The sequence below is a fragment of the Ylistrum balloti genome, unplaced genomic scaffold (assembly GCF_031769215.1).
Source record: "Ylistrum balloti isolate Yb309-2 unplaced genomic scaffold, AGI_CSIRO_Ybal_v1 Utg370056, whole genome shotgun sequence".
NCBI classification, from domain to species: domain Eukaryota; kingdom Metazoa; phylum Mollusca; class Bivalvia; order Pectinida; family Pectinidae; genus Ylistrum; species Ylistrum balloti.
In genome coordinates, this window is record NW_026782106.1 from 2,107,074 (window position 1) to 2,179,162 (window position 72,089).

The following is a 72,089-nucleotide window of genomic DNA, read 5'->3' on the forward strand; positions in this document are numbered from 1 at the left end:
AAGTCACATGTTCCTATGAGCATTAGGACGAAAACCTTGAAGGAAGAGAAGAGGAAAGTAGATTTTAGTCGCCTTTCGTAATCAGCGAATGGAAATATCATTAACTATCTTTAAGATTTGTCTACAGGACAACATAATAGATAGAAAAAAAATACAAATTTGGCTGAATGATAAGTGCACCAATATGTTTTCAAACTAATAGACGATATCTTAAATAGTGTTAAAAATAAATGGTGTTATTGGAATAAGAATAAAATTTCTTGTCCAAGTAGTAAAAAAATGTATTTTGGTTTAGACCAAGCTGTCCGTGTGGAAAATATTCTTCCAGATTTCCGGAATGTTATTGTATAATACAGTGCTGACATGGCAACAAATTATGTATACTTTATCAAGTTGTAGACCTTTGTCTAGTGGCTAAGTTGATGTAGATAAATAAATCCCAATGTCTAGGTCCCTGTAAGTGTTAAGGGGACATAACTAGGAAATTAGTTGAAATATTTTGAATTGCTTCACATTCCGCGATTTTTTTTCCCATGCCACACTTTCACATATTTGATGGAATCCATTTTGACATTTACTCTGATACTTAAATGTAGCATGGATTTGTTTAGATACATAACATACACTTATTTACCGTCCCCATATACTTCGCCACATCTGGGAGTCTGCCGCCATCCCGTACGTGACTCATGCCGACTGTATCGGCTGCTGTTGTGGATATGAGAGTCCCAACACAGCGCGAGCACGTCAGATAATTACTTTGGCATTAATACTCGCAGCTTTGGAGAAACTTATTTTTAGTTAAGATAGATGTATAGTTGATGGAACAGTGACCAGACTATCTTTCTCTCCAAGTTAGAAACCAACTTCAACAAAAGGATCTCAAGATTAATTCTGGATGGAAATTGGTAAGTATTACTTTATCTCTTTAAGAAGACATCGTGTGTTATTTGACGAAACCCCAACAACGTGACTAGGATATATATAGCCACACCCCTACTGTCTTGTCTTGTCTGCTCGCGTGTACGAATTACCTTGCGATGGAATGTACAGTAATACCGACACGTGTTGAGGAAGGGCAAACGTGCAATATTTCTCACACGGAGAACTGGAATCAAAACCGCAAACAGATATAATGGAAATGTGTTCTGGTATTTGTAACAGTTTAAAGTTCGCCTTTTATTTGTCTTTGAAAAATCATTTCTCTTTTCCAAGTGATTGAACTATGAACGTGTGAATTGTCATAAAGATTTTCCTTAGACTGCGTCTTGTAGAACTCATTTTGAAATGCAGGTGTGCCAAAGTTAAGTAATATTTATGTGATATATGGAAATAATATGTGTATACATCATAACAGTGAAACATCGGTTTTCATGTTCAGGATGTGTAATTTATTTTATCAAACTCTGCTTAAAATCAACGAAAATAGCTTGTTTATGGGAAAACTTTCTCTTGGATAACTAAATTATTTCCGTAGATTTGTTGCCTAGATCAAAATGCATGACAACCTATTAACCAATTACCACAGTCACTACTCGTGTACAACATTATTGTAGAATCATGTCAACATGAGATAACATAAATACCAGTATTGTTTAATTCACTAGCTCGCTATTCGTGTGAGTTAAATAAGCAGTACAATATCGATATCAGCAGTTAAGGCCGACAAAACCATCGAAATACGAAAGGTCAGCTTATATACAGTAGACAACTGCAGGTGATTAGAAACGCTACCAACATGCCTAATTATTAGCTGTATTACCAGTGAGAAACGTTCCATTTTCTAACGATTTTTATAACTGAAAATAAACGGTAGGTTTTATACTTAGGTAGTCAAAAGTTTTATTCTTAGATCATAAAATACGGCGAGTGTTTATAGAATATCGCTTATCGACTTTAAATGTTTCAAATCGACTTCTATGTCTTGACAATTAGTTCCTCTTTTTATCGGTGTGTGTGTGTGTGTGTGTGTGTGTGTGTGTGTGTGTAGTCCATGTTGGAGTTGGGTTGTCGCCGTTGTTGTTACAAGGGGTGAGGTGTGGTGTGGGTGTGTAGGGCGGAAGAAATAAAAAAATATGTCAAGGTAACAACAGCAGGGTCTAACGATTTCAATCTCGAAAAAAATACAAACCAATTTAAGTAAGAAAAACCGCGGGATATGAAGATTTCAGATCTATTAGCTGTTCGCTTTCATCAACGTGATCATGAACAGTTGTGAAAGTTCACTGATCCTTCCATTCTCGCTGTTCTACAGACGTAATCATACCATCTACATTTCCTGAATGGCGTATCAGATTGTTTGAGACCAGATAATACGACCCCTCTGTGTCCCTCCTTTCCAAACAGAGAACGGTTTAAAATAGTTATTTATGTGTTTCCTGACTCCGTGTCTATACCGATCATACATAATTTTGAAAGGTACACAAGATAAGTAACCACACTGTGATACAATGTGAGAGTGGCAGGTTGGTATAGATTTCTAAAACTCCTATCTTTAGATTGGTGATAACGTTTTCACCTACAAAGTTACTTTCGTTTTTTCCCTTTTCTTAAAATTTAGTTTTTTAAGATATTCTCTGTTCTATTTTAAGGTTTGATAAGACATTTCCTCTGTTATTATTGGTTGTTTAAGACATTGCCTTTTATTTTTTGGTTGTTTAAGACATTAACTTTTTTACTGTTTGTTAAGGCATTTCCTCTTTATTTTTCGGTTTCTCCAGACCGTTCTGCTTTTTGGTTGGTCCATTGACAAAATGCTCCTGGGAATAAAGACTCGAACGATGAATTAAACTAGTCAATTGGTGTTTCTCTTAAAGGTATTAATACCTTATTAAAAATAAGTATCTCGTTTGTTGTTTTGATTAGTGAAACTGATTCCTCGTGTTAAATGTAGAATTTAAAATCCTCATGGAAGCATTGTACTGTTTAATGACTTTATTACCTTGGAAACGGTCAAGATCATGTTTGGGCGAGGTCACCATGAGGTGGTGATTGGTTACCATACGGCACACCCGTCCACTGTCACACAGAGCAATTGAGGTAGTGTTTTGCCAAAGGACACAGCCATAACTGTACAGATTAATCTGTCCTTGAGCTTCCTTGGGCAATGCTTTGAGCATTGTATAAAGATACACAAATGAAAAACAACTTTCAATACAAACTCCGCAAGCAAAATAATGATTTGAACTGTATCAGACGCAGTTTTAAAAAAGTTTATGAAATATCCTAGAATAATATACCTTCCAAATATATTGTAAATCTTTATTATATTTGTATCTTAAGTGCAATGTGATAGCTGTTAAACCATTCCTATCTGTATTGATGCCAAAAACATCAACTCAGAGGTTTTTATTATCAACAATAAAACGTTATTAAATAACTTTTAGAAGAGACAACACCAAACACGCGAAAAAACGCGTAGGAATCCCTATAGGAATAACAGTAACACATATAGCTGGTTTTGTGTTTCACAGACTTTCACATAACGTATCTGGTAACACTGCCGGTGGACTTTAAGTCCCCGAGGTTTGCCGTAACCTGCCTGTCACGTTTGAATTCATTCGAATAGTGGCACGGTTAAGGAAATACACATGTCTTTGACGCCCTTCTGAAATGGTTTGATTTATGAAAATCACGAAATTTCTTTAATGATGGAGTTGCTTGGATCTTTATTAGTCCAAAATTTAGGTCCTTACCATCACTGACGAGTCTTAGGACTAAACAGCTGTATGATGCAGTTTAATTCATTGTTTGGTTTGATTGCACTTCACTCTAAATTATGAAAAGATGCTATTCATTTGTGTGCTTTTGTACAATCTTATACATCAAAGCAGATATTTGTCTTATCTATAATAAATTCACTTCAAAAGATTACAAATATCCATCACATTGTTATTTGTTGTTAAACCTAAATAATAACTATACGATATTTCGGAACAAAGCGTAGCCGAATTGACTTCAGTACATAGTTATCTTCTTTTTACCAGCTCGTCACACTATTTTCGACCTTAATGGACAAAGGGTAATAGTACAGCCGAAAAAGTTGGCCGATTCTATACTATATCGTACTTACGTCAGTGCTAGTACACTCAACACTGTTTATTTGCCTGATTAAAGTGACCGCGTAGTCACACTCTAATTCCCTACTGGTTGTGTTGTAAGAATTTGTATTCTATTAATACACGATATCGCATAATTGTCAAAAAGATACAGTATATAAGATATATCCTAATGATGAAACATATTCATCAGATACATGGTAAATTCTAATATCAAGCTGATACACAAATAAGTACATGAAGCATTCAGTAGACTTCCCTAAATGTCATTGTAGTTTGTGATATCTTATGATCACAGGTACAGACCTACAGGTAATATAACATATGTATGCGATAATTTGACGGGAAACCATCTTTGTTCGTAAGTGATAATTGAATATAACCATATCTTAAAACACAAAATGACTGAATATTTCTTGTTCTGTTTTAAGAATTGTTAAACGGCATGGCTCCTACAGAGTTCCTTGTAGGAGGCTGAAATCTATTTTTAGAGTGATCTCTCAATATTGCTTTCCTCGGAAGGGGGCAAGATGGGGTCAGCTGGTTAAAGGAAAAGAAATTCGATAGAGTTTTATTCTTCATGTTATATCTTGGTAGTGTTACTTCTGTTTCAGCAGTCTTTATGTTTACAGAATGTCGACTCGTCTGGCTTACATCAGCGTACTAACAGCCAGTTCACTAACACTTTGAACTGACGTTGGATCAACACTATGACACATAACGTAGTTGCAATAGTAGAAAACATGCATTCAAAGACTACTTCCTTGAAACAACCCAAGAGACTTATTCCATGTATTACGTTTCTTTAGTTCATAACCTCCACGCATTTTAGAACTACTTTTCCCGAGAACATCGGTTCGAGGCGCACTGGGGATGATGTCTGTAGGGTTAGTTGTTTCCCCACTGATGACACGTAGGATTTCCTCCACCTAAACCAACATTTGTTTACTCAGCAGTGTCGTAATAATAGATCTACAGAGCCTATGTTGATAGTTAGCCTTTAAAATAAAGATTTATTTTCATTTCAAACGGAGTAAAAGTCATTTTATATCGATACATTTAATTCACATTTATTCATAATAAGGAGAATAAATTTGTGTATTATCTAACAGGGACAGTTTATGTCACTTACACTGAAATAGTCGATGATCACTGCTCCAGTTACTTTCTGCTCTGGCATGTAAGCTCCAAATTCCATCGTTATCGATATAAATTGATGTGCTTCACATTTAGTTTTATATACTAGGGTGTGGATGATATGCATATCAATTTGGAACTCTTCAATATCAGAGATGAGATTTAGAGTAAATACACCATTCCTTCATACGTGTGTATGTTTATGTTGTTTATCACTCGTTTCCAGCACTTTATTCAATTACAACTAAATACACAGGATTTTTCCTCAGTCATACACTGAACATTGCCAGCATAAGTGGTCTGATGACTTTGACGTCGATAAATGGCAAATATAATGGTATCCTGCACCATTATCGCAAGTTGGTCTAATCATACCGATATCACATGACTCGCTATCATACGAGACACCGTAATTCGTAATTCTTTCCCCAAAGTTTGTTTATAATAATATAATGAGATATTCCTGTTTTTTTTCTGTTTGAAAAAAGGAGAACATCTTTATACAGCATCTGAATAATAACAGTCCCGTTATATAAAAGACATGTTATCAGTTTTTGTTTCATAATTTGATGTTGTCGACATACTCCTCTTTGTGATCTAACAGACGATAATATAGTTCGTGGCCAAAAACTGATTATTCATTGAAATACTTCAAAAAATCGTTCTGCCATGTCTTATCTCCTGCGTTTACACCTGTTCTACCCTGTCTTATCTCCTGTGTTTACACCTGTTCTACCATGTCGTATCTCCTGTGTTTACACCTGTTCTACCATGTCTCATCCCCTGTGTTTAAACCTGTTCTACCCTGTCTTATCTTGTGTTTACTCCTGTTCTATCATGTCTTATCTCCTGTGTTTACACCTGTTCTACCATGTCTTATCTCCCGTGTTTACACCTGTTCTACCATGTCTCATCTCCTGTGTTTAAACCTGTTCTACCCTGTCTTATCTTGTGTTTACTCCTGTTCTTCCCTGTCTTATCTCCTGTGTTTACTCCTACCATGTGTTATCTCCTGTGTTTACTCCTGTTCTTCCCTGTCTTATCTCCCGTGTTTACTCCTGTTCTACCATGTCCTATCTCCTGTGTTTACTCCTGTTCTACACTGTCTTATCTCCCGTGTTTACTCCTGTTCTACCCTGTCTTATCTCCTGTGTTTTCTCCTGTTCTTCCCTGTCTTATCTCCCGTGTTTACTCCTGTTCTACCCTGTCTTATCTCCTTAGTTTACTCCTGTTCTACACTGTCTTATCTCCCGTGTTTACTCCTGTTCTACCATGGCTCATCTCCTGCGTTTACTCGTGTTCCACCATGTCTTATCTCCTGTGTTTATATCTGTTCTACCTTGTCTTATCTCCTCTCCTGTGTTTACTCTTGTTCTGCCATGTCCCCTGTGTTTAAACCTGTTCTACCCTGTCTTATCTTCTGTGTTTATTCCTTTTCTTCCCTGTCTTATCTCCTGCGTTTACTCCTGTTCCACCATGTCTTATCTCCCGTGTTTATACCTGTTCTACCATGTTTTATCTCCCGTGTTTACTCCTGTTCTACCATGTCTTATCTCCTGTGTTTACTCCTGTCTACTATGTCTTATCTCCCGTGGTTACTCCTGTTCTACCATGTCTTATCTCCTGTGTCTACTCCTGTTCTGCCATGTCTTATCTCCTGTGTTTACTCCTGATCTACCCTGTCTTATCTCCTGTGTTTACACCTGTTTTGCCTTGTCTTATCTCTCGTGTTTACTCCTGTTATTCCCTGTCTTATCTCCTGTGTTTACACCTGTTCTACCATGTCTTATCTCCAGTGTTTACTCCTGTTCTACCATGTCTTATCTCCCGTGTTTACTCCTGTTTTACCCTGTCTTATCTCCTGTGTTTACACCTGTTCTACACTGTCTTATCTCCCGTGTTTACACCTGTTCTACCCTGTCTTATTTCCTGTGTTTACTCCTGTTCTACCATGTCTTATCTCTCGTGTTTACATCTGTTCTACCATGTCTCATCTCCTGTGTTTACTCCTGTTCTACCATGTCTTATATCCTGTGTTTACACCTGTTCTACCATGTCTTATCTCCCGTGTTTTCTCCTGTTCTACCTGTCTTTAACTCCCGTGTTAACTCCTGTTCTACCATGTTTTATCTCCTGTGTTTACTCCTGTTCTACCCTGTCTTATCTCCTTAGTTTACTCCTGAAGGAGTTTTTCTTGCCTCGTCAATCCGTCTGCAGTAGAGAGATGACAAATCAGGATTGGCCTTTAACGTCAACGCTAACATGGAACTTTAATTACTGTGTTAGTCAAGTAATGAATCCGCCAGTTCAGGGCCATGTTACAATATGCCATCAGATTTCAATGTAAAAACTATTACGTCAACATAACGTCATCTCAGTCAAATTATCATGATAACGAGTTACCAGTTCTTACTCTTAAAGCCAAAAAAGAAAATACCAACTTGAAAATAATATGTATATAACAAAATATGAACAAAAGACGGATTTATATGGCGACTCCTGTAAAAGCATAAGGAGAATAAGACCAGGTGTTCCGGAAGGATAAGCGTATTATGCTTCATCGACTACAGGGATACCGTCTTTAAATGGCTATAGCTGTTGATGGGACGTTAGGCAACATGATATACTACCAAACCGAAGCCTTCTTCATGTTATTCTATATATAGTCTCTCTGGGTAATTAATATGTAGTAATCGGGTCTGCCTACAGTATTGTAGTATGTTCTATTCACGAGACTGCACAAATAGCATGTGTGACTTATAATGAAATTGCGTGATTTAAGATTTTGAATTAGTCATTACCATGATTTTTTTCCTCAGATGAAGAAGAGAAAGTCCTGATGAGTGGAACATACAACTTCAACAATGACAATGGTGTAGTTGAATCTCAGCCTACAAGTATGGCTCCGCTTGTAGTCAAAGATCGAGAGCAATCACCAGCCGCCTCGCAGACGACACGATCTGAACCTGGCGGCAAACAAGTTGGACCTTCTCCATCCTCTGTCCCTTTTGACGATGCACACTGTGAGAGGAACTGGACGCAAACTCTCTTCTCCTGTCAGTCAGAGGACCGAAACCGTAAGATTGTTTTGTACACTAATAAAGTCACCAGAAACGGTTTTGAAAACTTTTCAGCTAGTGTTTTATAAATCAAATTTGCCTTTTCTTACATTTTTTTCCCTTTCGTACCATTTCGTTCTGAGAACAAAATCGATTTTTACAGCAATATATTAAATAGACATAAAAAGGGGTTTCCAGTTTCTAGATCCTAGTTCCGCTTTTCTTTATATATGAACAAAAGAATGTTTTATTGGAGGACTCATGAAAAAGTACAAGGAGAAATAGACTAGGTGTTTCGTTAGGGTACGCGTTTTCTGTTCCATTGTAGGAGGGAAGTAATATTATCTTATGCCGAGGATCAACTATAATATGAGTATTAGGTAAACATGGCGCTTATATCTACCGTTATTTTTCAGGCTGTAGTCTATGCTGTTGCTGGCCGTATCACAAATACATGGTAGCTACCAGACTTGGCGAGACGCCGTTCATGGCCCTAATACCATGTGCTGTCTTCGCCCTCAGAATCAAAGTTAGGACACTGTTTGGTATCAAGGTATGTACTATTTACAACAGATTGTGATTCATGCGGGTTTTATTGAAAAAGATAGATAAATAAAGAAACAAGTAAACCCTCATATCGTGTTTTATATAAAACACGCTGGTTAGAATATATGAAAATTAAGAGAGAAAAAAAAACCAAAAAAACAATATATATGAAATATAAATAAAACGTTCTTTATTGCGTAAATTGAATATTGTATGTACAGTGTTGCGATATGTTACAAATGCTGTAAATATCCATTAAACTCCAAACAACCATTATGTTGGTGATATTCTTTGTTCTGTACGTAAACGATATGTAGTTTGTTTCACATTCATTATTTACTCTTTAATACAAAACATCAATTCGTTTTTTTTATTTTTGCGATTCTCACCTCACTTTCTATTCCCGAAGCCTTGTCGGTGTATGTGCCATATCCCGAGATATAAAATCACATTCACTAAGTGGTATCTCACGGATGATAAGATTTTCGATACAAGTTTTATATCTAATAAAACGAAAAGACGATAAAACGAAACGCGATGCTGCGAATCACTACAACTAAGTGGCTTCGTTTTTGGACTGACTTGAATACCAGTCCAGTTTAACAAATGTAGGTTTTCCTATCGCTATAACTAGTTAAATTGGTATCTTTAAACTTTAATATCTGTTTGGATATTTTTCAATATTTAAAAAAGCGAAATCTTCAGACTTCTAAGCGATAATTGAGTGATCTTTTGGTAAACTTTGAACTGTTTTTCCGTTCTAAGATTAATTCCATCGTGGTTTATTTGTAATACATATATAAAGTATATAAGCTTGAATTTGTCTTGCATGATAGTATATATGTCAGTATTTGTAATGCCTGTAATGCTTACAGACATTATTACAGCAAATACTTTTAGGCACTACCTTTATATCTTACTATATATATACATTATTGTCATCCTTTGAAATAGCGGACAGCTCTTTAGTTTAAGTAAAGGAACTGACCTTCACGGTCCGAAATGATTCGTGGTCTCTCTGAATAACGGACCTCTGCCGTTGGTGACTCGGTGTGAGTTATCTCCCATTTATCGGTTTTTATACCTGACGCATTCTGGGCTATCGTCACGTCAGTTCGAAATGACTTAGTGTCGAGCTAAGAGACAATTCCTTATTTAAAATTAATGTTTTCAAACGACATGTACCGTGGTAGTATCATGGTACAGTTCTTCACTGAATTATATAACATCAGTAGTTTTTTATGATAGCATTGATTAACTAAGTTAGGTCATGTTATCGGCAAGAAACATAGAAAAATACTTACTGTTCGGAAGTAATGTCTAACTTACGGGTGAACAGCGACATCCAAAACATATCAGTAGGTACACGGAGGCCAGTTTTACAGCTTCTAAATATATGATTGTTGTTTGTTTGTCTCTATGCTGTATATACTACCGCTGGTTTGCAGCGGTTTCTCTTATATACGCTGCTGATGTTTGGTGTAGCTCACTATTACATATTATACTGCTGTTGTATATCTCACTATTACATATACTGCTGTTGTATATCTCACTATTACATATACTGCTGTTGTATATCTCACTATTACATATACTGCTGTTGTATATCTCACTATTACATATACTGCTGTTGTATATCTCACTATTACACATACTGCTGTTGTGTATATCTCACTATTACATATACTGCTGTTGTATATCTCACTATTACACATACTGCTGTTGTGTATATCTCACTATTACATATACTGCTGTTGTATATCTCACTATTACATATACGGCTGTTGAATATCTCACTATTACATATAGTGCTGTTTTTGTGTATATCTCACTATTACATATACTGCTGTTGTATATATCACTATTACATATACTGCTGTTGTTGTGTATATCTCACTATTACATATACTGCTGTTGTATATCTCACTATTACACATACTGCTGTTGTATATCTCACTATTACACATACTGCTGTTGTATATCTCACTATTACATATACTGCTGTTGTATATCTCACTATTACACATACTGCTGTTGTATATCTCACTATTACACATACTGCTGTTGTATATCTCACTATTACATATACTGCTGTTGTATATCTCACTATTACACATACTGCTGTTGTATATCTCATTATTACATATACTGCTGTTATTGTGTATATTTCACTATTACATATACTGCTGTTGTATATCTCACTATTACACATACTGCTGTTTTTGTGTATATCTCACTATTACATATACTGCTGTTGTATATCTCACTATTACATATACTGCTGTTGTATATCTCACTATTACATATACTGCTGTTGTTGTGTATATCTCACTATTACATATACTGCTGTTGTATATCTCACTATTACACATACTGCTGTTGTTGTGTATATCTCACTATTACATATACTGCTGTTGTATATCTCACTATTACACATACTGCTGTTGTATATCTCACTATTACATATACTGCTGTTATTGTGTATATTTCACTATTACATATACTGCTGTTGTATATCTCACTATTACACATACTGCTGTTGTATATCTCACTGTTACATATACTGCTGTTGTATATCTCACTATTACATATACTGCTGTTGTATATCACTATTACATATACTGTTGTATATTACTATTACACATACTGCTGTTGTATATCTCACTATTACACATACTGCTGTTGTATATCTCACTATTACATATACTGCTGTTGTATATCTCACTATTACATATACTGCTGTTGTATATCTCACTATTACATATACTGCTGTTGTTGTGTATATCTCACTATTACATATACTGCTGTTGTATATCTAACTATTACATATACTGCTGTTGTTGTGTATATCTCACTATTACATATACTGCTGTTGTATATCTCACTATTACACATACTGCTGTTGTATATCTCACTGTTACATATACTGCTGTTGTATATCTCACTATTACATATACTGCTGTTGTATATCTCACTATTACACATACTGCTGTTGTATATCTCACTATTACACATACTGCTGTTGTATATCTCACTATTACATATACTGCTGTTGTATATCTCACTATTACATATACTGCTGTTGTTGTGTATATCTCACTATTACATATACTGCTGTTGTATATCTCACTATTACATATACTGCTGTTGTTGTGTATATCTCACTATTACATATACTGCTGTTGTTGTGTATATCTCACTATTACATATACTGCTGTTGTTTTGTATATCTCACTATTACACATACTGCTGTTGTATATCTCACTATTACACATACTGCTGTTGTATATCTCACTATTACATATACTGCTGTTGTATATCTCACTATTACATATACTGCTGTTGTTGTGTATATCTCACTATTACATATACTGCTGTTGTACTGCTGTTGTATATCTCACTATTACATATACTGCTGTATATCTCACTATTTGTATATCTCACTAATACATATACTGCTGTTGTATATCTCACTATTACATATACTGCTGTTGTTGTGTATATCTCACTATTACACATACTGCTGTTGTTGATCTCACTATTACATATACTGCTGTTGTTGTGTATATCTCACTATTACATATACTGCTGTTGTATATCTCACTATTACACATACTGCTGTTGTATATCTCACTGTTACATATACTGCTGTTGTATATCTCACTATTACATATACTGCTGTTGTATATCTCACTATTACACATACTGCTGTTGTTGTGTATATCTCACTATTACATATACTGCTGTTGTATATCTCACTATTACATATACTGCTGTTGTTGTGTATATCTCACTATTACACATACTGCTGTTGTATATCTCACTATTACACATACTGCTGTTGTTGTGTATATCTCACTATTACACATACTGCTGTTGTATATCTCACTATTACATATACTGCTGTTGTATATCTCACTATTACATATACTGCTGTTGTTGTGTATATCTCACTATTACATATACTGCTGTTGTTGTGTATATCTCACTATTACACATACTGCTGTTGTATATCTAACTATTACATATACTGCTGTTGTTGTGTATATCTCACTATTACACATACTGCTGTTGTATATCTCACTATTACACATACTGCTATCTCACTATTACACATACTGCTGTTGTTGTGTATATCTCACTATTACATATACTGCTGTTGTATATCTCACTGTTACATATACTGCTGTTGTATATCTCACTATTACACATACTGGTGTTGTATATCTCACTATTACACATACTGCTGTTGTATATCTCACTATTACACATACTGCTGTTGTATATCTCACTATTACATATACTGCTGTTGTATATATCTCACTATTACATATACTGCTGTTGTATATCTCACTATTACATATACTGCTGTTGTATATATCACTATTACATATACTGCTATTACACATACTGCTGTTGTATATCTCACTATTACATATACTGCTGTTGTATATCTCACTATTACACATACTGCTGTTGTATATCTCACTATTACATATACTGCTGTTGTATATCTCACTATTACATATACTGCTGTTGTATATCTCACTATTACATATACTGCTGTTGTATATCTCACTATTACATATACTGCTGTTGTTTGTATATCTCACTATTACATTATACTGCTGTTGTTGTATATCTCACTATTACATATACTGCTGTTGTATATCTCACTATTACATATACTGCTGTTGTATATCTCACTATTACATATACTGCTCACTATTACATATACTGCTGTTGTTGTGTATATCTCACTATTACATATACTGCTGTATATCTGTTGTATATCTCACTATTACATATACTGCTGTTGTATATCTCACTATTACATATACTGCTGTTGTATATCTCACTATTACATATACTGCTATATCTCACTATTATACTGCTGTTGTATATCTCACTGTTACATATACTGCTGTTGTATATCTCACTATTACATATACTGCTGTTGTATATCTCACTATTACATATACTGCTGTTGTTGTGTATATCTCACTATTACATATACTGCTGTTGTATATCTCACTATTACATATACTGCTGTTGTATATCTCACTATTACATATACTGCTGTTGTATATCTCACTATTACACATACTGCTGTTGTATATCTCACTATTACATATACTGCTGTTGTATATCTCACTATTACATATACTGCTGTTGTATATCTCACTATTACACATACTGCTGTTGTATATATACTGCTGTTGTATATCTCACTATTACATTATACTGCTGTTGTATATCTCACTATTACATATACTGCTGTTGTATATCTCACTATTACATATACTGCTGTTGTATATCTCACTATTCACTATTACATATACTGCTGTATATCTCACTATTACATATTGTATATCTCATCTCACTATTACACATACTGCTGTTGTATATCTCACTATTACATATACTGCTGTTGTATATCTCACTATTACATATACTGCTGTTGTATATCTCACTATTACACATACTGCTGTTGTATATCTCACTATTACATATACTGCTGTTGTATATCTCACTATTACATATACTGCCTTTGTTTTGTATAGTTCAATATGACTTATAGTGCCGTTGTTTTGCAGACTTCAATGTTATTTTGCCACTGTTTTTCAGGGCTCTCTTCTAGGGGATTTCTGGGCTTCTATGTGCTGTGAACCATGTGCTGTGTGTCAGATGACTTCTGAATTGGACTCTCTCGGGCTTTAAGGATATCCCTAATAATAACTAGTACATGTATAACTATCATAACTTAGCATTATTATACTGAGTGAGTGCCTTTACTGAAAACTAACTTATTACACTTCACTATTGTTAAATCAGAAACAGATATTATTTGAGCTTTGTACACATAAATGAACGAGTGATGTTCTGCTTTTCTGTTTCTGTCAGATTTTATAGATATTATGTACAAACGCTTAAAATGCAGTATTCTTATCCAATCTGTGTGCGAGAATGTGTCACGTGTTAAATTAATGAATCAATTTTTAAGTCTTTGTCAGTAGAAGAGTATGTATAAATTGTAAAAGAGGCAGTAATTTTATGTTTAAATGTTGTCTAGGATTAAAAATGACGTAAGCTGTATGTTTAATCACTACGTATTTAACATGTGTGTCATGTGTTGGAAATTAGATGTAAGTAGTAACAAAGCTCAAGTAAATATCTTAGTACATTTTATTTATTTATTTTATCATATTCGTACCATAAAGATGTATTATGACAATTAAATGGATATGTATCATCGTAGTATGTATGATATATAATGCAGTTATAGATATGATGTAAAGAAAAAAAAAATGTCGACATGATGATTTAATTTAAAATCGATTGAACGAGGGTAAAATATGAGTTATAGAAAGATTTACATAGAAGCACTTGAAAGATACGAGGGAAATAAGACCAGGTGTTCCGGAATGTGGGGAATACATTTATCATGTGAAATAGCCCGTAGTAGGCCCTTTCTTCTTGATTTTGCTTTTACCATGCACAAAGTATCCTTCAACCCGGTGATCTATAATTACAAACCATTACATACAATATATTTTTGTTAAATTCCTTGAGCGATGTCTCTTAGACAAGCATATTATCATTGTATTTCTGCGTTCATATGAAAAGTGACCAGGTGTAAACAACTTATGTTGTATAATTGTATTTTCATATTCATTGCTATTTTGAAAATTTGTAATAAGACAAATAACTGTTGTATCATGCCTGCTCTGTTGACTTTGGGAATGCTTATATAACAAAGTAAAATAATCTAGACAGGAGGAACTATCAAATGATACTGATGCTGTTTAATCAACACAAAGTTCCATGCTTGTAAACTGGAAACAGTTTTTAATATCCGATTGACAAAAGGGACGCAAATGAGTAAATGACCAGTGGATATAATCCAAATAATTCAAAAATAGCAAAACAGCTGGGCTTCATTATTTTTTTAATTCGTATTTTCTATTACTGATACCTGCAAGGGTGTATATATGTGTGTGTTGTATAATTATAGTGGTTACTTCATTGAAAAATAAGTATTTTCAAATACAATATCGTGATTAAAAATACGAGATACATACACTGTACATTACTACAGTTAATTAAGTGTGAATTCATTAAAACCAGTGTCAAACATCATCCCCCACATCTTACGATCACAAATGAATTTAATAAAACTTTAAGAAACTGGCATTAGCGTTACCTAGTCGACTTTGTTCCCATACATATAAAACACCTGATACTAACTCATCATTTCCAACGGTGATGCTACATACCCTGATTACATTATGATATACAATAAATTAATTATAATCACGAATTCATTTTTTATGATTGGAAATGTTATTTAAATTATATGCAGTATCGTATGAAATGTAGACATGGACAGTAGACACGTTTGTCTCCTTATTGTAAGACAAACGTAAGTTATCATTTAAAGTAGAACCTGTTGCTATCTTACGATTTCAATGCCATTTAAATTTGAAGTATTTATATATCGAAAAATCCTATTGATCTCGTGAGATATTGGCCGCAAGAAATTAACATAGTGTGGCATCTCATACTTATGAAATATGCGCAAGCAGGGAGGAAATGAGAAGTATGTGTTCTTCCAACAAAGAAATCCATAGATTATGTAATATTAAGCCTATTGAGTGTAATCAGGTATTATTTGATTAATCACGTTGTTGATATATGGCAATTATCAATTTGTTATAATAATATTGCGTTCAGCAATTCCATAACGCTACTCTGACCAGCAACACTTATAACTATTACCACGAACTGTTCATAACAAAATATACACATGTATCAGGCGGTCTTTTGAAATCATTGAGAATTGAAAATGGCTGAATATATTATATCAATATAGGTGAGTGCACTGCACTATCTATCCTTTATTTTGAGAAAAGTCGATCGCGATTGAATGAATTCGACGTAAACAGTTAGGACTAAATCTAGATTTATTTTGACGGATTCAACAAATGCATTGAGGACTCGGCCTGGATTTAATTGATTGGATTCAACAAAGGTAGTTAGAACTCGACCTGGATTTAATTGAGTAGATTCAACATAAGCAGTAAGTACTCGACCTGGATTTAATTTAGTAGATTCAACATAGGTAGTTAGGACTCAGTCTAGATTTAAGAGCTGTTACGGTTATATACAGAGGTAAATGATATGTTTAGAATAACGTTCTATACATAGAATTTACATCAAAATTTAATTTATGATATCAGATATATGTAATTTGATAATAAAATGAGCTATCGTCCAACAGAATGTAGGTTGACAGTGACTTCACACGGATACCATACACCTTACCTAACGCTACGTGCACCAGATGGTACAAAATGTTTAAGATCACAGGTGATACACACAGCTGGCGAAGTATTAGTCTCCGGGTTTGCCGTAACACGCTATATTTTACTTCCTTCAAATAGTGGCACGGTTCAGTATATACATGTACACATTTACTTGGCGTTATCCTTAGATAAACAGATATATGAAAAGTGGATCTAGTGCACCTCCCCATATACATTTTGATATTTATTTTGATAACACTGGAGTTTCTTCAATCGCCTCCCGGGTTTAAAATTTAAGCTTATATCATCACTGACGAGTCCTGAGAGGACGAAACAGCGGTATGAAGCGATTTAACTCATTGTTTGGCTCTGCTTATCCGAATTGGTATTAAATTGTGCTGTTCACCTAAGTGTCCTTTGTTCAATCTTGACGCTTGTATCGATTGAACATAGGCAAATTTGTAGAATTTGTGAACGACACATACCACTATGCACTTATAACTAAACGCACATTGTTATCTCCATTTCTCCTCAAACACACTTATAACAATTCTTTCCAAAAGAAGAGTTTATTGTACAACTTTTTTCAGAGAACACAGCCGTAAACCATGCTACATATGCTAGGCTATCAATCAGAAATTAGGCGTTTATTTCAGTTACGACAATACCACTGACTGAGCTGATGCTCTGAAAAACGTTATTTTAGAATTCGTGGTGATATATACTCTATATTATTGAGGAATAAAATTATGGTTACATATGCATAATTGTCCTCGTTTTACTACATAACTCACTAATCCCGGTACACTCAGTTCAAATGTTTCATTAAATCTAATGGGAATTTGGCAACAGGCGATAACAAACATATTACAGACAGGTTACATACAAAATAGATAGGAATGGAAGAGTTGTGCGCCTTTAGCAAAGCTTGCAAATGAATAATAAATATTTTAAAAGAATGAGAGACTTTACTCCCGTTAACAAACCCCACCCTTCTTTATCTTTTCTAACCGTTCTCGTACTTTTTAAGGGATATTCTCTATGATTGTCCTTATTTTACCTATTTTCACTTTGAAAACGACGGCAGGTTGATGAATCATTTGTTTAATTTATAGGGGGTATTTTTTCTGAATCTGTATACTGAATAACTTCAGATATCTTCTGGGTTGATGTTGTTCACTTGTGTTTATAAGCCAATTTTTTCTGTTCTGGAATTCGGTTTTTATTATCATAAGCATGTTCGGTTTGTTCTTGAACTTAAACATGAAAGTCAAATAATTTCGTTGACATATAAAACGGTCAAACATCTTCTATCACCCGTTTCATAAAATCTATGAATTGGAAACTCGTTTTAGATAATATATTTATCTGTGTGACGGTCGTCCCTACCACTTAAGGAACCAATCCTAGTTTTATGTGCTCTAAGTTTATCTGAATCATGTAACATCTATCTGTTTCTTTATTACCTTTGTTATTTAAGATTTTCACCTAAATAAGGTTATTGAGGAAGGTGTTATCACCATAAAAAATAATGCCGTTTATCGTAGATGTAGAGAGACTAGATATCCATTGATACAGTCTCTATATGATTACAGCAGGTAAGACACAAGTCAATACACCAGACAAAACATTCATGTTTTTTTAAAATTCTACGGTTGGATGACTTTTTCATAATCTGCTGAATAGAAAATACATGTAACTAAATCGACGATGCGACTATCTGGTTTCGTCAAGAAATGATGACTAACGCTTCTGTCATCTGAATAAAAATAACAATAAACAAAACGCTGAATAATTCTGAAAATTGTAATGATTTCCATCTACAGAAATATATAGATATATGTAAAGCACTTTGTAACATCAGAAAATGACAAATTATCTGTAAAAAAACTGAAGACCTTTCTTTTTTTCATAAGAAATACCCGCTTTTCTCCCGTGACGATTTCTTACCATTTTAGAGACATTCTCAAAGTGAAGCACCAATAAGGTCATTCCAAAGACCAGTTATTGACTATATCAGCCAATAGGTATCTGTAATTGGTTGAATTGAATCAATAACGGTTCTCAAAAAGACTACATTGATAATTTATCTATCACACGTGGTTATATCCAGTATTCCTGTCGAGATCTTCTATAGCTTAATTAAGCCGAGAATTCTTTTGTATGTTTAGCATAAGGCAACATATTTTATAAAAACGAAAAGAAAAATCTTTTGGAAACCAACACACGATTTTGAAATAGGTTATGTCATTCAGCTACATTACAACTATGTAAAAATAGACATGCACATAAAAATCTATGTATTTGATAAACCGGTACCACAAAAGAATATGTGTTCTTAAATTCCTTGTTATACATATTAAGTGATATTCCAAAGTCGATCGTCTATAAACTGTTGACTTCACAAGTGTTCCGCCACGACTAGCGTCTTAGTGGGACTGTCATCAATATCATTCTCCCATGACGGTGAAGATTCATTCCTAAATGCCTAAGATGATTATGAGATTTTGAACACTTACCTTGAGAAACACATTTCTTCTATTGAAGACGTACATTAAAGACTTCACACAAACTTTTAAATCATGTTTATGATAGCGACCTTTCGCTATGTATACCAGCTTCTGATGATAAAGACTGGGGTTCGGTTTATCAAACGTGATTCGCATCAAGGAGTAAATTGTCAGGAAATCGTAATTAACTCTGAAAAAAGCTTCAGATGACCCCAAGCAGATAATGTAAACAAAACTGATGAGACATGTTTCCAAAACTGAATATGTTAATTTGATTTTCCATACCAGAACCTTTAGAAGCTTAATAAAACTAAATCTTGACATTTTTATGAAGTGATGCACATGTCATTTTTCCCACGTTAAATAGTTCATAAAAATCAATCAGTGAATCATGCTACCAGAATTTATAACAGATAGCTGTCTTCTAATGTTTGTGACAGATGTATTACTTTGACACTCGTTTACAATGTTTTATGAACTGAGAGAAATAGTCACAGATAAAAGTATGGGAATGTAATATTTGCAAATCAGTTGACCGTGGAACAATAATCAGCTGCTTGTCAGAAAAAAGGTATTCATTGACATCCACATCTGTATAATTATCCGAGGTGCTTCTACTAAAGATGTGCTATATGAACGTACGCTGTAACATATTTTTAGGAAAAACCTGCATTTTAACCAATAATCAATTTTTTTCTCTTCATCGAATAACTGTGGAATTTGTCAAAATATTATTGTCACTATGACATAATTATTATAGAACAAGATGACAGGTAGTAACCATCTCCTGATAAGTTATTACCCTATAATCTTTCATTCTAAATCATCATTAATTCAGAAATACATCAATTAAAATCATAATCGTCCATATCAGGCAATAAAAATCTACCTAGAACTTAACCTAACGAAGCCTCACCTCTAGTATAGTCCTCGTGGTTCCTTCCCCTATAGTTCTACTAATTCATTATCACCTAGCCCCGCTTCGTCAGTCCTCATCTAAGCTACAACCATAGTCATTTCAAATTCAACATCGATTTATGTCGCAATCTACATCGTTTACCAAACAAGTGACTTTCTTCCATGTTTGTTTTTTTATGTCATTAATATCTTAATCACAAGAAGAAAATACCAACATGTTAACTTAAACATAAACCAAACTCGAATTCAATGAAAATTAGGCAATGGAAATTGGGAAGAAAAACATAGCATCTTCAGCTTCATTGACGATATCCACCAATCTTGGTCATTCCAAGTATGTTATGACCCAAAGGAGAACAAAGTATACAACAACAGAACCAACAGGTAAACTAACCAAACATCAAATACGTCCAGCGTTATATCGCGCAGAGTAACAGATAATTTCTCAGTGAGATCGCTATCGTAAAATCATCATTTCATCAATCTGTATCTTATGAAACTTTGTGCTACGAGTTTGTCCATCAGTTGACGACATCTTGTACGAAAATCGTGATAATGGCACCAGGCCTTTGAATATCGAATTAATTGCGACATGTAAACACCGAATAAAGAATAGAAAATTCAAATTAGGGCAATTAAATTTATAACGTTTATGATGCAGCTTGGTGGATAGCTGTCCACGATTGTTTCGTTGTAGGAAAAGATCGAGATAAGTTGCTGAGGTAGAAGAGTGTACCGTGTCTTGGATTTTCCTATTCTGATAAGTATATACGATGAGCGTGGTTATTAAATTTCTTCTAATTGAAATGCAAACGTCATCAATATAACTGAAAGTGAAATCAAACGAATGTGCAAAGTTTTTGTGACCTATTTTGTAAGCTCGTCGATAAATTCAGCCTGTTATGAAAACAAAACCAAGTCACCCAACTGAATGGTTGATTAAGTTTCCGTAGGTATGTCAATAGTCTGTTGGAAGAGTATTGATTCATAAATTACTTGAGCGTTAGTTGTCTCTACAAAGTAGAAATAATTCATGCGTTAAAAGTTAATCATTCGTATGTGCCGTTAGATGAAGCTATTGTTGAGAATGGAATTACAGCCTATGGATTAAGTAGGTCATAGTATGTCGCGTTCGTCTACAAAATTATCGTATTCGTCTAAACTTTAAAAAAAAATACCGTACAATGAAGTTGAAACGTTTGAAAGCTTAAACAATGACTTCCGTGAAAACATTAACATAAATTAACATGTAATGCGAGATAAAACGCTTAAGTTGTCTCTTTAACAAATCCGTTTTTATTTCAATTCCATGTGTTATCAATATGCATAAGAAATGATACGGTAATTTAAATGATATTTAAATGTATTTTAAAAATATATTGTTGATAAAAAAGCAGAAACATTGTGATAATAAAATCTGAATATAGCTGTGACACACAGTTAAGATGCGCCGAAAGTATTGACCATTATCTATTAGACATAATATGTAGAAATATCAAACCAACAAAATTGAGCAGGTTTTCATGCTAAAGAGTCGCCTTAGTTATTTCCATAATATAACAGCCTATCACGATTATTACAACTTTTCTGTTTTGATTTAAGGCTGTAAATAGACATTAACAGCTAAAATACACACTTAGCCACAACGGGGTATGTGCTCTTGTATGTAAGCCTGGTAAGCTTTCACATACGTAGTTTGTGCTTTTATAGCCTGGTAAGCTTACACAGACGGGGTATGTGAAAATTACAACTTTACAATACAATATCTCATCGTCACTTTAACTGTTAAAATATATAACTGCAATCTACTGCAATCAACTTTTTTTGTGTGTGTCAAGATAAAACGACTAGCAGTACTCCAATGCAGGATACCAGTTGTAGATCAACACAAAGCCATGTCAATCCAGACTCACGATCTTACATAGCTCTCTAAGCAAATAATCTTATAAGGTGACTGGATAGTAATAAGGTGTATATTCACTGATCTGAAACGTAACAGAAGATATACCCAATCATTTCTAAAATTGCCTCTCGCCAATTTAGTTATCCCTTTTTAAAGGTACCTCGTTTCTCACCTGTTCAAATCACTTTATACCGTTTTTACCTGTTGGCTTTACCTGTGCTGGTAGCCCGTCCTCCACCTGTTGTGGTGGAAATACGAGTTGAAGTGAACGCGGCAGGTGATAGGGATACCGTTGAGAGACTGGGGCTAAAACAACATGTGTGAAGCGTAGAGTTCAAAACAAAATATGAGGGATGCTTGCCATCTGACAACTGCAGAGATTTAAACGTCATTAACAAATCTTTCCATGCATTATCCGAAAGGTACAGATTTGTATGAGGCATTCGTTAATAATAAATAAACTGTGATACAGAAAAGCAGCTCAGTAACGATATGTACCTCAGTGAGACTACTTATAACGGTTAACCTAGTATTTCTCATTTATTATTAATATACTTTGACTGTATTATCATTGTATCGAGATATATATTATTAATTAATCGATATGGAAGAGGAACAGCTGAATCAGGAGTATAAAATTCCGTTAAAGGTGAGTTGTTCAATATTAATTATTTATTGTCAATATATAAAATTCCGTTAAAGGTGAGTTGTTCAATATTAATTATTTATTGTCAATATATAAAATTCCGTTTGAGGTGAGGTCTTTATTATGAATTATTGTCGCTAATCGTTTTTTTCTCTCTATATATATCATCTTGCAAAGCAAATACTGTACTTCCTTTGCGTCTGGTGAATATTAGTTAGATTCAACGTAATAATGATACTTATCAATTAACAGCGAATATAAAAGCAAATAAGAAGTGTTATGCGTATCTATGGTAATTGGTGAAAAATGTAAACTGACACTTTTGGTTAATTTTAAATCACAAGTAGTAATCTTATCCATAATTTTCTGACACCTGGATGTTTTCCGCATTTAACGACTACAAACATGTGTCTGAAATGAAAATAGATAATTCGTAATTACAAAGCTAGAGGTAAGTTGTCTGTATATATGTATTCAGTTCATGAAACAATATCTTCTATACCTTACAAATGGCGGGGGTGGTTCACTCTGACAGTGATCATCGAGATTTTTACATTAAGCTATTGTAAATTACATAAAACACATAATTTTGGTCTTTCGTGTTTCGATACTAAAACGTATCGGATGATGACGGGTCAAAACGATTTGAAAAAGACAAATGACAACAAGATGATAGAGATAACAATATCTTTGTAAACATAAATAAAATATACAATGATGTGGATGTGCTTGTTAATCAGAATTCTAATATTGAATTTTTGTTTTGTTTTTGATAATCGTAATTACAATTCATATACTCGCAATAATTTTCATTTAACAAAATAAACAGACGTGATAAAAACGCTATCAAAATTCAATATTGGAATAGGATTTCGCTCACAGGCGTTTTTTTATATTTTTTCCGGTAAGTGATCTTTTACCTGTTAAACACTGAAATAGACTGCATTTCTATGTTATCATTAGCATTAGAAGGGTTGACTGCAATATTGATTCGCGTATCCTAGTTTTCTAGGATTATGAAATGGAAACTCGAGTAATTCTAATAGGAAAATTCTTCCACTGTTACATTTATAGTTGTGTGATATCACATCACCTTAACCTTTAAGAGTTAGCGTATACGTTTTGATAGTCATTGATACAAGTAAAATAAATTAATATCAGAAGAATGAGATAGTCTATGTGTAAAGACGAAGACCTTTTCCCACAATTTAACAATTTACTCATCAGAATAAAATCACAAAAAGTAAATATATCTCGGGGAAAAAAACCATTGTGTCCTTACACTTAACATTAGTGTTAAACTGGATTCCTTCAAAGTTGCCACATTAAAATCATTCAGTCATGGGAGAACCTCAGCCGAATAATCTACGCTTCAATGCCACGTGACAATACACAGGGACGTCTTCGAACACACAGAATAGGGATGGAGCGATAAAAGTAAATAACATATATATAAATACGTCCTGTGAATGTAATTAGTTTAAACTCCCCCGCGCGCCCATATAAACCTAATTTTAAAAGTTCCCACAACAGGCTTGATGTTAGAAGCACTGAAAGGTTCAGTCTTTATACTGTACCGAGTGATGAGCTAACAAAGGCTATTTTCTTACGTTTTAAATATGTTCTAGTTTATGCGATGTTGTTTGCCAAATAGCTAACTCACTCCTACAGGTAAATGTGAATAATTATCTTGTATTTTAAAGTTGCAATAATCGTCATATAAAGCTCTTATTTCTACTAAAAAATGATGACGCGAATGCAGATAAGTAATATATATATATAAATATATTATTAGCGTAATCGTTATACTAATCTGAACGATATTGATGTGAAACAGGTTAAAAAAGTAGTTTATACTTCTCCAAAATTCCATACAGCACAGCATCGTGTTACCTCATTTGTCTTACCGTGATCGTTTTGTTCAGGCGTGTTAGAAGGATCATTATGATCAAATCTAACGTTGTTTTGTAGGACTCTCCAGGGCCACAGACTTGTCCACAGTTTATCTACTCTGTTGATGACGGAACGCTTCCTTCCAACATGCGGACAGTGTTTTTGACGAAGGTGCAACTGACCAGGGAGTACCAAAGGTCACGTGTTTGTCTGGGCAATTGCTGTCGTCGACCTAAGGATACAGATGATAAGGAAAAGAGAAAGAAGAAATTGTGGCTAATGTGTGTCCTTGTTGTCGTTATAACATCACTTATTACCGCATTTGTCGTTTGGGAACTTCTCAATAAAGCATCTGAAAATCAGCCAATATACCAGGTCAGTTCACTCAGAAAAACTATGTTCTTCGTCTGTTTACAAGTGATTTTTGTTCATTCCAAAGGGTATTTTGGTAAAAACTATTAATATAGTTTCTAATATGAATAAAGTTTTGAAAATAACTTGTAACATCAGATATAGAATTTTAGTTAGTTAAGTAAACATACTAGTTACATTAACAGCTTACTATCTACAACAATCATATCAAGCAAACCTTTTGATCTTAATTTACTCTTGTCATTAATGAAGCTACTGTTGCCCTGTGTTATTGTGTTGTTAACTATTACAGTGGGATATGAAGGAAGATGAGGACGGTGTTCTAGATCACGAAGAACACGAATCCCGAGTATTAATTAGTAAAACCAAAGGTAAGGTTACACCTCTACATCCCTCCCTGGGTCCCCTGGCACATGTTTTATATTATTAGTTGTTTAGCATTTAGGAATTTAGAAATAAATTTGCAACTTTGTTGTATTGTGTGTTATGTTCGATTATTGATATTACTCAAGTCCATCATTTTATCAAATAAACTAAAAATCTAAATGAATTGGATAGTGGTGTAAACATTTGTACAATGTAAAATCTCTATCAATTCTTAGTATACAATGACAGTAACTGATTTCATGATAGTAGTGTAGACATTTGTACAATGTAAACTCTCTATCAATTCTTTGTATACAATGACAGTAACTGATTTCATAATAGTGGTGTAGACATTTGTACCATGTAAACTCTATCAATTCTTTGTATACAATGACAGTAACTGATTTCAGGATAGTGGTGTAGCGATTGTACAATGTAAACTCTTTTTCTTTTCTTTGTATACAATGACAGTAATTGATTTCAGACATTTTTGATACCATATAGTTGGTAATTTTCACTGGTTAAAGTTTCCGCAATTTTCGTTTAAAGCCATCGAATTATACGTTATCGAATCAAAATTTCCCCTCTGCATGTGAAAGGACATTTTACATACACGTGCCCCATTATTTCGCGCTCCATTTTCTCGACCATGTTATTGTACATGGAAAATATCATCCCCGCAAAAATATGCGGTTGTACGGTATATCGTATAAAAAGCCATCACAGAAATTACTGTGACTTATTCATCCATGTCATTTATTCATTCTATCTATCAAAGAAAGAACAGATTCACAGTTTGGTCTTATCAATAATGAAAGATTGGGACAGCAAAGGTTGTAATAGGTCATTAGCAGGTCACAATATCATGATGGATAATTTCCAAGTGAATGTAGAAAGAAACACTTTTAGATTATAAGTTATATTTTAAATAAATTTTACATGTTATGGACTATTAACAGACAAATATTACTGAAACAGTATAAATATAAACTACTATAAAGATATGTCTAGAAAAAAATAATGAAAATGTTGTCGTACATGTTTCATGATAAGTTGAAATCAGGGAGAAATGTTTACTGGTGTGTTTTTTTTTTGAGAGAGAAAATTTTTTGTGATCGCATGACAAACGGTTGTTCTAATAGGCCCGTGTGCTCTCATTCATGAAGACTTTTGGGAGATAACTTAAAATCTAATGGACATTAGTTATGGTATTAAACCCATTCATATTTTATTTTTCTAATTACAGCAATTGTGGACAAAAGAGCTTTCCAACGGACTCCATGTCGCAAAATCTGCTGGGATTTCTCTGCTTTTAAGTTCAGATCGACATGCATGAATGGGTTTTGTAGATGTGAAGGTCATGGCTACAACTCCGACACATGTTTACGTAAGTATTTCTTATTATAAAGCAGTGAAACCTACTGAAGCGAAACGGACCATTATGTCATTTTCGTGTTAAAGTGATTTAACATTCACAGATTTGCAGATACTCTCCCCGTTCATTCTTATTTTTAGTATATTGATTTGTTTAGAAATTTGTAGAAATCCAAACAATGAGTCATTTCAAAACTGCTACCCGTTAATATCACTGCAAATGATATAACATGGTTAATTCAGACTACTAGATGGCATTGTATTACTACTGGAAATACAAGTCGACAAACAGCAATATAATTATGTTTCAGAATATTTGCCTTAGATAACAGAGGTACTTATAACATAACCACTATAAGATTTGATTGTGACGTTTCCATGAAAGGTCATTTTCATCCGACTGATAAAGGTGACCGCGTAATCATTAAAACCTCACACTCAAATCTTTTACTGGTTGTGTTATAACAACTTCTATTCTATAGCTATTAATTATGGTCACTACTTGCAAGTCTTTATTTAAGCATATTTTATCCATTAAATCGACATTAACGTACCCATTGAATAAGAAAACATTCTTTAAAAATTTCATTAATTTCTGTTTTATCCAGGTCATTCGGTATGTATCTGTTAAGATGTTGTAGTTACTGACATTTTTGTTCCGTTTGTTTACAGTACAAGGTCTAATAAAATAATATTGAAGTCAACATTTTTCAAATAAATATACCAAAGTATTAGAATATGACATTACCTTTTTCTTCTTCAGCGGATGTTGACGGATGTGTAATGCAGTCTGAGGAGGTCCTATATGCAGATGCTTCTATAAATGGCAAGAGCGTATCAAATTATAATTGTAAGCAGAGAAGTTCCGAAGGAAACGCTATTCACGTGTTCAGTGTATTCGGATTGGGAGATTTCTCGGCAACTACTATTGATTTAAAAGGAACTAATACCGATGATGATATCACTATAATCCTGGCCAGCTATCAGAAGATGAACTGGATTGTTCGAGTAGACGAGGGTGTTCGTATAGGTAAAATTATTATGGTAAGTATCACTAATTTATTATTTCTTTATTCTTTTGTTTTAATAAACGTGTTGTATAATTTCGATCACGTCAGTGAGTCGTCCAGATTTATATAGAAGATTAATTCCTAGATGGCTGGTAGTAGTTTTGAGAAGACAGTTTAAACATTTTGACGGTGATAGGCTGTTTTTACTTGATCCATATACGTTATTATGATATTATAGGATGTAAAATTGCATAATAAAAGCATTTTATTGTTTCTATTACCAGGCCGACAATAAAACCCCGTTAGTATAACATTCTGCATGACATACATGACACGTTGTGTGATATAAATACTGTAAAACCAGTAATTTTCGTGGAGATATCATCTTCGGTGATTTCGTGGGTACCTTTAAACTGAGAATCCAGTCGTTCACTTTATTGCGCTACATTTATCAACAAAATAAAGTGTCTATGAAGTAGATATTTATTTGATATTGAATATTTTGCTTATGTTATCATTGTGCGTGTTTTCTTTTACATACACTTTAAAGTGTAATGAAATTGCCATCGGGCATATACTTTTATTTTACTTCAAAAAACTAATGATTGATTTATTAATGAAGATCAATGGTAGTCGGTAGCGATCTAAGATCATTTGGTACAATATATTTTTTGTGATATTGCATGTCAGATGTTAGTTATCATGACCTCCGTGGTTTCCACTTCACAGCGCTTTTGATAGCGTGAAATCGCCAAGGTTTTAAATTTCTTAAATAAGATTCTTAATTTAACACTGTTAAAACCTGCATAATGCAAGTTCGATATTTCTTCTACATTTTCAGATGCAAACATTGAATTTAGGAAACTCAGATGTCGTCATAGACGGATTATACACAGGAAAAAGTCCCATTGTGTCGTTCTACAGAAGACAGTCAGGTTACGGTGATGATCGTGATGGAGGACACACGGTACAATTAATACAAACAATTACGAAGGAAGTCGGACGAATCACTACTTTTACCGGAAGTAAATACGTCGATCATTTTAGTTTAAACTTGGATAAAATATCGACAGAAACTGCATAATTTTAGTCATTATTATGTTATTTATGTTATTTGAATACGCATGGAGAGTGCAATATTTGTTATGTTTGATAAAAAATATTGATGATGATTAAATTACAAAAAAACTATGATTTAAAATTAAGTCATTGATTCATATGTATGTTAAAGTGTCGTATTTGGTACTCTAAATAAAGATAATTGTCACTATTCAGCCTTGAGTAATTAAACTATTGTGCAATTTCAAAATCCACTGTGTCCTGAAAACAATCGGTCTTTCGGGGTGGGGAGAGTGGATAATCAACAAGACAGGAAGTCACATGATTCGTTGAAATTTATTCATAATCTGTTTCATGTTCGAAATTCACATTTAAGCTAGTGATATGCACCAATCTTCTTTATAATCCTATCAAGGAAATTTTTAATTCAAATTCGAAGACTGCAATTCCTGCGCGTGTCATTGCGGGTAACACGAATTCACTGTTCTGGAAACTACTATGGAATTCCGTATTCAATTAAACGTTTGTGTCAAATGTACTGTAGCTCAGTTTTAAACTTCATGGAGTAAATACCAGTCAGGTAATTGTTACACACAAGGAACCCATATAATGGTTAGCAAACATTTTTTGACTTCACTGCAGCATATAAATATGTACAGATAAGGGGGTATCAACAACATAACGCTGAAAGAAAAAATACGTAGGCCGTTTGTTTTAACGCTATTGATAAACAATACCGAACCACGCCCACACTGGTACAAACACATTGAATTTTCATTCAGAAGATTAAAGAAATGAAAGTAATCTCCCTTTGATCAGTAGGATGCACTTCGATACATTACAGAGTATACAAAGTAATTAATGTTGCGCACCTATTTTTTCCTTAGTCTGTTTTACCTAATTGTTCCTTTCATCTTGCTTTCGTCATGTTAGTTTATGACACTATGACGTAAATCTCTGTAATAACACATTCCTATATGTTGGTAGATTTTACATCTTGAGCGATGATTAACTTTCCAACACAAAACAAATTATTGGCAAAATATTCATCTGAGTTTTTATTCCACATTTAAATTTTACATGTTTTGTCTTTGAAATGTACATTGATGAAAACTCATTAACTCGGAGAGTTGTAATGAATAAGGAGCACAAGAGTTATAACACAGTAATTTGAATGAAGATTACAAAGTTTCAACATAAACATGTCTGGACCGACTGTTGTAACATTAAGTCATTTTAAATAACACTTCTTTTGATATTGTCATCAGTGTGTAATTTTCCTGTTCAGCTGCCCTTAGAAACTAAAGTATGTGTTTTCTTTATTCTAGTAATGTTTTTACAAGGAGTTAAGATATGGGTTCTCAGAAACAAAATATAATTGGAAACTGTAGGGCATTTCATTTGTGAAAACAAATACAGTATTTAACAAAAAAGGAAGAGACATGATGTATCTTGTCAACATAATCATATTCGAAACCCAAATTCCATAAAACTAAGGCAAAATAGGAACAAAATAAAGAATTACACGAGACTCCTGAAAAAGCGCTGGGAAATTAAGACATGATGTTAGGGAGGAGTAAGCGCTATGTAAGTAATGTAATCTCAAATGAGAACAATGAATATCGCAATGGAACCAGCAGGAAAACTCACGAGCATCAAGTACGTCCAGCTACACATCGCACAAAGAAATGAGACCACTGTGACGACGTAAAACTTACTCATAATTTTCTTCAGCATGCATTAGCCACGAATTAACTTATTTCAATAATCTTACTTCCTGTAACATTTAGTGTTATATAAAAAAAAAATTCTCAATATTCATCGCCTGGATATACTAATAATTCATTTAATATTAGAAAAAAAAATCCGATTTGAAACAATCTAAGAATTAATCCAGGTCATATTTCATTATCAATCGGTCTATTACTTCAACAGTTGCTGCCCCTGGCTACACTTAAGCTACTTGGGGATAGTAATCAGAATAAGACTAACATAACTAATAAAGCATGGAAGTTTGTTCTGTTAACTACAAATAATATCTGTTTGTAGGAATGAAAAACAGGTGTAAATATACGGTATCATTGTTAAATTCATGAGCTGAAATACCGCAATTAATGTCCAGACGTGTTTCTTATCAAAAGAGTAAAGTTGAGTGGCATTTTTTTCAACGAATACTCTTTAGCGCTCTGTTCATCACTTACGTTAATGTTGATAATACCGAATATCAACACGTATCTTTAACATACACATTTCACTACAATGTTAATATACATTGTTGGGTAGACAACTTTGTCTCCAACATCTACATTCATCACACCAAATTACATTCAAAAACATTTTCACTCCAACAGATTGTGTGGACTTTAGATATCTAATTTAACCTAAACACGTTTTAAATCAATTTAGATCAAGGCACACGTGCAATGCATACACTTTCTATTCATATGATAAACCGAAGATATCTAATTATAGAATAGTCCTTCGCTGGAGATTCAGTAATTCATAACCTGAGATATGTCTTCATTTCATTCAGACACAATTTCGTTGAGATGAAACTTACAATGAAACTAATGCATATACAACATCAGAACGAATATACTTATGACACGATTAAATACAAGATCATAAAAATGTCAAATTACAACGTATTCGATACAAGTGAATGGTGAAATACGGCTTTACAGGAAACGAAATACCCACAAAACACCTGGCTTATACAAAAATAAGAACAGTCGATATGCAGTGCATCAAAATTACACACCTTTTTGTTTCAGTAATTAAGGTCACACGTGCGGATCAACGTAATTGTGAGCTGAAATGGATAAGATTTATTCGGTCTTGTCAAGTATTCTTTGCTATCATGACGTGTTAGGCAAATTTATCTATTTGTTCATTTATTGAGTTATTTATTCACTTCTTTAAATAAGTCACAAACAAAATAATGTTTTGCTTTTTGTTCTAGTAATTTGCTTACTGAAGGGGATTCAATGACTTCTTGCCTAATTACTTCGAGACCAGAAACTTGTTGTTTATTCCAACGTGCTTGCGCTATACATGCTATATAGCATGAAGTTTTTTTTCTGTATACATTTCTTACCATCTATAATCATATCTTTAGAACCGATCAATATAATGAAATGTGTTGCAAACATAATTACAAATCGTGGCTCAAATACTATCACATTCACAATAGTTATAATTACATCTATAACATATTCAACTTTCAATAAATATATGAAATTAAAATATTTGACACAAAATACGTTATTAAATGAATTATCAGGAAACAACGTATGGAAACAACCGACATAAATCTTTTGATGCTTTGCATATTTGTTACATTGATGCTAATGTTAAACTGATTCATGAATGAAATAGTACCACCAGCATTACGGAAACTACCAATCAAAACAAAGAATAATAGCTTCCAAAAATAACATGACTTTAGATTGGTACTATAACATTGTAATACTATTACTAGTATTACAATATGTCCTGTTTTCTGGCTGTAATAATAATTATACTTTGTACTACAATTTACGGCAATCTTTACAAAATATGATACCATCAGGATTTTATGTTTAATTTTTTCTATCTGACTTTTCATTTTTGTTAAATGATGAAAAGACAAATTGAATGTTTCATCTGACATTCCATTTTTTAAAGTGAACACGATTTCTATCTCAAAAAATGTTATTTAATTTCGCACCAGACATTCCATTTGAAAGGTGGATATAACTTCTATGTCAACAAATATAATTTTATTTTACATCTGTCATTCAATCGTTTTAAAAACTGAATATGATTTCTACCTCAAAAGTACAATTTACTCTCTTATCTGGCATTCCACATTTTTAAGAGCAATAATTACTTTCGCATCAGACAATATATCTTTTAATAATGAACTAGATTTCTCTCTTAGAAAATTGTAAAAGATTAATTATGGCTTATTTTACAAACATATTACATATGGATAATTATATTTAGCATATCATTTTAAGCAGATTTGTCAGATGCAAGCATTTTTAGGATTTTCATAGTATCTGACATAGATCTTTCTAAATTTTCAAACAGAAACATTTAAGTTGTTTAATCGGAAATTTAGATACAAACACTGTTTCCGTTTGATGATTTCTTCCTTATTCAAACTGATATATGTAATTCCCTTTCATGTTTTGCAAGAACAAATGTGCCAAAAGTGCAACTGATTCATAACTTAAGATAACACTGCAACTTAACTAAAAGACCTCGAATTTTATAATTTTATAAAATGATATCAGGAGGATTGTTAATTTCGATACTACTGGATTATCCAGGGAGTTGGCCAGTTCTTTTTACACAGAAACACAATATATGCCATTTCAACTTACTTGTAAAATTGATAAAATCATGTTATATACATATATATATATATATATATTGTATTAAATAATTATTTAATGTATCATACTACTGTTAGATGTTATATTTTTAAGAATGCCAACTGAATAAAAATTGATGATTACAGAACGTACGTCATGTTACTGAACATAAATTTCATTGTATTGTAGAACACCGATCACAGGTGTTCAGTGTTTCATTGGAAAATCACCACATTCTTCAAAATAAAAATTGCAACAATGTTCACTCTCACACATGAACGTTCATCCACAAGAAAATCAGAGGAGTCATATTGTATTGACTATCGAGGACAATGTCAAAACATGTGATCAAGTACGTAATGGTGACAGCTGAGGTGTTAATTACTGTCCTCAGACGGCGGTCTTGGTCTGCTTTGATCTCATTCCTAACATCATATAATACGTCATCACACGGAATAGTTTCAGCCATGCCTCGCTCACTTCCTCCGACCAAGAATCTTTCAGGTGCGGTTCGATTGCGTACACAAATTGTTGCCCAACCATCTGAAATTTCAAAGTATTTCATTAGAATGTGTATTGCACTGCAATAAGTTACAATTATAATGAAACTGTATCATTACATACATAGAGGATCGTTTATACCTTTGTTTGTCAGTTTCAGTGTAGTTGGTAGATGTAATAGTCAGAATGTGAATATATCGTATCCTGGCCTATTTCAATTAAGATTTACTCGAAAGATTGCTTAACATATTTGGAAGGGGCAAGGCAATATCTATTAAGATGCGGAGTTTGAATGGATGTATCGTCTTTGTGTCCTCAAGAAGGTAAATCCTAATTTTGCAGGTCTTAGTATATGTGTGTATATTGTTTCTGAATACCTTACTTATATTGTTGGTGTATCACAGACTGCTTCAGGGTAGGACAGAACTACAGACGTCGAGGGAAAATCAATTGGTGTCTAGCCGAAAGCTTTTCATGGGAACAAATTATCAGTATCTCCTCCTAAGATAGAGTTCTCATTCACGCTCTCAAGCTGGAGAATGCTATTTCCCAGCTTATATTTGACAAATTTATTTCACACAGACAGAATAATAAAAACAAGAGATGGTGTGCTACCATAACCATTCTTTCATCCTTATTTATTGTTCAATATCAGCAGAACTAGATAAATAGGTATTAAGCATAAAAGTATGTTTAAATGTTTAAACTGCTAAGTATAGAACCAAAAACTCATTAAAGCATGCGACTATGTGTATTAACTTTAGGTAATATGCGTGAAATGTCCTGATCAGTTCGCGCTTCCATTCCGTGCGTGCCGATACCCTGAAAAAAAAGTGTACACTACTTTGCCCAGTTGGGAAGAAAATGAGCAGAAATTGTGCAACTTTATCCAAGGTTGATGAACTCTCTGGTAAATCAATCGTGAAAATGCCGTACCAATATCAAATTTCAACGGCAAACAAATCCACAGGCAGCCGTCTCTTTAAACACTTCTGGTGATTCTGTGTGATTTACAGATACGTGAAGAAGGGCAATAAACTATAGGACCAAATATAACCAAACAGCTAATTAATCTAGAAACAAGTCAAATGGAAATATATTCACATGAGGAAATAAAACTTTTGGCTTTTCTATATAATGACTTATGAACGACGTTACTACATGGTGACCGCTCCTTTATGGAAATTTTATTAGAAACATGCTGACGGTTAAGTCCAATTTATCTTCTTTGACTACAGTAATACAGCAACACAACTGCAGGGAACCAACTTCTTGAACATTTGCCTTGTTTTAAAGATTAAATGTTGTCATTTCCTGGAACTTCCTAGTTTCTGTATAATTCACATGCTTTTTTTAATCTGATGTCAAGATAAATGCTATGGTAAACTTATTACGATTTACTACATACAGATGGCTTGGTCAATAAATCCGCTCTGCCTGTTGCCCAATTCCTATTGTCAATACCACCAAGACAATAAAATATTCTGAAATTAAAACAAATCCGCAATGGTTTCATTCACAGAACGTACATGATAAGCATATCGGTGTCCATATCGGTGTCTATTATCATTTCCGCTTTAATTGATACTGGTGTCATTACTGATATGAATACGAAACTCTCGAGGAAACAGACAATACTGTTCATGCTGATCGATGCAACATTAATGGTTATTGCATATCCGAATTTAGGTCTTCTAAACATGAACAATGCAGTAATTGAAGTTTACCCCCCCCCTCGCCCCCCATATATATGTATATTTACATCTCCCTCCCCACCTCTCTCTGCCTTCCTCCCTTCCCCCTCTCTCTCTCCCTTCCGCCCTACCCCCCTCTCTCTCTCCCTCTTTATCTCACTCTCTCCCTCCCGCCCCCCTCTCTCTCCCTCCCTCCCTCTCCCCCCTCTTCCCTCTCATTCTCTCTCTCTCTCTCTATCTCTCTTCCGCCCTACCCCCTCTCCCTCTCCCTCTTTATCTCACTCTCTCCCTCCCCCCTCTCCCTCTTTATCTCACTCTCTCCCTCCCCCTCTCTCTCCCTCCCTCCCTCACTCTCTCCTTCTCTCTCTCTCTCTCTCTCTCTCTCTCTCTCTCTCTCTCTCTCTCTCTCTCTCTCTCTCTCTCTCTCTCTCTCTCTCTCTCTCTCTCTCTCTCTCTCTCTCTCTCTCTCTCTCTCTCTCTCTCTCTCTCTCTCTCGCGGAGGGTATGCAATGATTGATGAATGTTTTCTGGAAGGTAAATGCTGGTGCCTTCTAAATGATTAACTCTTTCAAAGGTCAGACAACCCTAATTAAACAATCTACAATCGATGATGTTATTACGGCGTTTGAAACGTTGCAAAAGTATAGGGCAATCAGATCAATGCATTCGTTACCTAATGTGCAATACAAGACACACAACGTAGAACCCCGGTAACCGCTCATTGTCCATAACAACAATTCATCAATGCATATGTTGAATAGGAATTTCGGGATTTCTGTTACTTCCATGGTAACGAGGAATGTCAATTGCCTGGCTATTTACATTTAGGCTATTAAGAAAACATGTCCTGTAGATTATATAATACATGCTACATTTTCCCATTTATTCATCATATATCCCTTCATTTGATATTATGATAGGGACGTTTTGGGAGATAATATAATTTTGTGACATTGTGATTTTATTGGTATTGTTCTCCTAGCTTTGTTGTCGATATGCGTCTTCTGTGACACAAGAGGCCAAAAATTTGCAAATAGAAAAAGGTGTGAAGCGAAAACAAATGAAGTTCATCATAAAACATTGGAAAGATAATATTATCTGATAACTAAACCCATGAAATAACTTTGGATTTAAAATAATGTTGTAGAATATTAGATGGAATCTGAATCCGAGTCCTTTTCCCAGGAATGTACACAGGGCATGAAAGGTGACGACAACCGTATGGGACATATGTATTCCCATATATACCACGTTATGATGTCTTCATTTCCTCGTTGGACCAATGAAATCGTATTACAGGTTTGTTTAATCTATTCAATATATCAGGCCGAGGTCAGCTGCCAATAAGAACTAACAATCATTTATTATCCCCGTCTTGATGTCGAAATCTATTGTGCTTCTTGTACTTCCATCCTGTTACCCGCCCTTAGGGAAACCACGTCCTGTACTTGAATTACATTGAATCCCTTTGTCCTTGAATCAGATTATAGTTAAATCCATTATACGTGTCTAAGGAATGGTCGAAACACTTCTCCGTCTGTTGTATATGACCAGGTCTGCCCAAAGGATTTAGATAATTCTTTTTTATAACAAACTAATGTTATTTTTCCAATGGTTCGTTATGAATTAGGATCTTATAACTTGGATACCTTGTAGTCTGCTGAGACCACCTCCCCCCACCCCCACCTCACCTCAATTTCCCTTTCTCCAAGTAGGGCAAAATTTTGTATCTGATGCCCCTGTTGCAAGAATTCTAAGAGACATTAAAACTTTTGAATTTATCTCGGCTTGATGAACAAAAAATTCTTCCTAATATAGATTTACGTACAAAGGAACAAGGAGAACAGGACCAGATATTCCAGTAGGATTAGCGTCTTCTGCTTAATCGGCGACACCGTGTAAATGTTGCTTTTCACTTGTGTGTCTTTTGTACATATGTTCATTGAGATCATTATGACGACCGCAAAACGTCCCCATTCATAGACTTACACCTGTCGGAACTCTGTGTGTAGTTGCGCAATTATCTCCATGTCATAAAATATCAATTTAATTAACAATATGATATTGCATGCATATATCCTAATGATGTTTAATATCGTCATATATCTTTGAAGTAAGGCCGCAATATCCTGTCACGTCCATCTATTAAACATAGTAATCACATGATACTCGGTATTCACATCTGAATTTAAAAAGTAGGTCAATAGCTTCAAGGGAATAATCACCAAGTTACCATAAACGAGACCTTCATTACGGTCTCGGACTTGTGTACAGTATACCATAGGCCAGAACATCAATGTAATCTCCCGACATAATTATTCTCTTGTGAAAATATCTATATTCTATTTCTCTGCATGAGGTCCTCCACCGTTTGAAGCTTGATTAAGCAGACATCACCAGATATATGTTTCTAAACATAAATATAGTCGACCTAATGATCCCATATATTATATAAATGCAACACAATTCTGTAAGATGATAAGACGTATATGGCTAATTAATTCTGTTTGTCGTAAACTTTGATTTGTAGCCTTAATTGCTTCAAATGCAAAAACATGTTTCTCATGCTTTCCAATTTTCTACTTCTAAACCTAGAGTTGTAACACAAAGTATTGATGGCTTTATGAGTTGTCAAACGAAATTTGGGTATATTAAATGTGTACTTGGTGCTCAGCTTGGCGTTCATGTCTGAAATGAGTCGATAAACCCACAAACTTAGATTGAAAGGGGAGTCATTGCTATGCTACATCAAAGGACAAAATCTGTATCTATCTGGTTTCAGATGTAGGGGGGACGTATTACAACAAACGATAGGTTAAGGTAATGTTGATAGGATATTCGTTCCAGTACCCAATTCTATGAGGCGATTTATGTGGGTGTTCAGTATAGTACGTGGCTAATTAGCGAACTAACGTGCCGGGCACTGTTGCAATATTGTCTTATAGTCAGCGAATACAACAAACAGATTCTTATTGATTCGTAAATGATAGAAAAACCAATATATACATTCCTGATATTGATCAATTTGAACTAAGGTAATAGAAAAAATCAATTTCGAGGAAGTGAAATATCTAATCTGTCTATAGGTTAATTAAACTAGTACTAACCTCATTAGCTGTCTACAGTTTCCCTGACATTTCTTGTAGTACAATCAGTCATAGTGTGTCACTTAGATTAAACTATTGATTTCTTGTCTTATTTTGACGAAAGACAACCAACACTTCCAATATCGGGGATATATACTACAATGTACAATCTCTTCCTTGAAAATAAATTATCGCTCTAACGATTTAAAGCAAAATCGCAGAATTTCCTACTATCTAATAATCCCAACCGTATCACGGCTTCTTTTATTCCCATTTTCAACGACACAATCTGAGCATATGATACTATGAATGGGTTCGACAGTTTCGATGCTGAATTATTAGATCATGTTGATATCTAATAGACCTGATCTAGCTACAAATCTGGACACAGGAAATTATAGTACATATGTTTGTATATTTTACTACGGCTATAATGATATCACATGAAGTGGCAGAGGCAAGCTGTTACAGACTGTAAAGCAGCTTTGTAAATTCTGTAGTTTCAAATGATGTTACAGTGATATGAGAGGCATTTCTATGAAACGAAAAGCGCATTAAAGTGGCTTAATGCTGGCAGACCTGGTGGTACATAAAATTATCTAATATAAAGCACTACAAGAAACCTTTTCTTTAATCACAACATTGCCAGCCAGATACAAAGCCAGTGCATCCAGGGACTGAAAATCTCATGAGGTAATCAATAGTTAAAATATACCTCAGAATATCAGAACATCAGTTCGAACAGTTAAAAGAACAGTCCCACTTCTAATGATCTTCTCTATAACTGGCTTTTACAGGTAACATCTTGCATTTGATTAGATTAGTGCACGATTAGGAGATTGTGTTCAGCGGTGCATGGCTGGATTCCAAACTGAACTTTAGTTAATATACTAAAATGTGTTCCGTAGACCTGGTAATACATATTAGGATATTTATAAATATAGTCCATTACACTTTCCTTAAATAATCAACCTACACAAATACTAGTGTTTTAATGTAACTTAATGAACCGTAGGATATTGGCGTTCACTGCGATTTGGCCATCTTACACACCATGTACATGCACGCCAAATCACAAGACGTGCCGTCATTAAATATCAACACTTTCCGCCATCATGTCACTAGACATGACTCACCATTGAAGAATTGACTTTGACGCCATTAAATAAATTGACCGACAAACCATTTAAGTACCTAATATCCATGAAATCACCAGACCGCATCAACATGAAATTAACAGAATGATCCACCATGAAATTGTCATAAGGCCACCACGGATCAGTTCTGAAAGTCACGCCGTTTTAATAGCAAAGTGGTTTTTCACAACATATGTTCAATAATGGTAGTGTACATACATGTTAATACATCAGTACTTACAAGAATATATAATGTACATATATGACAATGTACATTTACATATCTGGCATTTCAAAAGGAACTAACACCTAACAAGTCTCTTAATTAGTCGCCATACTTTTAACATAACGATAGATTATTGGTTAACACTAAACAAATGATTTGTTCTTTCATTATATGAAACAACATTACCTATATAGGACATTGCAAACCCCTCCAATACCAGTGACGAAAATACCTTATCAGTGATTTTATCCCTTCAAACTTACGTCAATGAACTCAATTTGAGCATTGTAGGATATATGGCGCTGTCCGAGTGATGACATCAAGTCCCGTAATTTGTCCGGCTGTGAGGCACGTGCAATACATTTATCTACCGTTCCCATTACCCGTAGAGAATGACTTTTCAGGATGGCACTCAGTTCCAAATCTGTTTTGCTGAGCTGGCGGAATGGCAGGAAAGAGTCTTGAACTTCTGGATGTGTCTCGAACAATCTACAAGAGAATGAAACATAGCTTATTCATAATGATTAGCCATCTTGATGTGGGATGTTGGCAGATCCTTCGGGGAGACTATAGGTGCTAGAAAAAGATATTCATTATTGGAACAAAAGCGCGGTTCGTTGTGAAACGTTACTAGGTGATGTAGTGCCCCTAGAATTCCATGTTTTCTTAAATTTTGATTGATTTCTTTGTGCGATATGAAGTTGCGCGTGTTCGATGTTCGTTAGTTTGCCTATTGGTTCCATTTCTGTAAAACCTTGTTCTCATTGAGAGCATGACATTATTTACTTAGATTGACGAAGGTTTACCTGGTGGACGTCGACGATGAGCAGTACCTGCTTACACTTCCGGAACAAATGGTCTTATTCTAACTGTAGTGTTAATCTGTCTTTTATTCATATTTTGGCATATTGAGTTTGAGTTTAGAGCATACTTATGTTGACATGTTGGTATTGTCTATTGATCAAGTGCATGTGTATATATTTAAACGTAGCAAGCGGTTTTTATGGCTAGACACAATATAGCATATACTGTACAAATGTCCACAGGCAATAACTCCTCTTTAATATTTTATTGTTGTTCAGAACATGCTATCATCACAAAGCAAATCAAAGTTAAGTATTAGATACAAAATGAGACCATTATGATGACCATAATACGTATTTATTATTGTTATCAACCTGCTACTTTTGAAAGCCTGTGTTTTAAGTCTGTCAGCTGTCGACGGAGATATGCCAACTCAACTACAGCATATACACACTATAAGTTGGGGAAGCAATGATATTATTATTTCATAAATCAAAATCGTCACGCTTTTCTAAAAGAGGTCCATCAACTCCATTTGTGTCTTTGTATCTTTCAATAACAAAAGTATTGACCATAGCAATATGATTAGAAATATCCTCTGAAGTTCTTGATAGGTTCAATATGTATCGATCTGTATGAAAAATGGGCCAATAAGGTCTGTATCGCCCACCTGGCTTTGCGTTGTTGGAATTGATTCACCCAAACTAAAGAAAGGGAATTTTAAATTTCTAAAGTTCTAGAGACCGAGACTTCCGAGAAGTTATACATAACTTATTTCCTTCAAGCAAAGGATGCTTCAGCCCAAATTTGTGCAATATCTAATCAATCCTACAGGAGTAGGGATTTCAGATTTTCCCGTCTTAGGACCATCCCTTCAGGCTTCTGAGGTCCAAAATGTACACAAAATTTGTTCCACTTCCCTCAAGGATTCTTCTGACCAATTTTGTTTTTATCAAAATCCTAACAGCTCATTTATGACAATAGGAAAAAATGTTTTTCGATTGAGAAACAGTAGGGAGAAATAGTTAGTCTGAATCATACAGTTAATAAGTCCTTACAGTAGGCGTCAGTGATACCAGATGCGTTTATTGTTGAAATCTGTAGTTGACCTCGTGAAATCAAAATGGCTGAAATTAATATCAATATAGAAGATAATATATTCCAATTTTCCTTTTCTTTGTATGGAATCCATAAATTTTAATGGTTTGTTTTTAATAACACATACATAAAATGAAGAATATTTTAATCAAATAAAATCATTAACAAGACGATGTTAAAAAGGGTCAAACTGACGAACGTTATTAAAAAAGGATCGAAGTGCAGGGCGTTATTAAAAAAGGATCGAAGTTCAGGGCGTTATTAAAAAAGGATCGAAGTGCAGGGCGTTATTAAAAACGGATCGAAGTGCAGGGCGTTATTAAAAAAGGATCGAAGTGCAGGGCGTTATTAAAAAAGGATCGAAGTGCAGGGTGTTATTAAAAAGGGATCGAAGTGCAGGGTGTTATTAAAAAGGATCGAAGTGCAGGGCGTTATTAAAAAAGGATCAAAGCATAAGACATTATTTGAAAAAAGCCGAAGTGTATGGAGTTATTTTAAAAAAGCCAAAGTGTATGGCTTTATTAACAAAGAGTCAAAGTAGAGGACGTTATCAACAAAGAGTAAAAATGTAGGATGTTATTAAAATGGTGGGATCAACGTGTTGTAATGGATGAACCGTATTTATTTAGGTAATTTTGGTAATTTCCTTTTTCAAAATAAAAGATCTTAATGGGGTTTCTTATCAAGACCTTTCTAATGATTATTTTTTCTATCCGAACCTCCAGTGATAATGGAATTAACACGAACCCGTATAAAACCGAAAGATACCAGCTCTATTGCATGATAAGCGGTTCGTATTCCATTGGGCATACAGTCATCTTTATCGCACCTCTTTAATCATTTAACTCGGTGTAAATTTTATTTGGATACAAATGTAATTAGAAAACAGACGTAATTATGAAAATAAAATCCTCTACTGACGAGGTTAACATTATCACCATACTTTTAGTAATTGGCACGATATCAACCGTAGAATCTAGATAGTTTGGGTTTATCACTCCTATGTGGACTTAAGTGTTATCAGGTCTTGACGTAATTCGACTGTGATATTGATTGATATGTTGCATTGTTCACTGACTGAAATATTTATGCGTATCGACTTTATCTACTTCAGGCGTACATTTTCTCTGTTTAAGACTGTACAAGACACACAAGAGAAAAGCATCTTATAAGACAAATTTAGGGATAGAGAGAGTAGAGCCAGACTTTGAATTAAAACTACATCATATAGCTGTTTCGTCATTCTAGGACTCGCCAGTGATTCTAAGGCCTAAATTTTAAAGCTTCGGAGGCGACTGAGGAAAGTCCAAAGTGATTGAAATTCGGAGGTGCACCAGCCCCGTAATTAAATAAGTTTCGTAATTTTCATAGATCAGGTAATTCTAGAACAGCATTAAGCACATGTGTCTATTTACGTGAAGTAAGAACGTAGAAAGTAGGAAGGAGATGGGCGGTATACACCCATATGTTTCATTCGTTGACCTTATCCAGGCTAACAGTTGATTCAGTGTTTTACCTTTCCGCAATCCCAATGCCACTTACCATTTTCACAAAAACCTATTACACAAGACAATGAGAACAAGAGAACCAACAAGAATTTTGGCATCCATAATCCTTATAATCAAATACCAGGAGACCAGATATATATGAAATGTCACAAAAACAGGAACACCAACGTTAGATATAGTGTACAATATAATCATTATCCAAATTCAAATTCCAGGGAACAATATGAACAAAATATTTACACGGAGACTCATGAAAAGGTACAAGTAGAATAAGACCAGGCAATCCGACAGAGTAAGCGTCTTCTGCTCCATGGACGGCAACTGCTATGTAAACCTAGGTCAATCCAAGTAAGAAATGTCACGTTCGCAATTGAGTAATAGGTATACAACAACGGAACCAACAGACAAATTAACGAGCATCAAGCACGTCCAGCTTCACATCACACAAAGAAATACACTAGTTTTCAATGGGATCAATATGACGACCATAAATCGTTCCGATAATTTTCATCAACCTGAATCTTTTGAAGCCCTATGTTACGAGTTTGTTCGTCAGCTGAGGAGTTCATTCACGTAAATCATGATAATGGGAGCAGGCCCTTGTATATCGAATCAACTGTGACATTTAAATACCATAGGTAGGAGATACAGGGATATTGCTATCCATAATTGTAAAAAATTCACAATAGGGAAATTAAAATCAATAACGCCAAAATGTATAAATGTAATTGATGTTTTTTTCTTAGCCTATTTTTAATTCACTTTTTATTAATTTATCTTATTAAAAAGACTTTTTGAAGTAGCAACGTTAAACTGTTTTTTTCACAACTTTCAGATTCACATCAAAATGACTCAATTGCGTAGACCGTAGTACACTTCGCAATCAATCATCTCTGTAAGCTGAGAAAAGAAAAGGAAGATTAAATACAAGTGGACGTGGTATATAAAACAGGGATTTGTCAATCAAGGCAATAAAGAGTTGCAATATATTGAATTTCACAAAGGAAATGAAAAACGGGTGTTTTAGCATCTGATATTGATTTCACGTGCACTTTAACAAGAATGATCAATCAGTCTTAATAAAAGACATATAACAAAATGAATGACCTTTCAAGCATCACAAACAAAGCAATATTGCTTTTAGCTGTATCATTTACATATTTCGATCTCTCAGTTCAGTGCACAACGTCTTTCTTTCGATTCCCATTTCATATCATTTAAGTTTAATGTGGATTGTACTATGCCACTTGGAATGATTTGATCTGTAAGAAATTGAAATATTGAAATCACCGAGACGATCTGCTTCTCTGTACGTAAATTTTGTCAACGTAACAAAAAATTAAAGGTAGCTTTATCAACATATTCAACACCTGTAGATAATTTTATCAACGAAAGAAACACCTGTACGTAAGTTTATCGACATAGGCCATACCAGTAGGTACCTTTATCAAAATATGCAACACCTGTTGGTAACTTTATCAACATGTGCAACACATGTTGGTAACTTTATCAACATGTGCAACACCTGTTGGTAACTTTATCAACATGTGCAACACCTGTAGGTAACTTAATCAACGTAAAGAACGCTTGTAGGAAACTTTATCAACATATGCAACACCCGTAGATCACTTTATAAACATGTGCAACATGTTTAGTTAACTTTATCAACATTTGCTACACCTGTAGGTAACTTCATCAAGACGAGGAACATCTGAAGATGGCTATCAACGTGATGATCATTTGTATGTATCTTTATCAACATATACAACACCTGCAGGTAACTATCAACGTAACGAAAACAGGTAGGTAACTTCATCAACATAATCAATACACGTAAGTATATTTAATACGTGTGTGTACGTAGTAACTGAACTGTTCATGTACGATTGTAAAATAATCTGAACTAGTCTCATACAATACCTTACCTGGATCATCTGAATACACGCTATACTTATTACCTATTAGTGGAGATAGATAAACAAAAATCTTTTATTCACTGCAAAAAATCTTTGATACACTATTTAAGTCCGGAGATAGAGCATAACTACTGCCGAAGATCCGTGTTTAGAAATAATAAGGCTTTTTTATATGACACAAGCACATAAACTTCATCAATTCAATCATTGATCATAGGTTTATTTCCGTTTTAGAATTGCCTCCATAGAAGTGCTGATTAGACAGTGGAAATATATTGATTCTCTTCATTCTAGCATGGCTAAATGACGATCAGTGTCCCAGACCTAGGAAGTGTTTTGCCAACAAAGACGTGTACTCTTATGTTGGTATTCTATAAACTTACAGAACAGACCTCGCATATAGTGACAGCAAATCAACTGTGGATGAATTTCTAAAAAAAAAAAAAAAAAAAGACACAAATGCAAAAGTCTTAGGAGTTAGGAAATTAAAGGGCTGATATCTCTTATATGGACAACAAAGACAACAACCCTAGATATACCTTTTGGCCCCGCCCCAAAGCACCAGACATGAATTGAGGGCCGTCAAAGGTTAGACCAAATTTGTTCAAAATGCGCAGTTCCTAGAGAAGTGTTTTATCATTTTGTTAGAAAAAACAACCAAGAAAATACTATAAATAGTATACAAATGACATAACAATTAATAGCACATTTCGATACAAAATTAGAATAAGACTCTAAACAATGAATTGAACTGCATCATACATTCAAAGTCATTCAAAAGAAAAGTCGAAATCTAGATAGTGACATGCACTAGCCACACCATACAAGAAATTTCATAAATCTGATAATTTTAGAATAACCTCAAGTACCTGTGTATTATCTGAGCATTAATTCTATGGTGCTAGAGTTAAACATGAAAAAGAAAGATTTTTTCGGAGATTCCGGAAGAAGTCAAGGGAAAATAAGACCATGTGTTCCGGAAGGAAAAGCCACAACGCCCATGAAAAGGTTCGTCAATCCGAGTAAGTTATGTCATGTTCCCAAATGAGAACAAGTGTACAACACGGAACTTACAGGAAAAATAACAAGCATGAAACACGACTGGCATCATATCGCACAAAAAAATAGAATATTTTTCGATGGCATCCTTATGACGACCATTAAACTACCCTATGGGTTCCTGGTGTCAGATCAGTTTTTGATACATGTTTAGTAAGTTATGGTTAATCACTTAAATGCGTTGGTGGAGAAAACATTGCTTTTTTGTTGTCAGGAAATGTCAAAGTCATCCCAAGCAATGAACAATCAGAGATCTTACTGGTATGTCGACATATAAAACATTTATATTTGCCGGCTTGCAAATGTATATTAAGTTGACAACACATCATTGTTTTATCTAACCCTTAAATTGAAGGACGTGACAAAGTCTTAAAATGACTTCTATTTATAGATTCATAGATAAGCTCATCTGAATGAGGAAGAATATCAGGCGGCAAAAGACAGGGATACGGTTTCAATCATTCAGAGAAAAATCGTTTAAGACGATTATACAAATTTTCAAATGAGTCTATTTCACAGGAAAGCATTGAAAGCATTGCATTTTACATTCAACCCTTAATATCACTGATAACCTACACAAGCGGTAATGTACTTCAGGATGTTTTTATGACAACAATTATCAGCCGATGATGATTTAATTTGTTATTATCATACGTTCTGTATTTACGATATGAGAACACACAAATATGGCGCTCTTGGGTATTGAGACAGATCCGATCAGATATACACATTCTAATGCCTGGACATTTATCACGTAATTGTAAATTGCCAACTACCAATACCACCTACAGTTATATGTATTCAAATACGATGGTAAAAACAATGCCCTTTACATACCACGATAATAATTAAGTTGAGCATCATTCGATTGTCTTTTCCAGCATTTATACAATTATGTCAACACAACACACATCCATTCTACTGTCTAGTATAGCCCGTGGACACTCATTATTACTAACTATATTTTGCTATCGCAATATCTGTTCTATGATGGCTATCTTCGAGGGAACAATTTTTTCGTCCACAGTTTTTTGCTGTTTTCGAGGATGAAAGCAAATCGTTAAAAAATCCTTCAAAGTTTCAAAATAAATTACGAAAACTTAAGTCATTTTTATTTCCCCGAAAACTATATCACTTTTTTTTTATAAAGCTTGGAGTTAAACAAAAGGTTTAACCATCGAAATTATTATTTTTTTTCCATTGATAATTTTATTGTTGTCTCTTAAATTTACCACACTGTACTTTTATAGACATAACCATAAAGAAGATGACATATATGTTTTACTGAACTTGACTAATTTTCTAGCCGTTTAAAATCAACACATCAGCAGCGAACACGCCGTCTTGCGTAAAATTAGGTCAATTTCCGGTTTAATTTCATCACTCTTTTGATCTTGTTAAAAATTAGAGAACACTGCAATTAACTATAAAAGCCAATTGGAACACTAAAGTTGAGAACCGTCGACCAAAACTTATAAACATACAGATGGTTACAAAGAGGACTTAAAGCGGGTTTTCGAATTCCACTAAACATACCAACATGTTAACATAATCATAATCGAATCCCACGGAGAGACCTGAAGACTGAAGAAGTTCAAGCAGAATATGACCAGGTGTTCTGGAAGAGTAAGCATCTTCTGCTACATCGATGACACCCGCCATGTAAACCTTGATCAATTCAAGTACGTAATGTCAAGTTCTCAAATGAGACATTTGTTACATAAAACTTTGTCATTTCAATTGAAGCCGTGTAAAGAGAAGGAAAAAATACAACGATGGAGTCTGTATATACCAGTCTTACTCCCTACCTGCATGACAGCCCAAACAAAACACACCAAACAGTTAAACTTTGTTTCCCTTTTGTATAAACAGTGTTCCAAAATAAACATATTGGCTATACACTATGGAACGTACAAAATAGAAAATTATTTAGGTTCTCAACAAGGAAACCCATCTAGAAAACATAATTAGGTGATTTTAACGTTTTTGCTCAGAGTACTTTTACCTCGTGTGGCATAATAACTCTATCTTGGTGGTCTACAGTTCCACTTCAAGAACAATTAACAGTTTAAGCACTAAGACGCTTCTTGTCTGGACAAAATAATTACAATTTTGCTGCTCAATATATAACCCACGGCAAAAATCGAACACGTTGGTAGAGAACGGCGTGTCCTGCTTTCTTTTGCGAAGTAATTACCATCAGTATTGACATCTGATAGTAGGTTGAGAGGTCTCAAAGATTTATTGGGCTCCAGAGAATGACTGTTAGCGACACCAAGAGTTTCACAGATCGGATAAGTGTTCCGCGTTGGGTGTTTTTACCAGAAGAAATGCGGTGGTTCTGAAACCTATCTAATGGTAAGAATTTACTGTTCGTAAATCTCATGCTAATTAAGACTACGGTAAACACAACCGTGAAGAACGTGATAACTGTATGATTTCATGATTTGTTCTTCACAAAAAAAAATTATTTAATGTGAATACTGCTAATCTTATTTATGTCAATCTATAAAAAGAACATATTTTTAATTAAACGACAAAAAAACAAACTTCTCAAGTTTTTTAAATCACAATAAGATATAATTGATTCATAAGTATATTTTCAATAGAAATTTGAAAAAGTAACATTGATTTGCAATATTAAAAAAAAACATGGATTGAAACCTAGTTGAACGCTACTAGTATTCAACTCCGGTCTGTTACCATTGGCTATTATCATGTACACGTGTGTACTGATTCCTTTAGTGGTAGCTGTAATTAAATATGTGACAAATCGATCAAGCGTAAACAAATCAGAATAAATAGGCACTATATAAATCTATTTAAATGACTATTATGATTTTATTGAGCATAAACAAGTCTGTTGTGCGTCTGGCTAACTCAATTTTCATAATTACGTTGGGCAAGGATTTCGAATTTCAACATCAAAATGTTTGATTTAATTACTAAATGCGACAGACACATACTACATGTGTAGACTTGCACGGACACCTATCAGAAAATGTAATCTGTGGACCATCAGTAACCACATGAACGGGAGTATGTCCAAGTTCACTCCAGGTTTCGCTATCTATTTTTAGTAAAATTGTTATATATTGGTCGACGTCGCGCTGAGAGAGTGTGCCAATTTAACGTCCGGTTTTGCTTGGAAATTAAAGTGTACATATTTCACGAAGCCGTCTTGGTTTCAAAGAAGTTTGGATAAGTTCTTTGATGTACATTGATTTTCTTTATTAATTTTGTTTTTATAAAGTCTGGACTCTCTGTAATGAATTGTCCAAAATATTGTACCGTCAAAAAGGACATTTTTAAATATAACTTCTTTATTACTCAAATCTTTATATCGTAAAACAAATATATCCAATCAGATTAACATAAATGTTGTGTTTGTTACACTGGAGCCCTAGCCGATACCGAGCTGTCACCAACGATGTATACATTATGTTTCTTTACTTTCATCTGGATTTGCTATTAATTCATGAAATTTTGAACATTTCTATGAAGAAATAGCAATATTAATCTTTAACTGTTGGATCACAGATGTGAACCTCGCTCCTTTGTTGTACCAAGGCTGATAAAAAAATTGGTTACTTTGATATTGTATATGTATTTTTAGATATAAATCATAGTTGTCTATGTCGCCGAGGTTAACAACATTAGCAATGTTGTCAGAAACTCTTTCTAAAGCAAGCTCTTGGACTTTTTTAATACACCGACTGACACAGTCAGTTCTACAATCGGCTAATAGATTTACATCAACATTGGATTGTATTATGGTTTTCCATTTCCTGTTTACCGTAAATAGTCGTTGAACCCAAGATAACTTCAGTACATTAATGTGAGACTAAATATATGATATTTAAACAACCGTTCAGATCACAAAAGATGGCCGCCTGTCTGTCATTTTGTTTCCCTGATGACTCCCAATACCAAAAGATCATAACTGATAAGTAAGAGAAACTGATTTCTATGTAATTTGAGAAAGGTCCATCTAGTGTATATTCATCCAGTCCTGCTCGGAAAAAACTAATATAAAATTGTTTACGCGAAAATCAAAACAAATCTGAATGACTTATGATTCATTCCAGCTGAGTAACAAAACAAAATACCCAAATAAAAGTTAACGTGAATCCTAGAGTAAACAAAAAACTTTCAAATGAATCTTTTGAAGTTGCCTGGTGTTTATATTGGACTTACCGGAAACACATAATTAAAGTGAATTTACAGCAAATTGGATTTTTCATTAAACAAGTCAATAATTTGTTATTGCTCCTAGTAACGACATCTAATGGTCCGTTAACGAGACGTGTATATGACCAAGGACGATACAGAAACATGAACCTGTGCCATTAACATCGGCCAATGATTTATAGATTCAAGGTTGACCGAGTCGACAAGAGTAGTACACAGTCATTCAATGGTCTCAACATGTATCTACAAACGCTTGTCCTGGCCTTGTCTGTCTGCGCATGCATTACATTTGACAAAACCCTCTTTGAATGTAACATTGATGTATAAAAATATAGAAAAGACGATTAAGTGGAAACCTACAGAGCTGGGGATTTAACTCGTCTGCCATAAGTCAATAACTTCACTTTGAAGATCATATATTCGTTACATAACATTTCAATGAAAACAAAACAGACCAAAGTACATATATTTTCTCTATCACCTGACCGATTTCTAAATTGCAACATGTATACAAAAGCAAACAACCAAAGACCGTTATACAAGACAAACAAGTGAAAAAATATATAGACGTGCAGGGAAATCATTTTGAATAATAATACTGATCGATTCTTTTCCTGCCGACCAGGTTCCGCATGTTTACCCCATCAAATTTTGAAGTACAATTTCACGTGTTTTGCACATTACCAGATTCACAATGGAAGTCTATTTAAACAGAGTAGCTGATAGAAATCCCAATAGCAAATTAAATGGAACACTTGGGAAGTCAATAAAGTTTTCATATCTCTTACAACACTCATGATACAAATAATATCACATGCTTTCACATTGGTATTTTTAGGTGCAATTACATTGAAACATGCACCTACACTCAATTCTATCTAGTCTTATCTTTTACCACAGTGCTTCTGCAGGTTCTGGTACTTTTACCTGCTATCACTTGTAGCTGATTGGCTAGTCCCTATATTGGAACCATGTTGCTCCAAAACATGTATAACATCAATTTATCATAATATCAGTAGTAACACGGTTGAACATAATAGGTATGTTGCCTGGTATCAAGTCACATAGCCATTTAACTGATTCTTTAAACGTGACGTACAAAAATTATTCTTTTGAACTCATTTGATATAGAAAACTGTGAGGTTTATTGAACTATAGGTTGAATTTCCCATCTGAATCTTGATATTTTTTCGTTCAATTTTGATTTTGTTCCTCAGTCGTATCCTTCACATCAACACTTTAGGCCTTATCTACACTGGCGATGTATACACTTTTATGGCAAAGTTTATTCTGCTGGAATGATGTATTTTTAGATTAAATAAAAAGGGGGCTTTCATCAGACTAATGAACTCTTCGTCATGACCTAATACCCCTTGTTTGGTTATCACGTGCCCATTACAGTCTTGTATTTTGAGCCTTCCAGTACTTCAAATCTCCCAATCTTTCAGTATTTGTCAATTTTCTATGTGCCATTGTTGTATCAGTGTGATCATGTGCAATATACCAGTAATGAATGTGCAAACGCTGCTTAAGGTGGCAAAGCAAACATGTGTACTGTTAGTACTGGGTAACCCATTTTGATCTGTGTTACCGCTAAGATAGGTGCATCGGGTTGTAGCACACGACACCAGACACAAAATTATACTATGTAAGGAGTACGATAAGGTTTATTTTCAAAAAATGGAAAAAATTAGTTTTGATTTAAACTTTCATATCGAAGATAGTGGTTGATAACTTATTTGTATTTAGGTTTGTGTTGAAAATGTATTGTGTCTTTCGTACAATCCCGTTTTCCTAATTCTGCTCTATATTTGGAAACATTGGCCCTGATATCGTAAATTGTGTGAATAGTCACGAATCTTTGCACATCCTCCTTCTTACTCCTAAACTGAACCCCGAATCTTTTGTTTTACGCTCGACCAACAAATACACTACCGACAAATTGTCCCAGGTCGTGTAGGTAGTAGCATAGATATATTGGGCAAGTACCAAGGTTACAACCGGTTCTGTTACTTAAGACCGAGATCGAACATACACATATGTTTTGTTTGTTTGTCTGTAGTTTAACGCCCTCGCGTCAGCCATTTGAAGACGTCATCACAGATGATAGCCATCACATTGAAATGCCGTCATTTTGGCAATATAATATTGTTTGGTAGCACTATCGAGTCGACATCAGTATTATAACAAAGAAAACACCAACATGTCATCAGAATCATAATCCAAATTTAGATTCAATAAAACTAGGGCAACACCACGAATACTCCTTAATACGTATAAGAATAATAGGATCCGATAGGGACATTGTGACGATCGCAAAACTTTCCCATCATTTTCATCAACCAGTATCTCGAAACCCTGTGTTGTGAATTTGTCTATTAGTTGCTGATATCTTGCACGAACTGTGACATGGATGCAGGAATGTTGTTATGCAGAAATTCAAAATTCACAACAGGAAATTGGAATAATTACGCTTATTTCGTCGTAAGAAAAGGTGATTTAGAATTCATTCAATGCGATGAATTAAGTCGATAATTTCTTGTTTCTAAACACAAATATCATCTATTCATCTAATGGGTTTACTTTTTTCTTATATGTATTACAATAGTTTGTTTAAAGGTCATATCGCCACTTTCTTACCCAAACTTATCAAATCCTCCTATAAATACACGCACACTGACCACGTGTACACGTGTATGGGGAGAGGGTCGTCCTTAAATGACCCAATCAGTTAACAAGACGTTAAGCATATATATATCACCAACAACCTGGTTACATAGAAAGATAGCATGACTGTTATTGGCACCCCACCCTGTCTCAATGTACCGACAACAAGCTACCTTGTACTTGCCTCTGCAGCACATTCCATGGTGAACGACAGGGGGCAAGAGACGCCGTAGCCTTTCTCAATTGGACGCTCAGCCCAAACTAAACTGGTTTAGTCTCAAGAGAAGCATTTTTTTCTGCGGCCAATCCATAAATCTCCATCATATAATGAAGACTAGTAGGAATTGTAATTATCACGGAGAGTCATACATCAACGACACTACTGTATTATGTCCTATTAGAAAAAATGCTTGATATTGGATATCAAGTCACGATTCACTACTGAGTAATGAGTAAAAAGATTAAAGTTACCTTTCAATAATAAAATCTAGAAGCTAAGTATAACACACAAAAAAGAAAGCTATCGATTTTTATCATATGAAGGGCTCCTTATCAGCAACGTCTTCATATGGCTCGCTAGTATTTATACTAAAGGATCATATTATAGTTTACTTCATATGAAAGTCAATAAACACTAGATAAGAAGACTAGTTTTATGAAATGAGTTTCAGTTTCAAACAACTTACCTGATAATTATTTTTGCTTCAATAAATCTGTACAGTTAATGTCGTTGAATATCAATATAATAAAGAGTTTGTCTTTAAAGGGTGAGTCTTCGTTGTTACATGAAATCGATTCAGAAGATCTGTAAATTTATTCTATCACACTTCCTCGTAAAAATCAATACAACTTTCAAGGAAAGGATGACGCGCTCCTCTATTTAGAAATAAAAACTCAGCATTAGGACCAAAATGGAAACTGGCAATTGTGATACTTTCGGGAAATACTTAAAACAAAACTGATCGTTTGCAAATAAAGAAATCGCAGGTCACTCTCGAGATAAAATTGATCTAAATTGATTCATGTCGCTACAAGGAACAATTATGTCAACATAATCATAACCAAAACTCTAATTCCATTAACCTAGGACAAAATATGATCACAGAAATATTCTATTCATGAAAAAGGTAAAAAGGAAAATAAGACCAGGTGTTCTGAGAGTAAGCGTCTTCCTCTTATCGACGACATCCGCCATGTAAACCTTGGTCGTTCCCAGCAGGTAAAGTCATGTTCTCAAACGAGAACAAGTCATACAACATCAAAAACAACAGGAAAATTAAAGAGTATCAGATGTGCACAGCTTCATATCACACCAAGAAAAAGAACATTTCTCTCTGAGATCACTATGACGACCTTAAAACATTGCCATCATTTTCATCAACCTTCATCTTTTGAAACCTTTTGTTACGAGTTTGTCTGTTAGTTGACGACTTCTTACATGAAAATATAGCACACGGAGCAGTTATCAGCCTAATGATTGGTCATGTTTATACCTAATATAATGGCGATGGTGTTATATTCTTCCTTCTACAACCGTATTGTCTTGAGAAAGACAATTAAATTTTTGATGATAGTAATTTATTCTTTTATGAATCGTCCTGACCAATATCTATCATAAACATACACTCTCAGTAAATATATTGATAAAAGTTGATATTCTATATCAAGTTTATAATGAAAACAGGCAATGATTTCTCTGAAATAACTTCTTTCAAATGCATAGACGTGAATGATCTCGTTATCGAGCAATAAGCAATACATTGTCACTGCAAGCGTGGGTATACACCAAATCTTTATCTTTTTATTTCTTTCGCAATTGCACGGAAATATATAATCTCTTAGCTCTTGCAATATGTGTGGGCAGAAATAGCATGTTCTTGGTTTGGTTCCAGACAAAGAAAAAAATTACTTTTCACAAGGTGTATATTTGTAATTTGAATGTTAAAACGTCAAATCAAAGCCTGGCAACTAGAGCCTCGGGAAGTCGTTTGCTAATACGTTTATTCTCTCACAAGGCAACTAAAGGCAGTTTAGTATGACATTAGAATGAGTATTTCCTTTGTACGCATGATGTCAACGTTGCACAAAACGATCATGATTATTAGTATTTGCCGGGTTACATAACTCGTCATTTGATCAGCTACCACTCATAAAACAAACACCTTTTTAACTGCGTAGAGATTCCTTTTTCGTTTATTTCATTTGAGAAATGTGACTTGTGTATTATAACTAAGACAAATGTAGGAAGTTTATCCAGGTACATTTAACAAAATTGTCTTGAAGTTAGAATGTTAATAGAATAGAAGTTCTAATAAAACAGCCTATAGAGGATTTGGGTGTGACGTTTCGATGACCACACGGTCACTTTCATTTGAAACTAAAAATCTGTTGAAGGAGACCGTGTCATCGAAATGTCACACTCAAACCTTCTACTGGTTGGGTTATAAATCTTTATTGTGAAGACGTACTGAGCATCACACGTGCAACCTTTCCATGCTAGTAATTTCCTAGGCAAACTCAAGTTATTAGGACCGTGAGTTAGATAACGATTTCAGGAAAACGATATTTAGTTTAATAATTACCCAGGGAGTCAAAATAATCTCTCTCGAGCAAAACATGCATGACTGCTAATGGTCTTATTTAAACAAAAATATGAAGTAATGATGACGAATCACAGAGTCTACTTAGGTTTGCCGCATCGATCTCCGACCCCTGTGGTCTTAATACTAGTACTGGATATGGACCGTTGGGGTTGAAACCTGGGCCGCGTCAATGTTCACACAATCTGGGCAATATGATTATTTTGACGTCGTAATGGATAAGATCGATCAACTTGTTTGCGAATTCGATTAGCATGGCAAACTACAAGTGTTTTAGTACTACAAGTTAAAATCAGGTTTTGTACCGGGATAGAGTGTCGATGATCACTTCACATATTGATCATTCATTGTAGTTAACAAAAGAACTCTAAATGTCAAGTAAAAATACACCCTATCGTTGCCGACTGAAAAGGTCACCTTTTGCCAGCAAAACAGGGTGTCCTACAATATCCAAGTATTAACTCGTACCTGGTAATTATCAACCCCGCTAGCTAAACCTTAGACAAAGATAAACTCGCACCATCCGCTGAATCTAACTAACCAACGGAATAGTTTTTGTAAAAAAAAAAAAATTCTTGTATCCTCTTCTTGTTGCCGATGTTTTGCCTCCCAATATCGTGCCGCCACTTCCGGATTACGACAATGCGGCCAGTTGTCGGTATAACGTGTCCCAGTTGGATGTAGTACATGTTCAGGTCATGTTATAACAGTGTGATGTCACTTTTAAAACATTCCTCAGTAACTACACCTATCTATATGTACCATCTTCATGTGACAAGGACGGCAAACCTCACGCAAACAAATTGTTTATGGAGATTTCTGTTGTCACGTCTAGGTATACAACATGATGGTATTGTAATGTTATTAAATTTCGCGGGACTAAAAGTTTCAGTCTGAGCTATTTTATGGATATTTAATTTCGCGTATGTCTATACACTGATATTTATGTATATAACAGATTTCCTGAATATATACAAAGATATATTTGAATAGCTTTACATTTGCTTGTTATTTAATTTAGCGTTATTTTCAATCAATGAGATCATAGCAAAGTGACATACACCGCGAATAATATGAACTAAACAGTAATATGACCCTAGAATAACCATATATATAAAGACATAAAAATCATATCACTCGGTAACCACATGCACACGAAAATACGCATGGACATGCACTGCGCTCAACATATTTCACTTTCACAACAAGACTTTATTCCCAACATGACGTACCAGTTAACACGTTGCACACATCACCGGAGTACTTACGGCAGAATGGTGCCAGTAACAGGGCTTTCTATCGGAAGTAGGGTTAAGTTGATGGGTATCGCAATGATACGGTTCAGAATATACATGATATGTACATTTGTTCTTGACGTTCTTTTGAAATAAGCAAATAGAGTGAGCATCACTGACGACACCAAGAAGGACGATATAGATGTATGATACAGTTTAATTCTTTGTTTGGCTCTACTGTATCTAACTCTAAATTTGTATGAAAAGGTGCTATTAACTTGTTTGTCTTTAGTACAATAACTTATCAGTTTAAAATGTATTGAGATTTGACGACAGTGCACTTCCTTTCAACAATTAGGCCCTTAGCATCACTGACGAGTTATTTAAGGATTAAACAGCTGTGTAATGACGTTAGTTTCATTGTTTGGCTATATTTTAACATTGTATTTTTGTATATTATTCACCCGTGTTTTTTCTACATTCTTATTTAGCCAATACTCTCACCGTTTGAAACATATTACTACATCATTACGCATTTTAAAAATCTATGCAAGATGGTTGCAAAACCGAACAGCATGCATGAATAAGCATGATCTAAGGATCTGTTGCTGCTAGCATTACCAGCAATACGGTCGTGCTTAAACGGGAATTACTACGTAGCGTTACAATCCGCTTTAGTCCACTTCAATAGGAAATGCACTTTCCCCTAAGTCGGCACACATTCTGTTGCCAATAAGCATTAAAACGGTTTCTTGTGGCGTTGTTGGCATATGAATGGCCAAAGCGGGAATAGCGTAAAATTTAATGGAATAAGTTTATTGTCTTTTGTATTCCCTTTTGAAGTCATATTTCCATTTATGTTTAATACGTGTAGATATCAACCAATTTTGTCTGCTTTAATAACCAACTTTTATTTTTCATAACTTAACAAATCAATTTCCCAAGTGTAACACGTGTTGTGTGTCCCTTTGAACGGAAATGTGTGTAACGCAATATATATATACCTGTGCATTTACTGCATACGATTTTTTTTTGTGGTGTTTTTATCATCACGACGCTCTGTGTATATAGTTATCATACAGACCATACTGTTTGTCTGCAGTTGATAACTATCTCGACGAACATCGATATTTCGGTACAATAGCTATTAGTTCCTAGATACATGTATGATGTTTCTGCTTGGATGTGCAATAAGACTAAAAACAGAACGGACCATACCAGTTTTCTATGGTCAATGAAGGAGCTAAATTATCCTGCTTAACCCATACCTTTAACCCTTTGATATTTTACTACCCATACTGCTATATTTCGAGGTTTTAAAAGAAAATTCATTTTGAAAATCCATTTTGTTCCGTTGTTGTTTACCTTGTTCAAGTTTTGGAACTTAATATTAATCGCTTGAATTTACAAAAATGTACATGGCGGATGTCGTCGATAAAGCATATATCCATAAATCATTTCTGGCATAAAGGTATAATTTTCTCTTATACCTGCCAAAAAACGTTTTAATCACTTGTAATCCCAGGAATCTATTAAGATTAAAAGAGCAAATATGTGAGTTAGCGTTATACTCCTTTAAAATCTAACTTGAATTTAGATAGCTCGATGGGCAAGTTAGATTATTCTGTTTCAAGGATCGTGCTGTCTGCCCGGCGTCCCTTTTTTCTTCACTATAACCAGGTGACATCAGGCCATGATGGATTATTGAATAATAAAATGCTCGGATCGAGGGCTTTCATATTTGTGCATATTAATTACCTGGATCCATTTTAAAAGGTCACCGTAAATATATGCACTTAATCACGCATACCTTTTCTTTTCGATAAGGAGATCGTATCATTTAGCCAGCGCTATGGTTGGTTCGATTGGTATCGCAACTGTTCGTTCTGGTAATTTACATTGAAATTTTCAAGATAATCTTCAAACCCAAAGGGACCAGAGTGATGAAACATGATGAGTAGTTTGCTTGGATGCAGGGCGGCTTTCAAGTTTGGTAAAAAATAATCTTGGTCCACATCACATGTGTAAAACGATTAAATATCTCATCGACAAAAAGGCCAAGGTCCATATGGTACATTTGGTCGTATACTCTGTATACTGTGTTTGATGGCGTGGATGTGTGTATGCTGCGGATATATACGATTAAAACTGACAGAATTCTGCACTTATACATACACTGTGGGAATTGTGATGTTTCTGTGCTGTTATCTACGGTGAATAACTCCCTATATTGTCAAATATTGAGATATAAACTAAAAAAAATACTGATTTTTATATGTCTGTTATTAAAGTTTGATTGTTATTAAATGTACAATGTGGAGAGTTAAAACATATTCCCCGTTAATATCAAATTTACATAAGCATTTATAAAAAGTATTGTCCTGTAATATTGTATTAATCAGTAATAAACATTGAATGATTTACTTACCCGATAAATGTTATGACGCCTACTTTCTCAATGTCTTCCTTTAAAGTCATCCAACAATCCTCTAACACTTTAATCTCTTCATCAGTAAGACGTGGTTCCTCTCCCGGGCTTAAGTCCGAGGGGGCCGACGTTTCATTTTGTAGACGTTTCTCTTTAACACATTTGTCTATGATGCAACCCATTGCGTGATATTCTACACAGACTTGTCGTTGAATACATTCATCTCACAGTAGTGACTTTTCTTTTCTGTCTTACTGCTCGTCTAAAAACCACTGCATGTTTTCCCAACACATTGCTCCCTAAGATAAAGCCCCAGCCTCCACATCGTAATACAAGTGTCGACATAAATATTTAACAAGTCCGATTGAAGGCACGCGTGACAGGTACTGATACTCTCGGCTGATAAATCGTGATGCTTTGTGAGGTTAGTAAGCATATCAGGAGTTTAAATTGTCGAAGAATACATCCTTACATTGGTGTATCTAAATCAGACCTGGATCGATATTTCGAGGCTGGAGTGTAGCCCCATGAGAACTATTGAATAAAATACCCGCTATTCGTATGAGTAAAGCATGTGCTAGTGGCTCTCATTAACAACAGTCCATGGAGTCACTGTATCTATTTCATTTCCACGAGTTGCTTTCACTCAATAATGATCTCCAGACGCTGATACATACTGTTTACAGTAGGGACGGGTCGGAGGTGAGGTGTCGACCTAATGAAGGAAACACAGGAAAATAGCAGAGAGATGAAATGTTTTAGACCAAAATTAGGAACATAACTATCATAATTAGGATATTTTTGTTCCATTTAGCATTGTCAATAAAATGGAAATTCTTATTTGTTTGATGAATGTGGCCGTGTAGTCATCGAAACGCTGAAATCTTTCACTGATTATGTTATGAGAACTTCTACATTACTCTCAATTTCCCTTTATATCTAGACGATTTCCCTCGCTCCCCCTAATACCAACAATCTATTTAACTCTCTGATGCTAATTTCATTTGGAGAACCAGATATGAATAGAGCCACTGATGAGTAGTACATCGATTTCGTTTCTGCGTACTTAGTTAAAATTTGGTCGAAAATGTTAACCTTCTGGTTGTCATGGTAGACATCTGTTGTCTAAGAACATTTACTGTAAATCTAAGGTCCACAAAGAAATCAATCAGTAAATAAACTTTGTCTGGGTATAAATTATTTAATACATAGCCTATGCAAACTTTGGAAAAGCAAAGAAATGTTGTAAACACAATACTAGTCGGGAAAGGTAAAAAATAAATTGTCCACATACTTGTGCATGCAATGTCATAAAGAAATGTTTTACTTAGTGTTGAATTCAAAATTATTGGGCTATCTTTCAGATTGTCGTCACGACCTTCGTCAAACGCTTTCTCGTATTTCACAGTCTTTATTTCCTCAGTGGACATTATTTTACACCTCTAAATCGTAGACATATATATATATATACAGTCCTGTCCCACCTGTGTATGCTACCGCCTTTTAAATATTCATCCTTAAACACAGGCAATATTGCCACCACCAGGCCACAATCCTGTAATCTCAGTGTCCTAATGATTATTCGTTCCTAGGCACTGCCAATATCACCACTAGTCCATGTTTCCAGTTTCATTTGCGAACGAATGTTAAATAGGTTATCAGATTTAACTGACTGGTTATGAACTTCTATGTTAGTGAAAATCGTGCAGTAGTAGTATGTCGGCGTAAAGTCATCTTCAATATGAACATGTGCCTAAACCTATTTGTTACCATTATGTTTATTTAATGTGATGTTTTATCATAAGTCAATAGCGCAATTTTACACAGATTTGGATAAGATACCGTATCGCAGAATTAAACTGCATCATACCGCTGTTTTTCGTTCTAAGACACGCAAGTAGTACTAAGGGCATAAAGATTGAAGCATAGAATGTTTTTTCACATATCAGATAATTTTAGAACAGCATCAAGTACATGTGTAAAGTCTGAACCGTGCCACTATTGAATTATTTCACGATATCGGAGTTAAAATGTATTTAAATTAACCAAACGAATTGGTAATATCACATTTACTAAAGAATAAAAACAAATGCTCACTGTAATTTTAACACTGACTCCTCCGGGGTATCACACATGATTTAGTTGTTTAATTAAATGATTGGTAAATCCCTCCATCGTTACATCGCGCCTCCTGTCTCCTATCCTTACTGAGAATTACCGCCACCTCTAAAATTCAATAACCTTCAGAAACAATATCGAACCTGTACCTCCTGACCTGAATAAGAAATCTTATATTTTTATATATGATAAACAAAAGTTAATGAGCTATCTTCGGCACCGCCCTATGATATATTGTACAATTAATTTTATAAGAAATGTGCATATTTTATTAGGTAATGTAACATTTGGTTTGTTAACTCAAGGGATAAAACGTGGAAATGGACATTGATGTTGGTGTGTTTTATCATATCAAGAAAATCAACTATATAAATAAAGATAAATATGTAATATTTAACACTTAAAATATTTTCGTATTAACGTGCTTTTACGACTGTTTGCTAAACGTTGATATTCACACAGACATGGAAATGGAAATTGATGTTGGTGTGTATTATCATATCAAGAGAATCCTAGAGACAATAACTATATCAATAAAGATATATATGAACTATCTAAAACTTTAAGTAAAAGTACCTTATAAATTACAGTAGTTATCTTAAATACTGTATGACAGCTCTCATTAATTATAGATATAATATACGTTCTATGTGGTATTATAGAGAACGGTTTATTAAGCAACGTATACTTTAAATCAAATAACATAATAATTACAAGACATATACATTACATATAATTAAATCATACAGATATAGGTATTTTGTTAACGTATGGGCTATAGAAGATATCCCAATAATGCTGATTTTCAACATTATCGTTATAATGGCAGACGTTAATATACAGTCTCTAGGGTTAGGTCTATGGAATCACACCCACGTCTTTATTAATCCAGATATATCCTTCCCCACGATAAATCCTGGCACAAAGCCACTAATACCCCAAGCGGTCCTGTCATTGCTGAAGTATATTAAATTATGGAAATGTTGAAAACAGCATCAGCAGCTTATATATCAACACTAAGACGAAAAACAATAATAGATACGTAACACCAAAATTAGGGGTATTTTCACGTCTGTTTGTGTTTTTATTTTAAAAAACGTTCCTTTTAAAATTGGGAAATGTCTTTCATCACTTGCGCATTTGATGCATCTGGTTTCCGTGGCGTCAAAAAGTCACCTTCACGGCTGTTTGTTTAACGTTGATATTCACATAGACTGCATATATCATTTAGTTTTTAAAACTATTGTTTTTTATTTAAAAAAAACGATACTGTTAAAATTGGGAAATGTCTTTCATCACTTGCGCATTTTGATACATCTGGTTTCCACGACATTCAGAAAATGACCTCTCAAGTTCTTTGCAAAGTCCTTATCTTCGAGAGTGAGATTCAGTGTCAATGCATACAATAGGTCATCATTTGTATTGTTTCGGCTATAAATATATATCAGATATGGACAAGGACATCAACATCTGTTGTTCATAGTAATTATGCACATATCCTGGTCAGTAGACCTTTTCAATAAGTATTTTTAAGTGGTGTGAGTTTTAGCGCACAAGCCCGAATGGAAAGCGATCTAATGCCTGGTTCGGCGTTCGGCGTCAACTTTGTTTTTATATCACAATTCCTTTTCAATTAAAGAAAACCTGAGGTCATGACATTCGTGGTCAAAGAACCAATGATGTAGACCATTGTCAAAAAATCAAGATATCCGTTTTTGCTGCTTCACCTTTAACGTATAAACACGTGGAAATGAATTTAGAATAACTCTCTTTATAACGATAAATTGAGGATTGATAGCAACAGAAACACGTTCACCTAAACGAGAAAACCTTTAGAGAGGAAATTAAGCGTGCCGTAGAAACATGTATACACTTGAACATAATTGAGGGACCATCGATTTCGGTATGAAACTGATTTTCCTTCTGTGAAATTGAACCTTGTAGAGTCAAGTTTTGTGTTTGGTGTCGTAGGCCACTAAGCGATTCACCCAAATCAACGATAACCCGGATTAAACTGAGGTACCCAGAACTTTAATAAAACACAAGTTTGCGTTGCCACTATTAGCAGCGTTTGCACCAATATTACTGGTAATTCATACAGGTCTTCACGCTGTACTTTAAAACTGCACGTCGAAAATTGACAAATGCTGAAAGATGGCAAGCTTCCAGAATGGCTCAAGGTGGTATGACATAGAGGCAAGTATAAAATAGAAGTTCTTATAACATAACCAGCAATAGATCTACTATTGGTTGGTTCATAACAGCTTCTACTCTATTGAAATTACCAACTTGACGAAAATGTTTTCAAAAAAAAAAAAAAAAAAAAAAAAAAAAAGGGCGAAGACTGACTTCTGTGTAAACAGACAAGGTGGGTCCCTTCACCGCTGCCAACAGTTTCAGAGGACAGCGTTAATTCAGTCTTCGTGTTGGTCGGCGTACCGTCAAACGACGCTTGAACAATTGGCGACATCGCCCACTTTGTGCACAACTATCTTCAACAAAAAGTGATAAATGCAGTTCAATAGCGTGCTCTCAATCGTTGACAAACTGTCTGTGACAAAAAAGTCAATGCACGGAGATCCAAATGCCAAACAACTGGAAAATTACGGACTATATTGATTTAAGAATGGCAGATGTTTTCCGGGAACAAGATTCGACCTCTGGTATGAGACGACGGGCACAAGAATTGATCCTGATACATGACAGCTATACCCGATATTTTCATACCCAATAGAACCCCTTGATAATTTTATCTTCTTTATCCAGTAACATGACGTATCTCTTAACAAAAGACAGTAATATCAAACTTTTTTTCTAGACTTTGTGAAAGCCTTTTTAAGCATGTCTTTTAAAAGTCATAAAAGCACTCCCGGTTTTGTAAATTTAATTTTCTATCGACTGTATATAATTTCGTTAGATGCCTGAAAACATTCCTGGATATCTTTTTGAGTTGTCATAGAATAGTGTTTCTTATGTACAGAGAGCAGATGAAGTCTCCGACCTAACAGGTCTGTTTAACGTCGTAGATCTGAATAAAATATTTAATTACTCTCGAGAGATTGATTTTTTTTCACAAAATATGAATTATTTCTTTTATAATTAGACGTGTGCGTCATTTTGTACTGTCTGTTTGTTTTATCGAACGAAATGAACTTTTTTCAGCATGTTGTTGTTTTCATGTGCAATATGCCATCATTTTGTTTCAGCCTTTGAAACGTTTAATTTCATAGCGTTTCCTTCAACTGCAACTTTAAACAAAGATGTTTGGCCAAAATGATACTTGCTTTCGACAAGCTGGCCCCCAAAAAAATCATAAATCAGTTGTAGACAAAGCAGCGATACAAGCAGGTTGTGCTTAATAGAGACAAATAACTGTTATTATATTTCACTAATAGTCTTTTCACGTTTTGCAAATCACATGTTGATGCCCTTTAAAACTATAATATCTGCAGTTCAGGACTTTGTGTTACATGCAAAATATTCCGGTAACAGCCACGTCTAGTCAAACGGTTTGTGAATCTCCTGTTATCAAAATAGCACAGTGCTATAGCATTCATTCTTATGATTTCACGCGACAGCAGATTATACCACAATGTTTCTTGGGAAGAGAAATTAGTAGTAGTATTATATGACTAACAGAACACCGGCGACTGTTTCTAAGCTTTACGAATTTCTCTCTGTAGTATCGTTGGTCCACGTTTCTAGTTATAGTATATGTATACCGTACAATCTTCTCTCCCCCAACAACAACACTCCTCTACATGCACGTCGTATAAATCTTCCGTGGTATGACATAGTTTACATTTTCTAAATTCCCAGCGTGACATTTTCAACGTGATCACATCTTAATCATGTGCGTTTATTTGCTTCATATTATCACTACGTCCAACTACTATTTGTGCTCTGTTGTAAAAATATTTCAATAATTTTTAAGTTAATAGGAAAGTAAACGAAAGCCGTAGCGATCAGCAATGACCCCGTCGCTGATTGCCACGCCGTATCCAACTTTATTTCAACACTTTTTCCACCGCTAACTCTCTACGTGACGTCATTGCGTTTTTTTCTAATCTTATCGAACATTCCAATCATTTGAAGTTATAAGCGTAAACTGTCACAGTTAATCAAGATTTTAAAAAGCAATTATCTTAGACATTCCATTTTTATTGCCCTAATAATTATTATTAAAAGATATGTGGTAATATATATTATTTATAGTTTCGAACACCAGGTCATTTCCTAATCAAGTTTTCTTTAAATTATTAAATACTACATTATATCCTTGAAATTTTCAACGGAGTCTCCGTGTAAATATTTCTGTTGTTCATGTTTTGCCTTGGGTTATTGAATTTGGATTTGGATTCTGTTGACATGGTGGTATCTCCTTGGTGGTTTTATCAGGGATATGTTGGTGTCCTTATCAGATTTGTAAATCCCCAGATTGGTATCATTATGTTCATTCAATGAGAAAGATGTAAACCTTGGTCAATCCAAGTAAGTAATGTCACGTTTACAAAATGAGAGCAAGGTAACATCACCATTAGATCGACATGTGTATGACGCTCGAGCTCTGCAATATGTGACCCGTTTTTTCTCAGCCTTGTGCACTTTTAACCATGCTGAGTAATTGACAAAACAATATGTCTGACCACAAAGCGACAACTGTCGAGTTGATTATAGGAACAGAGTTTATAAGAACATATGAACGGAAAAGTACATGTTACAATGACGCAATTCATAATAAGTTCAATTATAGATTAGACGATACCGACTAGGTAGACTGATATACTTCTCGTCATAGCTGAAGCTTGTATAACGACACGGGCTGTAACAATACGATCAAATGACTCAAAACTTACGACGAGAAAATTAGGAAAAGAAACAGACTACTGATTTTTTTAATCTAACCGTTCACTCAGAAATCTAACAAACTAACGTAAACAACATGATCATGTGAAAGATCTTAAGAAAATAACCAAAAAAAAAAAAAAAAAAAAACCATTTGTGCAGATTTCAATAGTTTATAAGATCGATATTCAAATTCAAATCCTTCAAATTATTGGAAAATGGTCCGTAAAATAATTAAAACAACTGATGACTCTAATGTTATACCCACTTCTATAAAGTTCCATAGACATATTGACTGATAAGGGTTAAACTAACGCCCTGAATGATTACTTTGTTTCCATCTCTACTATTGATGACACTGATATTGACTGATGATGGTAATGCTAACATCCTGAAGGATTACTTTGTTTCCATCTCTACTACTGACGACACTTACATTGAAGTACCAATAGTAAAACTTCGGACAAACTCCACTATTTCGGAGGACTACAGTTGGAATGACATCATTGACATATTGCAATCGTTGAATATTAACAAATCTGTTGGTGAAGAAAAAAACAGTCTGGACAGGTTAAACTGTACAACAACATCAGTAATGTTTCCGTTGTCACACATTTCGATCGTCTTTAGAAACTGGAGTTTTCTTTAATCAGGGAAAACTTCATTAGAAATACCATTATTCAATTAAGAGGATATTACTATTTTGCAAATCACGTGCTAATTTCCTTACTTAGTACTGTTGGGAATGTTGTTGAAAGACTAGTTGTAAAATACCTTGATAATTTCTTGCTTGAAAACTGATTAATATACAAATACAAGCCAGGTTTTTATCCTGGTCACTCGGCGGTTAATCAAATTATCACACATTATGCGAGAACGTAGGAAAATGCACCCTACATTTGTTTTGTATTTTATGATATATCGGCGACTTTAATCGTTTGTGACAAAAGGGAACGGAGGAGAAACTAGCAAATTATTGCATAAGTGGGGAACTTTTATTGTTTAATTGACTCTTACATCATTTAAGTGAAAGAAAGCAGCATTTTTTGTACATGATCAACATCTTCTATTAAACCCGTCAATGTCTTAAATATCAATGACATAACTAATGTTCTCCAGAGCCTCTCAAAACTATTTATAGGTGATACGTCTCTATTCTGATCCATCTCCTTACAATTATAAATAAGGATTAAAAAAAACCAACATAGAGGCATGACTTATTCATACCTCTGAATTAGACTATTTGACAGATATCAACTTTAATAATGTCAACGAATTTTTTTGTGAATTATCATAGGCACTTGGTACTTTATTACACGGTAATTGTTAATTGGCAAATCATATTGAAGTCCTTTATAAAAAGGTGTCAAAGTAGATTAGAGTTATCTGTAAGTTAATTCGACAAACATTATATAGACTACAATGGGACTCACAAGTTCGTCCTTCTTTCCCTGTACGATCCGACAATGAAGCCAGTTAGACAATAAAATTTCTCTCCCCTCGCCTTCTCTCTCTCTCTCTCTCTCTCTCTCTCTCTCTCTTCTATGCTTCCGGTGTTTGCTTTGCATTCCCACTTTTCGTATTTCCAATACTTCGTTTGGGATTTATCATCAGGCATTTCCCTATAACAAGTGTTTCTTTACATCATCAACATTCATAACATTACACAAACATCTTCCATATTTACAACACTACAAAAAAATCTTCCGTATTCTCAACATTACACTAACATATTATCTATTTTCGACACTACCCAAACATCTTCCATATTCTCAACACTACACAAATATCCTCCATATTCTCAACATAACACAAACATCTTCCACATTCTCAACATTACACAAACATCTTCCATATTCTCAACATAGCACAAACATCTTCCATATTCTCAACATAACACAAACATCTTCCATATTCTCAACATAACACAAACATCTTCCACATTCTCAACATTACACAAACATCTTCCATATTCTCAACATAGCACAAACATCCTCCATATTCTCAACATAGCACAAACATCCTCCATATTCTCAACACTACACAAAAATCTTCCATATTCTCAACATTACACAAACATCTTCCATATTCTCAACATTACACAAACATCTTCCATATTCTCAACAGAGCACAAAAATCTTCCATATTCTCAACACTACACAAACATCTTCCATATTCTCAACACTACACAAACATCTTCAATATTCTCAACATTACACAAACATTTTCCATATTCTCAACACTACCCAAACATCTTCCATATTCTCAACACTACCCAAACATCTTCCATATTCTCAACATTACACAAACATCTTCCATATTCTCAACACTACACAAACATCTTCCATATTCTCAACATTACACAAACATCTTCCATATTCTCAACACTACACAAACATTTTCCATATTCTCAACACTACACAAACATCTTCCATATTCTCAACACTACCCAAACATCTTCCATATTCTCAACATTTTTAAAACGTCTTCCATATTCTCAACATTATACAAATTTCTTCTTCCGTATCCTCAACACTACACAAACATCTTCCATATTATCAACACTACACAAACATCTTCCATATTCTCAACATAACACAAACATCTTCCATATTCTCAACACTACACAAACATCTTCCATATTCTCAACATTACACAAACATCTTCCATATTCTCAACATTACACAAACATCTTCCATATTCTCAACATTACACAAACATCTTCCATATTCTCAACATTACACAAACATCTTCCATATTCTCAACATTACACAAACATCTTCCATATTCTCAACACTACACAAACATTTTCCATATTCTCAACACTACACAAACATCTTCCATATTCTCAACACTACCCAAACATCTTCCATATTCTCAACATTTTTAAAACGTCTTCCATATTCTCAACATTATACAAATTTCTTCTTCCGTATCCTCAACACTACACTAACATATTATCTATTTTCGACACTACCCAAACATCTTCCATATTCTCAACACTACACAAATATCCTCCATATTCTCAACATAACACAAACATCTTCCACATTCTCAACATTACACAAACATCTTCCATATTCTCAACATAGCACAAACATCTTCCATATTCTCAACATAACACAAACATCTTCCATATTCTCAACATAACACAAACATCTTCCACATTCTCAACATTACACAAACATCTTCCATATTCTCAACATAGCACAAACATCCTCCATATTCTCAACATAGCACAAACATCCTCCATATTCTCAACACTACACAAAAATCTTCCATATTCTCAACATTACACAAACATCTTCCATATTCTCAACATTACACAAACATCTTCCATATTCTCAACAGAGCACAAAAATCTTCCATATTCTCAACACTACACAAACATCTTCCATATTCTCAACACTACACAAACATCTTCAATATTCTCAACATTACACAAACATTTTCCATATTCTCAACACTACCCAAACATCTTCCATATTCTCAACACTACCCAAACATCTTCCATATTCTCAACATTACACAAACATCTTCCATATTCTCAACACTACACAAACATCTTCCATATTCTCAACATTACACAAACATCTTCCATATTCTCAACACTACACAAACATTTTCCATATTCTCAACACTACACAAACATCTTCCATATTCTCAACACTACCCAAACATCTTCCATATTCTCAACATTTTTAAAACGTCTTCCATATTCTCAACATTATACAAATTTCTTCTTCCGTATCCTCAAACTACACAAACATCTTCCATATTATCAACACTACACAAACATCTTCCATATTCTCAACATAACACAAACATCTTCCATATTCTCAACACTACACAAACATCTTCCATATTCTCAACATTACACAAACATCTTCCATATTCTCAACATTACACAAACATCTTCCATATTCTCAACATTACACAAACATCTTCCATATTCTCAACATTACACAAACATCTTCCATATTCTCAACATTACACAAACATCTTCCATATTCTCAACACTACACAAACATTTTCCATATTCTCAACACTACACAAACATCTTCCATATTCTCAACACTACCCAAACATCTTCCATATTCTCAACATTTTTAAAACGTCTTCCATATTCTCAACATTATACAAATTTCTTCTTCCGTATCCTCAACACTACACAAACATCTTCCATATTATCAACACTACACAAACATCTTCCATATTCTCAACATAACACAAACATCTTCCATATTCTCAACACTACACAAACATCTTCCATATTCTCAACATTACACAAACATCTTCCATATTCTCAACATTACACAAACATCTTCCATATTCTCAACATTACACAAACATCTTCCATATTCTCAACATTACACAAACATCTGCCATATTCTCAACACTACACAAACATCCTCCATATTCTCAACATAACACAAACATCTTCCACATTCTCAACATTACCCAAACATCTTCCATATTCTCAACATTACACAAATATCTTCCATATTCTCAACACTACACAAACATCTTCCATATTCTCAACAGAGCACAAACATCTTCCATATTCTCAACATAGCACAAACATCTTCCATATTCTCAACAGAGCACAAAAATCTTCCATATTCTCAACACTACACAAACATCTTCCATATTCTCAACACTACACAACATCTTCAATATTCTCTTCTATATTCTCAACACTACCCAAACATCTTCCATATTCTCAACACTACCCAAACATCTTCCATATTCTCAACATTTTTAAAACGTCTTCCATATTCTCAACATTATACAAATTTCTTCTTCCGTATCCTCAACACAAACATCTTCCATATTCTCAACACTACACAAACATCTTCCATATTCTCAACATTACACAAACATCTTCCATATTCTCAACACTACACAAACATCTTCAATATTCTCAACATTACACAAACATTTTCCGTATTCTCAACACTACACAAACATCTTCCATATTCTCAACACTACCCAAACATCTTCCATATTCTCAACATTTTTAAAACGTCTTCCATATTCTCAACATTATACAAATTTCTTCTTCCGTATCCTCAACACTACACAAACATCTTCCATATTATCAACACTACACAAACATCTTCCATATTCTCAACATAACACAAACATCTTCCATATTCTCAACACTACACAAACATCTTCCATATTCTCAACATTACACAAACATCTTCCATATTCTCAACATTACACAAACATCTTCCATATTCTCAACATTACACAAACATCTTCCATATTCTCAACATTACACAAACATCTTCCATATTCTCAACATTACACAAACATCTGCCAAATTCTCAACACTACACAAACATCCTCCATATTCTCAACATAACACAAACATCTTCCACATTCTCAACATTACCCAAACATCTTCCATATTCTCAACATTACACAAATATCTTCCATATTCTCAACACTAC

The 72,089-nt window shown here is 34.3% G+C and overlaps 3 protein-coding genes across 3 annotated transcripts; 2 read left to right on the forward strand and 1 right to left on the reverse strand.

Moving 5' to 3' along the window:
- The first annotated feature begins 728 nt into the window (after window positions 1-728).
- LOC132549346 (placenta-specific gene 8 protein-like) lies at window positions 729-15,992 on the forward strand. Its single transcript, XM_060213275.1, has 4 exons — window positions 729-908; window positions 8,015-8,272; window positions 8,671-8,807; window positions 14,429-15,992. Exons 1-4 carry the CDS (start codon window positions 899-901, stop codon window positions 14,519-14,521), a joined length of 498 nt encoding a protein of 165 aa, XP_060069258.1. The 5' UTR covers window positions 729-898; the 3' UTR covers window positions 14,522-15,992.
- Window positions 15,993-23,041: 7,049 nt separating this feature from the next.
- Window positions 23,042-29,182, forward strand: LOC132549384 (uncharacterized). The gene is made up of 6 exons (XM_060213311.1): window positions 23,042-23,086; window positions 25,055-25,351; window positions 25,641-25,719; window positions 26,961-27,101; window positions 27,852-28,132; window positions 28,940-29,182. Exons 1-6 carry the CDS (start codon window positions 23,042-23,044, stop codon window positions 29,180-29,182), a joined length of 1,086 nt encoding a protein of 361 aa, XP_060069294.1.
- A 1,018-nt stretch (window positions 29,183-30,200) lies between these two features.
- On the reverse strand, window positions 30,201-60,263 carry LOC132549401 (neuroglobin-like). Its single transcript, XM_060213327.1, has 3 exons — window positions 59,668-60,263; window positions 40,425-40,650; window positions 30,201-34,061 (listed from the first exon to the last, which is right to left on the reverse strand). Exons 1-3 carry the CDS (start codon window positions 59,847-59,849, stop codon window positions 33,909-33,911), a joined length of 561 nt encoding a protein of 186 aa, XP_060069310.1. The 5' UTR covers window positions 59,850-60,263; the 3' UTR covers window positions 30,201-33,908.
- Between the last annotated feature and the right edge of the window lie 11,826 nt (window positions 60,264-72,089).

What these genes read in the sequence shown, in the direction of transcription:
- LOC132549346 (XM_060213275.1), top strand. An exon ending in TCAGTCAGAGGACCGAAACC is followed by an intron (nt 8,273 to 8,670) that starts GTAAGATTGTTT and finishes GTTATTTTTCAG; the next exon opens with GCTGTAGTCTATGCTGTTGC. An exon ending in GGACACTGTTTGGTATCAAG is followed by an intron (nt 8,808 to 14,428) that starts GTATGTACTATT and finishes ACTGTTTTTCAG; the next exon opens with GGCTCTCTTCTAGGGGATTT.
- LOC132549401 (XM_060213327.1), bottom strand. Translation starts at nt 59,849, where the DNA reads ATGGGTTGCATCATAGACAAATGTGTTAAAGAGAAACGTCTACAAAAT. An exon ending in GGCGTCATAACATTTATCGG is followed by an intron (nt 40,651 to 59,667) that starts GTAAGTAAATCA and finishes ATTCTCTTGTAG; the next exon opens with ATTGTTCGAGACACATCCAG. An exon ending in CTCAAATTGAGTTCATTGAC is followed by an intron (nt 34,062 to 40,424) that starts GTAAGTTTGAAG and finishes TTGAAATTTCAG; the next exon opens with ATGGTTGGGCAACAATTTGT.
- LOC132549384 (XM_060213311.1), top strand. Translation starts at nt 23,042, where the DNA reads ATGGAAGAGGAACAGCTGAATCAGGAGTATAAAATTCCGTTAAAG. An exon ending in AAAATCAGCCAATATACCAG is followed by an intron (nt 25,352 to 25,640) that starts GTCAGTTCACTC and finishes TAACTATTACAG; the next exon opens with TGGGATATGAAGGAAGATGA. An exon ending in GTATAGGTAAAATTATTATG is followed by an intron (nt 28,133 to 28,939) that starts GTAAGTATCACT and finishes CTACATTTTCAG; the next exon opens with ATGCAAACATTGAATTTAGG.